Genomic DNA, 60,948 nt, shown 5'->3' on the forward strand with positions numbered 1-60,948 from the left:
AGAGAGTACCAACTACCAATCAGGGCCTGCTGCAGTGCTGCGATGGAGGAGACGGAGGGTGGATCGCGATTCGCGGGACGACGGAAGGGCGCTTAGGGTTTGGGGGACAGCAGGAGGGGAATTGGGGAAAACTTGAAAAGAACTGGAAATGAATTTCGGGGGGGGGGGGGATTCGGGGAAGACGATAGTCATTAGTTAGGTTATTCCCTGAAACGGCGCCGTTTGGGTCCAATTTGGACCTAAACGGCGCTGTTTTAGGAGAAGTTAAATTGGAAAAAAATAACTGGGTTGCATGAAATGACGCCGTTTCATGCAACCCAGTTATGTTTTTGCCTATAGTGACTAAAACGGCGCCGTTTGGGTGCAATTTTGTACCCAAACAGTGCCGTTTCTAGTAGCAGCTGAAGTTTTGTAACTTTATAAGTTTATTGTAACTTTATTGTAACTTTATTGTGATTCTTTTATCTTTTTGACACATAAATTAATTAAAAAAATTATTTAAATTAGTAGAATTAAAATTAAATAAACTATTTCATGTGGTTTATTTAATTAACTCATTAAAAAAATAATTAATGATAATTATATTTATGATGTTAAATGTTAATTGCTAATTTGTTACTAACTTAGAGTATGTCACATTGTCAATGACTCAAATTCAATGTATTATAAATTTATGATAATTTTCAATTTTTCAAACTTTTAAGTTTTACATTTTGTATATGTAAATTTGTAATATTATTAATAAATCATTGTTTAGGTATATCATTATATAATGAATAAATCATTGTATTAGCCTATTAGGTATATATAGTTATAACTTATAACTTTGATATTAATACTATACTATTATACATATATTATGCTATAATAATATAACTTTTATAATATGCTATTAAATTATTAATACTATAACTCTTATATGAGTATAGTTATTATAACTTATAATAGTTATATAGTTAGTACTTAGTATAATATAATACTTATATTATACTAAATAACTATAGACTATACCAATACTAAATTACTAATAGAAATAGTAATATATATATAATGACTTATAGTGTGTGTACATATATATTATAATGATATAGTGATACTGATACTATATATTATATAATAATACATTAATACTATAGATTTATAGTGATTAGTTATTATGAATCATGATTAGTATAAGTTATAACGATATAATAGTATTAGTATTAGACTATTAGTAATATACTAATATTAGTTATAGTGATTTAGTATAAGTTATAACTATATTATAATATTTATATTATAATGATATAGTGATACTAATACTATATGTTATATAATAATACATTAATACTATAGACTTATAGTGATTAGTTATTACTTATTATGAATCATGATTAGTATAAGTTATAATTAACTATATAATAGTATTAGTATTAGACTATTAGTAATATACTAATATTAGTTATGGTGATTTAGTATAAGTTATAACTATATTATAATATTAGTATAAGCATAACTATAGTCTTAGTCTATATTAGACTATTAGTATTTTCTTTTAATATACCATATTAGAGTCTAGAAGTAGAGTCTAGACTATTAATATAATACTTGTATTAGTATAAATATTAGTCTTAGTATAAAATTATAAATATTAGTATTAGACTATTAGTTAATAATTATTTAATGGTGAGTTAGTGATAGGATTGGATTAATTGGTTAAATGAAAATTATATAATTAATATATATAAATTATTATTTTTTTAAAATTTTCATTCGGTCCGGTCTTAAAAACCCTTGGACTGTGAACTGGATTGAATGAAATCGGTCCTATAAAATTTGGACCGAGACCAACCGGGACCATTCCCGATTCCTCCATCCTCTCTCAATGATATGTAACCAACCTCCCTCCACTAATAAAAATAATTTCGAATCTATCACCAATCCCTTTGTGAACCCCATCCACACCAGGACGATGACAAAAGATGAGAAAGAAACTTAAGAAGAATAAACTGGAAAAGATCAATAGAAAATTCTACCAATAAACAGAGTATCTTTTGCCATCTTGGTCAATCAAAAAATAACTTAAAAAAATTATTAAAATATATAATATTATATTATTATTTTAATTTTAAAATAATTAATCCTGAATTCATCTAGCCAAAGATTGCCAAACTTTAGACTTGGCAATGATCTCAATAGGGATAACCATCATTGTAGACCATCTTGCTACCGTGTCCTTCCATCTGCTTCAAGGTAAAAGTCAAAGTCACATCACACAAACGTGTTGATGAAAAAAACGTCGTGAATTGTCAACCACCCTTTATTGACTCAGTTTCGGATGATCATCAATTAAGCTTAAGTAACCACTAATTCCGGTGAACTTGTACATCATTTATTGAGGCCAGGCAGGTTAAATGCATGAATGCATGGCTCCCAATACTGGGACTATTGAACGACTCAAGACAGAAATTAAAGAAAATTCAGACAAACTCTTGAACATTTTGCTACATAGTAGTTGGTCATCTCAGGAATTTTTTGACTTATAAATAGTAATATAATCGATCTGTTTGAAAGCCGAGTGTTAACTTATTTCCTCTCCTCTCCTCTCCTCTCTGGCTTCTATGTATACAATGAGGAATAAACCTTTCATTGCAGCCATTTTGCTGCTACTTCGGCTTTTGTGTAGCCTACAACATATGGGTCTCTCTCTCTCTCCCTCTCTCTCTCTCTCTTTTTGCGTTATTCCATGATTACCAAATATAGCAGTACATATTGTTGCCTTTGAAACTCATTTAAATCATTGCTCAATACATTGTGCAGGTGCACAATCCATAGGTGTGTGCTATGGAGGAAGTGGCAATGCAGACAACCTACCACCTGAGTCGGAAGCTGTAAGTCTCTGCAAAACACAAAGCATTGGCAAGATGCGCATTTACTCTCCATATCCAGAAATTCTCGAACCCCTTAGAGATTCCAACATAGAACTCATCGTTGGCGTCCCTAATGACAGCCTTAAAGACCTTGCCGACCCTTCAGCTGCAGTTGATTGGGTCCAGAGGAACATTAAAGACTATTCTTCCAATGTCAAGTTCAAGTATATTGCCGTTGGAAACGAAGTGAATCCAATTGGTGCAGCAGCTCGGTTTGTTCTTCCAGCAATGCAAAACGTTTATAAAGCAATTGCAGATGCTGGTCTACAAAACCAGATCAAGGTCTCAACCGCGGTGGACACAAACTTGTTGGGTGTTTTTGATCCTCCATCGGCAGCTGCTTTCAGTGCCAATGCAGGGCCATTCATGGAGCCAATCATTGGTTTCCTGGTTAGCACTGGAGCGCCACTTCTTGCTAACATCTACCCTTATTTCAGAGTAAAATACAACAACCAACCAGTCCCCTATGCCTTATTTAGTGCAACGGATGTTGTTGTACAAGATGGCAAACTAGAGTACCGAAATCTCTTTGATGCCTTGATGGACGCTTTGTATTCTGCTATTGAGAAAACAAATGGAAGAAGTTTGGACATTGTGGTGTCAGAGAGTGGTTGGCCATCTGCTGGAGGTGCTGTGGAAACCATTGAGAATGCAGGCACTTATTATAGGAATTTGGTTAATCATGTGAAAGGAGGGACTCCGAAAAGGCCCGGAATGGCCATAGAAACTTATTTGTTTGGCTTGTTTGATGAGAACTTGAAAGAAGAGGAAATTGAAAAACATTTTGGTCTATTCTATCCTAATAAACAGGCCAAGTATGGTATTAGTTTCAATTGAAAGTGAGACAATGGAGTGTGGTAAAAGTCTCTTGAAACCACTATTATAAATAAGAGTGGTTTAAGGCCAAGTCGCCTTCTGCTGCATCATGTATGAAATAGTATAAAAGAGGGCTTACATGTTATAGTTTCCATACAATATCTTTCCCCTATGTTTCCCTTCCCAATAATTCTGAGTAATGAGGATTTTATACTCCATTAATTTTGCTGCAAATTGTAAGCCAAGTTCATGAGTACTGGGGTGGCGCGCTATGCATGGTAAGAGACCTGTATGTATACATAATTAAATTTGTCTTGATCTCAAATTTTGAGTTCAACAGGCCTATAATGATTTATCAAACGAGTCAATGGGGACTTAAAGTGAATGGCCGAACTCACTGGCAAATACCATTGAGTTTAAAGATTTTTTCGATCATCACATCTCAAAACCAAGACAGTGTTTCCTAAGAATAGACTATGAAATGTGCATGCACCATAAATTCAGAGAGAGAGAGAGAGAGAGAGAGAGAGAGTAGACCTATTAATTAATTCTAGGCTCGATATCAGAAAACCAAGAAGTAGGAGTGTGGGAGCCATAAGAGCATTGCTATCTTTTGGTTTGAGTAAACCAACCATGGGAAAAGCAAATGAGAAACCCAGGAAACCAGCTCTATTGCTCAGCACAGATATCTCTACATTACCATCTGCGTCCATATGTTGTAGGCTACACGACAGCAGAAGTGGCAGAAAAGTAGATGCAATCAAAAGTTTATTCCTCTTTGTATAGACTGAAGCCAGATAAGACAGTACAGGAAATAACTGAACTACACACTCGATCGGCCTTCAAACAGAAGAAAACTGCACATTTCCGTTTTTTAATTGGAAATTTTCTGAGACAACCAACATTAATATAGGAAACAATTTAAGAAATTCTCTGTATTGTCTTCAATTTCTGTCTCCTTTTTCAGTAAAATCGTTGAGTAGTCCTAGCATAGGGAGCCATGCTCTTAACCTGCCTTACTTAATTAGTGGCAAACAGAGCTTGAGTGAATCATCCAAAACTTGAGTTAGCAAAGTGGGGTTGACAATTCAATACGCTGTTGCTGCACTTAGATCCTTACCTTGAAGGAGATAAAGGAAGATGGGTAATTTCCAATAATGTTTATTATAAAGACTTGTGATGTTAGTGTTACTGCTTATGTCCATCATTCTATATATTCTAGGCTTTCATTTTGTTTTCTTTCTTTTCTGATCCCAGATATTGTTGTTTCACATTCTAAATAGAAAAATATTATTCATCGGGCGTTCTTTCAATTACTTTGCTCTCCAAGCACACCACCCCCTTCCATACCCTCTCTGGGGGGGCCCTGCACTGTTAAGTATGGTCATGATTCATGTCTGTATTGCAGGATTCAATACATGAAATCAGCTGAATAATGCCTGGTGGCAATTGCATGTACATGATGTACCTACTAGCTAAGCTAGCCCAAGACAAAAGTGCCATGATGTAGAGCATCTCTCTCTCTCTCTTTGGAAATAAAGAGAGAGAGATGAAAAGAAAAAATACATTTATAACGATTGCATTAGTGTGGATAATTAGATTACCTAAAAAGTAGGCAAGAATAAGAAAAAAAAATGCAGCATCCAGAAAGCAACATTTCAGAGATGAAAAGAATATTAGCCATATTATATCAACAAATATGATGTCAAAGTAATCAAGCTTATGAAGGAACAAGTATTGGCAGCCACTACTTCTTTTGAAATCTGTGAAATCACCATTTATCTCAAAAGCTTAAACTAATAGAAAGAAGTAGATTTTATTATTTATCTCATATTTTACACTTCCCCTCACGTGTGGACCAGACTCTCCTTCAACGGGTGACCCAACACGTGGAATATTTAATTAAATAAAATAGAGTATAGAGTCAGCCAGTCAGGATTCGATCTCAAGACTTCTGCTCCGATATCATGTAAAATCACCACTTGTCCCAAAAGTTTAAGCTAATTGGAAGATGTAGATTTTATTATTTATTTTATATCTTAACAAAATCTATGAGCAATATGTAGGCTCACCTGATAATTGTCATTGGATATGGTTCTAGGTTTGCTTCCGAAATTATTTTGATTGTTGCTATCCTATCCCACGTCACTTTTCTTATTTGGTCTCACAATTCCTCACAATTCTCGCGGAAGAGCATTTGGAAGACAAAGGCCCTCTTAATCATTTTTTGTATGGACAACTTCTTTAGAGAAGATTTCCACTATCGACAACCCAAGGAAATGCAGTATCATAGTATTGGATTGGTGTTGTCTATGTAAAAAGAGTGGAGAATCCGTTGATCATCTACTAATACATTGTGAGATTGCCACGACTTTGTGAAATGCCTTTTTTGCTAGGGTGGGTGTAGCTTGGATGATGCAAAGAAGGGTAACAAATGTCTTAGTTTCATGAAGAGTTCTTCAAGGCATTTCTCAAATTGCTGCAATTTGAAAGATGGTTTCTATCTGCCTATGTTGATGTCTTTGGAGAGACAAGAACGAGCGAAGCTTCGAAGATTGAGAGCAGTCATTAGATGAACTTATAACTTTATTTTTTAACACCTTGTTCTAATGGTCGATTGTAATTGATTTTAATGGCATGACCATTCATGAATTTCTTATATCACTAGATCATCACTCCTAGGCATTGCACTTATTAGCGGCGACTCAAAAGCGCCGGAAAAGCTAATCAAATTTAAATGCCGCGCGTTACATCTTCCCCTCCATCCAGCCGTCTCCCCCGTCCCCTGTCCCCCCCTCTCTCCCCAATCCCTCTTCTCCCTCAAGCCACCGTCGCGCACAGCCCTTCACCAACGACCCCACCACGCCACCGCCACCTCACCTCGACGGCCACCCCCTCCTTCTCCCCCTGCCCCCACGCCGATCTCTTTCTGGCCTCACCTCTCTCTCTCTTGGATTTCTCTATATTGCTGCCGCTAGGGGCGCCGTTTGCCACTACCCACACCTCGACGCCGTCCCCAGTCCTCTGTCGGAGCCCCCTTCTCCTTCATGCCTAGCCTAGCAGCCCGAGGCTCTCTCTCCCACTCTTGGACCACCACTCCATGCCAATCAATTAGATGAAAGAAGGCGCTTGAGGATGGCCCTTGATGCTGTATGATTCTGTCATTCTTGCTCTTTATTCCAGTTCCAGTCAGCTATTTGCTATAATTTGTGACTTTGCAGGAAATAGTGTCTGTTTTGGATGATTGAAATTTCAGGCCCGTGGAATGAATTATTTGCACAACTGCTCTCCCATAATAGTGCACCGTGATTTGAAGTCTCCAAATTTACTAGTTGATAAGAATTGGGTTGTGAAGGTGGTGCCTTTTCTCTTTACTGAGCTTGCTCAATTTATTTCATGTATCTTCCATGACTAATCCAGCATGAGGTGAACTTTCCTGCGTGTTTAGGTGTGCGATTTTGGCTTATCACGGATAAAGAATAGCACATTTCTTTCTTCAAGGTCAACTGCAGGGACAGTAAGCCATTTACACTTTTCATCCTTTTTTTTCTTTTTCGTTCTGTTTTTTTGGGTGATTCATTTATGATGGACGGATGCATCACATTCATGTCTCAGTGCTGGATATATTCTTCTGACTTCATCTTGTTTCTACACACCTTCGATATGTTTCCAGCAATGGTGAAACACTGTTTTGTACTATACTTCATATTACATCATTTCTTGAATTTATTGTGAACTATCTGTCCTTTTTACTGCCGGTACACAGAAACTTGGTAGATCTTGTGGTGATTAAGAAAGAACAAAAGAAAAAATTAACACCATTTTTTTTTATTATTTTATGTTCAAAACATAATATAAATAAAACTAACTACTATTGCATTTCTTTGTGCCATCTTAATTGGGTTATCTTTGAAGGTTTTTGAACTTTTTGTTTTTAAGTTTTGACTGATGTGGTTTTATTTTGGTGTCTTCTTATTTGGTTGCAGGAAAGGGTAGTAGAAGCAATGAATATGTATCTTCTACATGCACTTGTGTCTATTTATAGCTTGACTAGGTTTTGGTTCAAAATGTGTAGACTATCTACATGTTGTAAAAATGCTTTCTGGTTATCTAATGAAGTTTTTGCTATGTGTGATGATTCAACTGGAGTCTCTTATATAAATATATGATAGGGTATGGTTTAAAGATAGCATAGATTCCAGCTAGAGTTTGTCTACTACATCCTCCTTTTTTCTTGATTTTGTTGACTACACATACATTTATTTTCAGATGAATGATTTTGTTAATCCTGTCTAGTTGGATTGAATGATTTTAACCCATGGCCACCAGCTCTCCCTCCCTCCCGAGCCACCACTCCACACCAAGTTCTGTTCTCACAATCTCATAAAGAAATTTCTCCTTTATTTGGATTGAATGAACATATTTGATTGTATTTGGCTTGTTTTGTGATATGTTTCTTTATGAGAGGGCCATCTCCTCGATTAGGGTTTGTTGAGGAGCTTCTTATAGGTAGTTGTTAATCCTACTACTCTGTTCTATGCTCTGATTTATTTTTACATGACTAATGTTTTGATTATGCCAATAAAAGAACAACAAGAGGACGTGGGAGAATGTTTTGATTATGCTAATAAAAATGTAGTGCTTTGTATGTTTCTGGTATTTCAACAGTTAGTTCAGATTTCTTTTTGAAAAGCAACATAGGTTCAGATTTCAAAGTCTCAATCTTAAATAACTAGGCTTTTGGTTGATATGCACATTTAAAATCTTGAGAAATGGGGAAAGGCAGCTAATACTGTATCATTTGATGTCACTTTTACATGTTGTGCAAGACTTCTCCAGTGGTCGTCCTGATTATTTCTTCTTTCTCCCTTCTTTCTTTGGATGGATCTATGTCCTGATCCTAGGAAGGGGATTTTTCTATTTCATACTTTCACTTCTTGGAAACTGGTACTTAGACTAAAGACCTTTCTTGGACTCATCCTTTATCAGGTGAACCAGCTTAGTTAGTGATGTGGACCAATATGCAATTCTCTTGATCATTTCTTTAGCTTCCCCCTCCCACTCTTCTCTGTGACAAAAGGCTGAGGGCGTGGGGTTGACATGCATGATTGTGCTTGTTTAAACAATTTGATACTGGACTTTTACTGAGATCTTGAGATTGCACGACTATGAGTTCATTCTACACTTGAAGAAAATTTATGCCATTTCACTATCTCATTTCATTTGAGAGCATATGTTTTTCATTTACTTTCGTGGTCCTATGCTAGGCATGCCAAATGACTTATTAATTTATTGATGCGAGCTGGAAGCATTATCTATGGAGAGGACTTGGGATACAGAAACTCACTTTTAAATTCCATTCATAGGGACCTTAACCCTTTGCATGATGTTATTAGTCGAGCAGATTACAAGGAAAGATACTATAAAAGCTTAATGCCTCTTGGTCTCAAGTATTCTGAGGTAAATGCATTGCTCAGTACTTGAATATTAAATAAATCCACGCTGATCCTCAAATTCGTAGAGTTTTGGCTCTTCAAAATATATGTTTATATTATTTGTAATTTCTTTGTGAATTCGATACTAATTATTTTGGTTTGTCTTCTATATTCCTCTCATATATATACATATAGACATATGTGTGTGTATATTCCAGACATGCAAAATGTAATACAAAAAGAAGTTCCAAATTGCATGTTAATCTGGTAATTGGTTTGAACTTTGAATATAGACAAACCTGATGTGGAAAAAAACATTTCAAAATTGCTATGTTATTTTAGGATTAATTTAGGGAAGAGCTGAATTAGAAAATATGGTTTGTCGAACATTCCATGAAAGTATGAATTGCACTTCTGATGACATGAAATTTTGCTCAAAAAAATTTACATTTTAACCAGGTGCATGTCAAAATTCAAAACTTTAGATTTCCGAAGACCAAGCAATTGTAAATTTATGTACTCTTTACTTTATTTAATTTTTTGGGATTGTAAGTGGATGTAAAAATTTTATTTTCTACGTAAGAATTTTCTTGTGTATACTGATGCATTTTATATACAATTGGTAGATTGATGTTTGCATGTCTATGGCAATGGTATTAAATTGGATCAAATGGTTGTAGTGGTATTAAATAGATCAAATGGTATTTATATCAAACATGTTTGATATAAATATTAAATTGTAACTTATATATAATTTGGATGTGTATTATATTTTTTTGTTTGATATAAATATTAAATTGTAATTTATATATAATTTGGATGTGTATTATATTTTTTTATTTGTTTTTTTTTGTGCATTCTTTTTTTTTTTTATTTTCCGAAACATCATTTCGGCAAGTAAAATTTGCCGGAAATAAATTTTCACACATAAGCTTATTTGCGGCGACTATTTTGTAGCGACAATTAGTTGCTGGAAAAATTTAATTGCAACGATTATTAAAAATTGCTGGAAAAATCATTGAATGGGAATGCCTTTTCTAGCCTTTTTTGAATAATTGCGGTGAAAAAATTACTATTTGTGGTGATTTTTGTAGTTTCAGTTTATTGATCTTTTCATTGATGCGAAAAGGAGGAGAAGTTGAAGGCCAATGTTGGAATTCCGGCATAGGTGCTCTGTCTAGGAAAGGATATTCCCGGATGATGTTTGATCGCCACCAAGCTTCAATGTATGGTTTTTTGTACTTCCACGTGTTCATGGAACCAACTATGCCAAACTCAATGTATGAATGAGACACAGAAAAACAGATCCCCTCTAACCTTTTTAATGTTTCTTTCCAAAAATCTTCCAAATACCACAAGCCGCAATCTCAACCAATGAATCAGAAGCCCCATTACATGATCAGCAGCGTTATTGGTAGTCTGACCCATATAAGATGCAAAACAACATAGCACATCACCATTTAAGTTCTGAATGACCCCACCAGAACCTGAAAATCCAGGATTATGAAAAGAGCAACCATCTACATTAGTTTATTGTACGTTAATTGCGTGACAACTTTATTAATTAATCTTAAAATATAGTTTTCACCCGACCGACTGGAAGCTTTTTCCTTAAAATTAGGAACCTGAAGGATGCCAAATTAGAATACCGAAAATGAATCCCAGGCTAATTAATTAGTATGTATTATGCTTTGCATAGATCGAGATTGTCTAGTGCGGTTAGCTAATAGCTAGGTACGTTGGACCATATTGCATGCATCTACTAGTGGTACTAGTTGGCACCTCGAAAGGTAGATGTCGACTAGTCAAAGTTTCAGTTGTTCAACGTTAGCCACTGCCTCAACAATATCATGAATCTGCTCAGGCGAAGAAAGAATGGAACCATCATCAAGCTTCATTTCCGTAACTTCATTCTGGTTTCGACGGCACATCGCACGAAAAAAAGCAAAACTTGATTCACCTTTTTTTATCCAACCTTGTTTTGCCCGCTGTGCTAACTGCTGCTCTTCCCTATCAAGCCAAACAGAGGGCTCGACTTGAGAGACCGCTAAATCAATCTCCACATCCTCCGAGTAATTAACTTGTAAACTCTCCTCCAATCTTTTTATACGAGTTTCTAACACCGCAATATTAGTCTCAATCTGTCCGAACACTTGCTTATTCCATGCTTTTAACTCCACTTTTAGACGTTTAAGTTTCATCACCAGACTGGACAACCTTGAGCCCCTTATCTCGTTGCCATTCCAAGCCTGTGAGACAATAAAAAAAACTGTGCACGGGGCACCCACATTTGCTGAAATTTGAAGGAAGGGAAGCCATAAAGCTCCATCTTCTTCTACAACATAATCTGCATAGGTGAATGATCTGAGGAAGTCCGTGGCAAATAATTCATGTGAGCATCAGGGAAAATATCAAAGGCAGCAACATTGAGAAAGCTATGGTCCAAACGTGCCCAGCTTCTAGAAAGACCATCATGCCCATTACACCAAGAGAAACGCTGCCCACTAGACTGCATTTCAAGTAGACTGCAGGCATCCACCCAACAATTAAATTCCTCCATGGCCATCGCAAGTCTTGGTCTACCCCCTTGCCTTTCCTCATCACACTGAATAATGTTAAAGTCATCAGTCACCACCCATGGAATATTGTGATTGCTGGCATCTTTCAACGTACTCCAAAGACTTCTACGATCTGTCTAATAGCATTTAGCATAAACAAATGTAACAAGGACTTCCTTCAAAATTTCCTTTATCCCGACTGTCACAAACTGGTCCCCCATAGACTCCAATACAATCTCAGAATCTTGTGACCAAAAAAGCCATAACTTACCCCCTACATCAACATTAGAGCAACAATTGTCAAACCTCAGTCTATCTCGCCATAACCAAAATCTTGAAATGTTAACCATCGGTTCAACAATCGCAAGAATTTTAGGCCTAAATTTTGATACCAACTTCTTAAGACGTCTACTCGAAGTACCTAGACCCCGGGCAATCCAGAACAAAAAGGATGTCCTCATAGATTAAGTCTCGCGGGTCTGCTTATAACCCTCGCTGAGCCCCTTAACTCAACCTTTTTCCTTCACTTTTGTACCTTATTGCATGTCAAAATCAGAAACCGTGTTCTTCTCTTTTGCTAATGATCCAACACCCCCTCTGATTCGGTATCCAAGCAAACCTGAATCTCTGGTATTTTTCTTCTATAAAAATCCATACCCTCTTTGGCCAGAACGTCAGCAATAATGCCTTGCTCCTGACCAACGAACACACCTCCTGAACTCATATCCAACCCGTCAACCTACAGACCTACCTCATTAACCTCCATATGTTTCCCTAGCCTTCCTGTACATGTTTCAATCTTTGTGCATCACCTCCCTCCACACCACAGTTTTCCCCTGGGACCCCCTTCGTCTGGTTGTTGATCTCACAGCAGTCATCCATCACGATAGCAACGACCTCCTTCGCCATCAAAACATTCATGTAATCTCCCATCATTTCTTCAATACATTAAACTTTTTTTGCATCTGCACTAATCATAGGTTGTTCTTATGCCATTTCAACCAGACTATTGACCCGCTCATTCTGTGATATGTCTTCATCGAAAGGTTTTTCACATTCCTTCAGCTTCATCTCTTCCATTTTACTACTCTCTCCTTTTTGAAAGCCATCAGGTTGTTCAAATTCTCTCTCTTTCAGAACCCAAGTCTGATCTCCCTTCCCATTTTGTTTCCTTGTGGATTGGTCCACCTCCCGTTTTTTTCTTTCCCACTTACACGTCCTAACATTATGACCTTGCACATGGCATTGCATGCAGTATGCCGGCAACGTTTCAAACTTGATCACTTGATAAAAACTCTGGGGATTCCTGGGAGTACCTATCCATAATGCTTGCAAAGGATCTTTCGTTACGTCCATCTCCACACAAACTCTCGCACCATCCGTGCGTGTAGCACATCTTGTAGGGTTGTCCCTCTTAAGGAACCTACCTATCGGAGCAGTGATACTATGCAAAAAAGATTCATGATAGAAATTAGGCGGAAATCCCAGCAACATGATCCACACCGAAACATGCACAGGTTCTTGATCCTCTTGAAAATCTGTAGTCCAATGTAACACTTTAGAGTGCGTTTGGATGTTGAAGTGAGTTGAGTTGAGATAATAAAATATTGTTAGAATATTATTTATTATTATTATTATTATTATTTTGAGATTTGAAAAAGTTGAATTGTTTATTATATTTTATGTTGAGATTTGAAAAAGTTGTAATGATGAGTTGAGATGAGTTTAGGTTCCAAACGAAGCGTATTGTATGCCATTAATCTCACAATTTTCCCGAGTGAAAGCCTTCACGAAATCCTCTTATGAAGTCAAGCGAATAAACACATTTCTCGGCCTACTCATCGAAGAAACAATCAGTTGTTTAAGCAGCCCCTATCTTGTTATGATAAATGATCAAATGGAATCCAATGAAGGCCTTTGAAGCAGGAATTTCAATACCAAAGAGAATTGAAATGGCAACGCAAACCGATCAATTTCATCCTTTGAAAAAACAACATTAACCTCTCCCTCAACCGTTTTATGAGCACGAAAAGGCATTGCAACCTCAGGAAGAGGCTGCGGGGAGTCTAGAACCATATCAGCGAAGGTTCTTTGACAAGGGGTGGTCACCGAATTGGCCTAGGGCCATCGGCGGCAGCCATGCATAACCTAGTCACCCTATGCCAGAGAAAAAAACCTAGAGCCACGTCAGCCGGCTGGTTTATTCCAGTTGCCTATGTTAATGTCTTTGGAGGGACAAGAACGAGCGAAATTTCGAAGATTGAGAGCAGTCATTAGATGAACTTAGAACTTTATTTTTTAACACATTGTTCTAATGGTCAATCGTAATTGATTTCAATGGCATGACCATTCATGAATTTCTTGTATCACTAGAACATCACTCCTAGGCATTGCTCTTGTATATGACCCGTGTACTTGGGCATTTGCATATTTCTATGATCAATAAAATCTTATTTACCGATCAAAAAATAATTCCTCACAACTCACCAATCATCAAACAACACTAGCTATGGTTTGGCTAAAATCTGATTTCGCCCATTAAGAGCTAAGTGATCTTTCCACTCCTATTCATTCTACAACTCACTTGGAAGTTTGATTATGTTCCATGCTACAGAGATCAACATCTCAGCAACACTAGTCTTAATTCTTGCAGTATTAGTCAGCCGTTCTTTGATGAAAAATGCTAATTTGCCCACTCAATTTACCTCCTTATTTTGACTCCTCATGTATTTTAATTTTTTTAAAATATTTTTTCTTTACTTAATAGTTAAGGAAGTGACTGTTAGTGTATTGATATTTTTTTTTATATATTTTTTAAAAATTTTTTAAAATGATAAAAAAATGAATAAAAAAATTGAAAAAAAATGAAAAGGCCAATTTGGCCTTTAGTTCATTTTCCTTTAATGGTGCTACTTAGGCGGCAGAGTAGCACCGCTCTTCTTTGATTGCTACACATGGTTTTTTTCATTTTCCGTTAGTTCTCTCAAAACTTTTATTGAACTGGATTGGGAAGTTCTTTAACTATCTTTTATCCCATTGCAAGATTTAATGCTTTGGGGAGTGAAAAAATGGAGTTGGTTCGGCTTGTGCTTTGTGGTGTGCGCCATATATCCATCCCTAAATCAATAGATATATGAATAACATATTTTGTTTTCTTGAATTATAAACATTTGTATTATATATAAGCATGATATTCATTATTACATGTATATAAAAAATTCTTAGCCTATTATATTACAATGGAGCTAATTAAGCATGTTTCAGAAATTAGAATGGTCCCAAAGTGAATTTGTTTGTTTGGAATGTGGCACTAAGTTCATCAGTCCACCGTGAAGATAAATGGTAAAGCTAAAACGTTCGATAGATGGTTTAGAATTAAAAGGGAATATTAGCATTGTAACACCCCGTATTTTAGTGTATTTTTACTGAAAGAATTATTTTTATTGATTCAAAAATTTATTCTCTTGTTTTAAAATTGTTGGATTTTTAGTTGTGTTATTTTTATGATTTTTAGTTTACGAAAATTATTTTTGAAGTGCTTTCTCTAAATTAATTATTTTTATGCGTTTAAATTTCTTCTCAAATTAAATTAACTTGTTGTGGGGTTTATTTATTTATTTTCATTTTAATCACTGCGTTTGAATTATTTTATTTCATTTGTTATTTTAAAATCGTTTCCGTTGGATCATTTTTGTGACCCAAGATGTGAGGATTGAACTTCATTTCTTTCCCTACATTTTCTCTTTCCTCTTTCCTTTTTTCTTTTTTCTTTTTTCTTCTTTTTCTTTCTTTCTTTTTTTCGTTCTTCCCCTGGCTTCTCCCGCTCGGCGTCCCTCCCTCTCTCCTCTCCCGTCCCTTTTTTTCTTCTCCCCCAGCCCGCCGCCGTGCGCCGGCAGTGACCGTCACTGCCCAGTCCACTACCTCCCCCATCGGCCGGCGATCCCACCCCTCCATTTCCAGCCCCTCTCGCGCCGCCATTAGCCACCACGAGCATCACCAAGCCGTGGCCTTCTCTTCGCTCGCGCGCCGCCGTTGCGCCACCTTCGGCCACCATCTTCTCACCACATCATCCTCGATCTCCTAGCAACCCAATGGACCCAACCCCACCTCCGATCTGTCACCGGTGAAGCCCCACCATCAATATTTTCGTTTTGGGTATTTTAGCCTTCGACCGCCCTCTACGCCACCACCCACGGCCAACCACTACCACCACTAGCTTCACCGACATCCCTAAGCCCTACCCTATCAATCTCGGGTCTTCGTTTACACCCATTCAAAAGTGGATTTTTGAGACCCACGGCCACAGTGCATTTGGCACTGTTTTGTTGCCGTGTTGCCGCTTCTAGCACCTCCGTGATCTTTCAAAATTTATATTATAGCATTGTAAGTATTTTTCTCAAAAACCTTTTGAGATTTAAATGTATTTCTGCGCTAAGTCATATTTACTGTGAATTTGTTGGTTGTGCCGGACTGAGTCTGAGGAGTAAGGGAGTCGGTTGGATTGGATGATGGAGTTGTTTGTGTGAGATTGGTTTCTGCTATGAAATTTGTTGGTTGTTTCGGGTTTAAATGTTGGTGTTTTGAGTTTGACGTTGGTCATGGTGAATATTGGTAATTTTTAGGAATTGATGATATATTTTGGCATTATGAGGGTTTTAAGTTTTGAGTTATTAAAATAGGTTATTTTAGAAGTTTAGGCTTAAATATCGAAATCCGTGTTTGATTGAAAACTTACGAAAATTATGTGATTATTTTTATAGGTGACGATTTATTTTCGACTCGACATTTTTTAGGAAAATTCTAAAAAGCTAAGTTATTCAGGTAAGCGGGGTTCCTTTGCTAGGTTTTATACAAGTTAATAAGACTGAGGTTGACCTTATGAAAACTTGCATATTTTGTGATGTAATGGGAACTTGGGAAAAACAAAGACCTCGGTCGCTTATCTGCATTATTCATCAAATCTTTATGAAAAAGAAAAATATGTTCTGACATGTATTGTGTAAACATGAGCTAAATTCTATCATGTGGTTTCTGAAATCTGAAATCTGAAAAAAGGAGCGATATTGAGAATATGGAAAATTATGCATTTATTTAGAAAGATGTTTTGGCTTTTGTTGTCAGTGTGTGTAAACTGTCTGATTCTGTTTTGGTACTCTGTATTATTTTGATATAACAGCTAAAAACCTTTGGCATGGTGTTCTGGTATTTGTATCTGACTCTGTCTCTGCTTTGCTCTGTTTGGGTTGGTACCAACTTCTCTGTCTCTGAGTGCATCCACTTTGGAAACAAAGTGGTTTTATTGTGGTCATTCCTGTGTGCACACTCGGGGCTCCGAGAAGAATAAAGGAAATATTTCACCTCTGTCTCTGCCTGGTTTGGCCACCGAGGTTAGCACAACCCTACCACGGGGGTGAAACATGGTCTCTGCTCTGTTTGATACTTTGTTTTGATCTGATGATGATACTCAGTTTATGTTATGCCAAAGTACTATGGGTTTTTACTTGTCTTAAATCCATCGCTCTGTTACTTTTGAAAATATGTTCTGTTCTGCATGATAATTCTGGAAAATATTTTGTTCTGCATGCTATACTTTGTAAATGCTCATGTTTGCACGCTAGCATATGTCATATGCTTACTGAGTTGTTGATAACTCACCCCCTATCTTCATAATATTTTTCAGATGATGTGGAGAGTCCAACTGAGGACCTGGATTAGATTGGTGAGCATGATTAAGCTGAGGAGAGGATGTCAGAAGAAGGAATTCTGATGTCCTTTAATTTTAATGTCTTTTAGACTTAATTATATCTTAGGCTTGAGTTTAGTAAGACTTATGAAATATTAGTTTGGTTTGTTTTGACTACCGGGAGATTTTGGACTCCTTAGTTTATTTTGCTACAGTAATGACTTTGTAGAGTTTTCAATGTAGTTATTTAGAGTACACGAGATTGAGTTTTGCTAATAAAGTTTTGGAGTTTTATTTTAGTTGTGTTGGGAAACATGTTCTTAAGTGACAGGTAGTAATTCTCCAGGCCAACTGGGTTTGGGGTGTTACAAGCATGCTAAGGACCCGTTTGGATTTAGAAAATGTTTCATCTCATCATTACAACTTTATCAAATTTTCACACAAAATATAATAAACAATTCAATTTTTTCAAATCTCAATTCAACTTTTTCAAATTTCAAAACAATAATAATATTAAAAAATAATATTCTAACAATATTTTTTTTAACTTTCATCTAAAATTATTTGATCTCTGAATCCAAACTAGCCCTAAGGCAATATGCAACAAGTGAAGATTTAATATTAAAAAATAGAATTTAAAATGGTTTTAGTTGGCTAGAACCTCAACTAAGTTATCCACAAACATGACAGTATCATGTCCGTCATTACATACTATCTCACATCTTCATCTTCCTATCTAAATGTATCCATTATTATGCGTACTATTCGAACTTGAATCGGCATCACAATTTTCGAGTTTAATTTCAGTTTATTGATGTTTTCATTGACGCGAAAAGGAGGAGAAGTTGAAGGCCAAGGTTGGAACTCCGGCGTGGGTGATTGTCTAGGAAAGGATATTCTCGGATGATGTTTGGTCGCCACCAACCTTCGATGTATGGTATTTTGTACTTCCATGTGTTTATGGAACCAACTATGCCAAACACAATGTGGCTGACGTATGTAGGAGAATTGGTGATAATGGGAGTTGAGGACGGATATTCCCCCCCTCTCCCTGCCCCCACCCCACGGCACTTGTAACTGCAAGCCCCCCTCTCTCTCTCTCTCTTTCAATCTCTCTATTTTTACTAGTTTTCAAAGTCTCAAATTCTTTCGCTAAACTCGATATTCTCCATTAAAATATTAAAAAGGCCGTATTAACTTATAAAGAGAGAGACAGAGAGAGGGAGGGGGCTTGCAGGCGACAGGGGTGGGGGAGGGAGAGACAAAAAGGGAGAAGAGAGAAAAGATGAAGAAATAATCTACTGCATGTGTGTGTAAATTTTAATTTTTAAGTGAAAATGACAATACCTCAATTTTATTAATAAACCTTTACTTATGGCGGAGGAATACCGTGAAAACATCCAACAGGGTTAACAAATATTCAACAAATACTACAAGAAAAATAGTCTTTCTCAATGCTAAAAATCGCCAGAAAAGTAGAAAAATCGCTGCAAAAGACAAATTTGGTATTTGCGGCGAATATGTCCGTCGCAAAAAGTAAAAAAATTGCCACAAAAGACCAGTTTCAAAATTTTATGTAAAAATATCACGACGATGTAAAAATCACCGCAATTGAAGACTTTATACAGTGATTTTATTTCCAATAGATACAAAATCGCCGCAAAAAATCTTATTTCATGTAGTGAAAACCAAACCTAGGTGTAAAAAACAATTACCAGAATAGAAAACAAGAAACTATACAAATAATTCCAGAACAAGTAAACGGTAAACAGATTATAAAACCTTTGACAAGAAAATAAAATTCCTCCCAACCTTATTGACTTCTCCGAGGATAAGGAAAATTTCCTTTATCAAGTCTTATTAAACCTCTTATTAAAGAAGTGGTTTCCGAAGACAAAAACCACGAACCATTAAATCCTTTAGCTCCCATTAGTTTTCCTGTATGAATCAGAAGCCCCATTACATGATCAGCAGCGTTATTGGTAGTCTGACCCATATAAGACGCAAAACAACATAGTAGCATATCACCATTTCAATTCCGAATGACCCCATCAGAGCCTGAAAATCCAGGATTACCAAAAGAGCAACCATCTATATACATTAGTTTATTGTACGTTTTACGTGACGAGTTTTTATTAATTAATATTAATTAAAATATAGTTTTCACCCGACCGACGGGAAGCTTTTTCCTTAAAATTAGGATCTCGAAGGATGCCAAATTAGAATACCGAAAATGAATTAATTAGTATGTATTAGTCTGGTGGTTAGCTAATAGCTAGGTACGTTGGACCATATTGCATCTACTAATGGTATTAGATGGCAAAGTTTCAGCTGTTCAGATTAACAAATAAATAAATAAACTAATTTATTTCTTGTTTAAAGACAAAGCATCTTCATTTCTTGTTTGACTTTAACACGCAGCAGCACATGCAAGAATTCATAAACTATTAGAGACGGCCAGTCCTTTGTATTCAAAGCATCTTTGATGGATAGAGACATATTGTCGAGGTGGTAATATTTTGTAATATAAAAACACTTTGATGCATACTGGTTGAAAAAAATAAGGTAAAGAAAAAGCAGTAGGCAAAGCATCTTCAGCAGTAACAAGAAAAGAAAATTCATGTTTAACACGCAGCAGCACATGCAAGAACTCATAAAATATTGGCCACGCCCTGTGTCCTCTGTATTCAAAGCAAATACTGGTTGAATTGGTCTATGCCAATAGGAACTTTCCCATGCAAGGCCTTATAAAATGTTGCTCCCGCCTTGTCCTCTGTACGCATTCAAAGCAAACATATCCTTCCTTCTATCCCTTCAGTGATTCCTCAAGAGCCCTTTTTACCATTCCTTCACCAACCATCAACAAATGGCTGAAGCCATTCTCTTTGACATTGCTGCACGAATCATTGAGAGCTTGGGATCCCAGGCTCTCAAAGAGATCAGACTGCTTTGGGGTGCCAGAGATGAACTTGACAAGCTCAAGGATACCGTTTCGACAATAAAAAATGTGCTTCTTGATGCTGAGGAGCAACGGGCAGTGAACAACAATCAAGTTATTGAATGGCTTGAAAGGCTTAAGTATGTCGTTTATGATGCAGACGACTTGCTGGATGGTTTCTCCACTGAATGTCTGTTGCGAGATATGATGACTCGGGATAAGATGGCAAAAAAGGTACGAATCTTCTTCTCCAAATCAAACCGGCTTGTCTATGATCTGAAAATGGGCCATAAGATTAAGACGATTAGACAGAAGTTAGATGCCATTGATAATGACAGGACGAAATTCCACTTCAAGGAACGCCCTGTAGAGATAGGAGTCAGGGCAAGGAACAGGGATGATACTCATTCCTTTGTACCCGAGGCAGAAGTTATTGGTAGAGAAGATGACAAGAAGGAGATCATAGATATTCTTCTTTCTGATTCCAATGTTAAAGAGAATGTAGGAATCCTTCCGATTGCTGGCATCGGAGGATTAGGAAAGACCACACTAGCTCAATTCATTTTTAATGATCTAAAAGTAGATAAACATTTTCAGCTAAAAATGTGGGTGTGCGTCTCTAATACTTTTGATGTTAGAAAAGTTGTTGAAAAAATCCTAGAATTGGCAATAAAACAGAAACCAGACATTACTGTTCAAATGGATACATTGGTGCATGGTCTTCGAAAAGAAATTGTTGGAAAGAAATACTTACTTGTGTTGGATGATGTTTGGAACGAGGAAAGTGAGAAATGGGATGATTTGAAAATTTTGTTGATGGGTGGTGCAAGTGGGAGTAGAATATTAATAACTACTCGAAGTCCAAAAGTTGCACAAATTACCCAAACAATTGGACCATATTTCTTACAGGGTTTAGACAGCCAGAAGTCATGGTGTTTATTTAAGAAAGTGGCATTTGAGAACGGAGAAGAGCCAGTGAATTCTGGAAAAGTGGAAGTTGGAATGGAGATTGTAGAAAAGTGTTCAGGTGTCCCTCTTGTCATCAAAACAATTGGAAGGTTACTGTCCTTGGAAAATTCTGAAGCAGAGTGGGTTTCTTTTAACAACAATAAAATGCAAAAAATAAAAGAAGATAAAATCATACCAACTCTTAAGCTGAGTTATGATCAACTTCCATCACATTTGAAACAATGCTTTGCTTATTGTAGTATATTTCCGAAGGATTACGTGATGAAGAAATCAAAATTGATAAATCTATGGATAGCACAGGGGTTTATCAAGTTATCCAATCAAAATGAATGTCTTGAAGATGTTGGTCATGAGTATTTCATGGATTTACTTTGGAGATCTTTCTTTCAAGAAGCTGAAATGGATGATTTGGGAAACGTGATTACGAGTAAAATGCATGACTTCATGCATGATCTTGCAATGTCAGTGGCAGGATCATTGATCACCAAATTAGAATCTAAGGAAAAAATTATTGGTGATCAGAAAACTCGGCACGTATCAGTTATCAACAATATAGAATTTTCCTTTGTAATTCCAACTTCCTCGTCTAAAGCCAGTAGGATTCGAACACTTCTTTCGCTTGGTGAATTGAAGGATTTGCAAGAGTCAAGCACTTCATGTGAAGCAATCTTTTCAAGTTTGAAGTATTTGCGAGTGTTGGATTTACATGGAAGACAGCTTGATTTAGTACCGAGTTCTATATGTAAGTTGAAGCATTTAAGAGATCTTGATCTTTCTAGGAATCAAAAAATCAAGAAGCTGCCCGATTCCATAAGTAGGTTGCAAAATTTGTATACACTAAGACTCTCTGGTTGCGGAGGGATTAAAGAATTGCCTAGAGGAATTACAAAATTAGTCAACCTCAGGCATCTTTACAATGATGGATGTTGGGGTTTGACTTATATGCCACGTGGATTGGGGCAATTGACAAATCTCCAGACATTATCTAAGTTTGTTGTCGACTCTGATTCAGCCCCAAAGGACAGTGGCCGGTTAGGCGAGCTAAATAGACTAAATAGCTTAAGAGGAGAATTAGAGATTTGGGGTTTGAGAAGTCGGGAGGAAGACGTGGCATTAGACTATAAGGGTGCAAATCTAAAGGAGAAAGAACATCTTCAGGTTTTGACTTTACGTTGGAGAAGAGGAAATGTTAATACAGATGATGAAATGGCCTTGGAAGGCTTTGAACCTCACCCAAATCTTAAAAAGCTAAAGATATATGAATATGGGGGTGTGAGGGTTCCGATGTGGCTTTTGTCACTCACAAATCTGGTTCACTTGAGTTTACATGGTTGTAGTAAATTGAAATATTTGCCACCATTGGTGGAGGAGGAGTGATTCTTATAATGTGGATGTCAATACGACGGGGAATGCTTTACTATTCCCTCGTCTTTCAAATTTAAGAATATGGAATTGCCCTATGTTGACTTCATTGCCTTTTCATCTGCTTCCTCTAGAAACACTTCCAATGGAAAACCTCATATCTCTCCAGTATTTGGAGATAAGCCTCTGCCCTGAAGTAAAGTCTCTCTCCCAAGTTGTACAATATCTCACTGCACTTCAACAACTGAAGCTTAGTAAGTGTCCTATGCTTGATCTAGGCAACGATGAGTATGATATGCAATGGAAAGGGCTTAAAAGCCTCATCTCTTTGGAGTTTGTCGGTATTCCGAAATTGGTGTCTCTCCCATTGGGGCTTCAACATGTTACCACTCTACGACAGCTCCGAATCTCAAATTGTTCAAGCTTGATGACTATACCAGAGTGGATCTGCAATTGGGCATCACTTGAGCGATTCGAAATTTCTACATGCGCTGGTTTAACATCACTGCCTGAAGCAATGAGTAGGCTAACCACTTTGAAAGTGTTGACAATTCATGATTGCCCCATCTTATTACAAAGATGCGAACAAGACTGAGGTGAGGATTGGCCCAAGATTGCTCACATCCCAGAGCTGGAGTACTTTGATCCTCAACTGGAATACAACTGATCTAGGTATTTTTCTTCCAATTTTATCTTTATTGCCGCATCCACCTTCTTCACCTTCAACTTATAAAATTCTATTTGCAAAACCGACTTTGAGTAAAGAAGAAACAGGGGAGAGGGATTAAGAGTTTGTTAAAAAATCTAATGCATTGCGACTTCTACAAGTAAATAACTTACTTATGATTACCTCGCTTTCTTTATTGTTTTATTCTTCCCATTCAAATAAGAAATATCACCATATGCACGATTCTTCACATCCAGGAGAATAGTAAGGAGGAGGAAGAAGACCAAAGGGAAGAAATATAGGAGGCCGCAATGTTGAGGCTATGTAATTTCACGACAACAATTGCAACAGGGCTTGCATGTTTCTTAGCATGGAAAGTGATGGTAATTTGATTTTTGCTGAACTTGGGTGCTTTTTTAGTCTTGATTACTGCTTCTGCAACATATACAACTTTTCTCAAGACTATCTCATATGTCTAAACTTACAGGGATGATTTTGTTTGCATCTTGGAGCACATGTATATGAAGTTGATCATAGTTACATGATGGATGATAAGACCAATTGCTTTGCACTCCTTTATTTGTGTATGCTGTCCAAGAACATTTTTTGCCATAAATGATCTTGTAGCTGGCTTTTGCACAAAAAATGAGGATATTCGACAAATATTATGGATTTCTTCGGATGGGAGACACCTCTTGGCAATTGCCTACCCAGGTTTTGGCCACTTTCAAAGTCAACGTTACCTGACATTTGCAAATTTTATCCAAAGTAAAAATCCATCCAAGGCGTAAGGAAGTTGATGAACATGAGAGACAAACAGAGAAACCAGATGCTCCAATACTTTCAAGGCCATCAGCTAACTTGGAATTGTGGTCGAAAGGCGTCATTTGAAGAAGGATTGTGGCTTTTAGGCATTGTGGTCCAAGATATAATCATGAGGTTGATGGAGGAGCTGTATAACTCCAATTTCAGATTGAGCAAATTTATTGAAAGATATTCCTTGACATCTGAAAAGTTTGTTGATCTTCCCTATTCATAGTTTTTACATTGTTTTGTGTGGAAATCTTTAGATATAAACATCCACTTGCTAAGCCACTACCATTTGTTGCATATGGAATTCTTCTTATGATTACAATTTGTGTGTATTTTCTACCTCTCTGCCTGTTCAAGGACAGTAGCATTATGATTAGAATAAGAAACACTAATCTTCAATATCTTTCTTCTCTCTTCTGGTTTTACCCTCAAAGTTCATTTTGAACTTTTAAGAGAACTCAAAAAATACAAGAAGCTGAGTAATTTGATGTTGAAGTTAGGCAATTACTTCACCCTTCCCGCAAGGCCTATATTTCACTTCTGTAACATTTTTACTAGCCGTGTATAGAATGTCACAGCAGTCTCTTCCTCCAGCATGCGAAAGAAAAAGGAATTGCAATTATCATTGCACCAGATCAATATTTTTTAACAATCATTATGTATTTCACAATAATTACTTCTCAAGATCTACGAAACCTTAAAGTGATCAAAGTAGAAGGCAAGATTTCCCATATTATTGAAGTGAACTACAAAAAATGAATGTTCTGGTTAAAAATCATGAGAATATAAAGAACTCACTTCCATGGGTGTTGGTCGCATTCACAGGAAATGGGTGGAATCATTCCATCTAAATAGAGAAAATTAGACTCAAACAAATCGTTCAGTTTATTGAACTTCTACATTATTTATTGAGGCCAGGCAGGTTAAATGCATGAATGCATGGCTCCCAATACTAGGACTATTCAACGACTTAAGACAGAAATTAAAGAAAATTCAGACAAACTCTTCAACATTTTGCTACAAGGTAGTTGATCATCTCAGGAATTTTCTGACTTATAAATAGTAATATAATCGATCTGTTTGAAAGCCGAGTGTTAACTTATTTCCTCCCTCTCCTCTCCTCTCCTCTCTGGCTTCTATGTATACAATGAGGAATAAACCTTTCATTGCAGCCATTTTGCTGCTACTTTGGCTTTTGTGTAGCCTACAACATATGGGTCTCTCTCTCTCTCTCTCTCCCTGCGTTATTCCATGATTACCAAATATAGCATGTGTACATATTGTTGCCTTCTTTGAAACTCATATAAATCATTGCTCAATACATTGTGCAGGTGCACAATCCATAGGTGTGTGCTATGGAGGAAGTGGCAATGCAGACAACTTACCACCTGAGTTGGAAGCTGTAAGTCTCTGCAAAACACAAAGCATTGGCAAGATGTGGATTTACTCTCCATATCCAGAAATTCTCGAACCCCTTAGAGATTCCAACATAGAACTCATCGTTGGCGTCCCTAATGACAGCCTTAAAGACCTTGCCGACCCTTCAGCTGCAACTGATTGGGTCCAGAAGAACATTAAAGACTATTCTTCCAATGTCAAGTTCAAGTATATTGCCGTTGGAAACGAAGTGAATCCAATGGGTGCAGCAGCTCGGTTTGTTTTTGTTGAGGAATAATCCCACATTGACTGTGGACAAGGTCTTGGGCATGTTTATAAGCAATGAGCAATCCTCTCTTATACAACCGGTTTTATGAGATGAGTTAGGCCCATAAATTTCATCATGGTATCAGAGCAGAGGTCCTGAGTTCGAACCCCGACTCTACACTCTACCCCATTTAATTAAATATTCCACTTGTTGGGCCTACTCATTAAGGGGAAGTCTGGCCCACAAGTGAGGGGGAGTGTTAAGATATAAAATGATAAAACCTACTCATACATCCTGGTTCAATGGCTTCTCCAAATACTACTTCTGCTGCTCCTTTTGTTTTTCCATCCTTTACCCAATTAACTGGGGTCAAACTTGATGGAAACAACTACTTACAATGGCTATCTCAACTGGTTCCTGTTATGAGAAGTCATGACATGATGGGCATTGTGGATGGTTCTGAACCTTGCCCTACCACTTTGATCTCTGATGCTCAAGGCAAAGAGGTTCCTAATTCAGCTTATGCTCTATGGATAAAGAAGGATCAGTTTCTTCTCGGATGGATCAATATGACCCTATCTGAATCGGTGCTTTCCACAGTTTATGGATTGCAAACTTCTCACCAAGTGTGGACTGCCCTTGCCAGTCGATTTGCATCACAGTCTAGATCTCGTGTCTCTCACCTAAAGAGACAATTGCAGTGCCTTTCTCAAGGCGCCAAATCATGTTCTGAATACCTGCAAAGTGCTAAAGTCCTAGCAGACCAACTTGTTGCAGTTGGCAAACCCACTGAGGATGAGGACTTAATTTCCTTCATTATTAGTGGCCTTAATCCTTCCTTCAATGGATTTATCACTTCTTTCTCTCTTGCAACAAGAGACAACCCTCTAACATTTCTTGACTTTCAAGATGAGTTACTTAGTCATGAAATGCTCCTCAAACAACAAACTCCTTCTCCTGATCCAACGAACTTTGCTCTATTTATGCCAAAGTCCAACTCCCCACAACAAAATAGATTTCCTTCACGTAATGGAGCACCCCACTTCCACAAGAAAGGCAAAAATCCTCACACATACAATTACCCCTCAAGAAATGGGCCCTCTAAGCTCTCTGCAGGTTCAGCACCTAAGCCACCACAGCAAAACAATGGCCAAAACTTCAGCAACACCAGTAGGCCATCGTGTCAAATTTGTGGAAAAACCAGCCATACAGCTATTGATTGCTTCCATAGAATGGATTATTCCTATCAAGGAAGGCATCCTCCATCTCAGCTCGCTGCCATGGTGGCTCACACCAACCAAACATTGGAAGAACAACCTTGGTATGCTGATAGTGGTGCCAATGCGCACATCACCAATGACTTGGAGAACCTGACCATCCAGCAACCTTTTCAAGGACATGACACAGTTACAGTTGGCGATGGAGCTGGAATTCACATCCAAAATACTGGTTCTTCAATCATTCACTCATCTAGCTCTCATTTTCATCTTAAAAATGTGTTGCATTGTCCACAGGCCTCAGCCAACTTGCTTTCTATTAACAAATTATGTTCTGATAATAATTGTTATTTTGTCCTAACCTCCTCTCATTTTTTTGTGAAGGACAATCAGACCAGAGCCATACTCTTGGAAGGCAAAGTTGAGAATGGGCTGTACCCCTTGCGGTTTCAAGGATCTTCCTTCAAAAATAAACATGTGTTTACTGCCTTTATTGGATTAAAGACCACTCTTCCTATGTGGCATTTTAGACTAGGGCATTCATCATTTGTACTAGTCTCTCGAATAATAAAAGATTATCATTTACCATTCTTTCATGCAAATGATAATGAGCAACCTTTTTGTGATTCGTGTCAGCTTGGTAAAAGTAAAAAGCTTCCATTTTATGCCTCTCACAGAATCTCTATTGCTCCTTTAGAACTTATTCATTCAGATTTATGGATATCGCCTATCTCTTCTGTTAGTGGCTGCAAGTACTACATAATATTTGTGGATGACTTTTCACGCTACACTTGGTTTTATCCTCTTCGTACTAAAGCAGAAACCTATGAGTATTTTGTTAAGTTCAAGACTCTTGTGGAAACCCAATTCTCCAGTAAAACCAAAAAGTTGCAAACTGATGGAGGAGGGGAGTACAATTCACTTCAGTTTCAATCTTTTTTGACCCAAAATGGCATTATGCATCGTAAAACTTGCCCACACACTTCACAACAAAATGGATTGGCTGAAAGAAAACTCCGTCATATCCTTGAAACGGGCCTCACTCTTCTTGCTCATTCAGGCCTTTCAAACACCTATTAGGTTGATGCCTTCCTCACCTCTGTTTACATCATCAACAGGTTGCCTACTGCTGTCCTTACTCACAAATCCCCGTATGAAAAACTCTTCAAAATGGCACCGAATTATTCTATCCTCAGGGTCTTTGGTTGTAAATGTTTCCCTCTACTTCGGCCTTACACCACTCACAAGTTAGAATATCGGTCCAAAATCTGTATTTTTCTTGGCTACAGTCCTGCTGGCTATCGTTGTCTTGATCCATTTTCAGGTCGAGTTTATCTCTCTAGGCATGTCGTTTTTGATGAAAGATCCTTTCCAGCAAAGGAACATGCTACATTGCAACTGCCATCCAGGATTAATGCTGCTGCTGATCATCCTTTTCAACTCTCTGTAAGTTTTCCTTCTCCTAATCCATTTACACTTGCTTCTGAAAATTCTAGCACTACTCCTGTGTTATGTAACTCTGGTGACACCCATAACTCTCAGTCTCCGAGTCCCTCATTGTCTCTTGAACCTTCCCCACCTAACTCAGCCCCTACAGATACTACTTTTGACCCATTACCTCATCTTGTCACCAATTCTTCTCCTCCCTTAACTGAACCAGTAGTTGAGGTCCCGAGTTCCCATCCAATGCAAACCAGGTCACGTACTGGTTCTCTTCAACCCAGATCCTTCCCAGATTTCCAGCTTTATTACTCCACTAGATATCCTCTTCTTGCATTACAAGCTCAATCAACACCAGTTGAACCTACTTGTTTCTCCAAGGCCATTGTTGATCCATGCTGGAAAGATGCCATGTCTCAAGAATTTGCAGTTCTTCTCTCCAATGAAACATGGACACTTTGTCCAAGACCACCCCATCAAAATGTTATCAGAAATAAGTGGGTTTATAGGATCAAACAGCACTCCGATGGGTCCATAGACAGGTTCAAAGCACGCTTAGTTGCTAAGGGCTTTGAGCAACAACTTGGCATTGACTACACAGATACGTTTAGTCCAGTTGTTAAAGTATCTACCATTCGCATTGTGTTGGCACTAGCAGTACATTTTCATTGGCCCATTAGGCAACTTGATGTGTCTAATGCTTTCCTACATGGAACCTTAATGGAAGAAGTGTTCATGGAACAACCTCAAGGGTTTGTTGATGCTCAACACCCAGATTATGTTTGCAAACTTCATAAAGCAATATATGGTCTAAAACAGGCCCCAAGAGCCTGGTTTCACTGCTTATCTTCCTCATTGCTTGATCTCGGGTTCACAGCATCCTTGGTTGACACCTCCTTATTTGTCTTTATTCAAGGGGACATCAAGGTCTTCATGCTCATATATGTGGATGACATAATTGTTACTGGTACCCATAACTCTGTTATTTCCTCTCTGATTTCTCAATTGCAGCAAAGGTTTCCTCTCAAGGACTTGGGGTCACTTAGCTACTTCCTTGGCATTCAGGCCACACGATCAGCCACTGGTCTACACCTCTGTCAATCTAAATACATTCAAGATCTCTTGCACCGTACTCGCATGATTGGAGCCAAACCAGCCAGCTCTCCTTGCTCATCTAGTTCCAAGTTGTCCAAATATGATGGGGATGTGCTCCCTGACCCATCTGAATATCGTCAAGTGGTTGGATCCTTGCAATATTGCACGTTGACACGACCCGACATTTCCTTTGCAGTCAACCAACTTTGTCAACATATGCATTGCCCCTCAACTACCCATTGGTCAGCTGTTAAGCGTGTTCTAAGGTACCTGAAAAGCTCTAGTGATCGTGGTCTCTTTTACTCTCCTGGCAGTCTTCATCTTCAAGCCTTTTGTGACTCCGACTGGGCAGGGAATCCGGATGACCGACGTTCTACTTCTGGATTTGGTATTTTTCTTGGCAACTCTTTAGTCTCTTGGAGTGCCAAGAAGCAGGTGGTGGTGTCTCGGTCCAGCACAGAAGCTAAGTACCGAGCTATGGCCATCACCACTGCTGAATTGTTTTGGCTTCGCATGCTTTTTAAGGATCTTCATATCCCTCTCCTACAGCCCCCTATACTTTGGTGTGACAATGTTAGTGCCCTGGCCCTTGCCTCTAATCCGGTGTTTCATGCTCGCACTAAACACATAGAGGTTGACTATCACTTTATTCGTGAAAAAGTATTGAATGGTGACATTCTTCTAAAGTTTATTTCAACTAATGATCAATTGGCTGATATTTTCACTAAGGGTCTCTCCTCTACTAGATTCTCTCTTCTCAAGTCCAAGCTCTTGGTTCAATCTCTTCCCATTCGCTTGCGGGAGGATGTTAAAGTATCTAGTGCAACCACATCAGACCCCTCAAGCTCCAGCTCTGCAGATCGTGCACAGAATGAGTGCCCAAGAGGTATCATTACCAATATGGCAAGAACACCTCTCCAAGATCATGACAGCAAGCCTCCAGACATCTAGCCTTACAAATATGGAAACTCACACTTAAGGAAAGCCTTTGCAACAATCATGGATCCTACAATATCTGCTGTATAATTTTGTAATCTCATAGATTCAGCAAATCAATCTTATTTATGTTAATTGTATCTTTTGTTATCTTGTACAGAAAATAATATGTATCTCAAGATTGTATCTTTTGATTTTTCATTGACTTGTACTGCCTATATAATGAATACACAATATACTGGTTTATGCGTGTTGGCCAAAACTATTTTTCTGCAACTTTGTTCATGGTATCAGAGCCTGCCACAGGACGAATGTGGGCCTACACTACTTACCCCGTGACAAGGACCAGAAAAAATACTGGCCTGCACGTGAGGGAGGGTGTTGAGGAATAATCCCACATTGACTGTGGACAAGGTCTTGGGCATGTTTATAAGCAATGAGCAATCCTCTCTTATACAACCGGTTTTATGAGATGAGTTAGGCCCATAAATTTCATCAGTTTTTCCAGCAATGCAAAACGTTTACCAAGCAATTGCAGATGCTGGTCTACAAAACCAGATCAAGGTCTCAACCGTGGTGGACACAAACTTTTTGGGTGTTTTTGATCCTCCATCGGCAGCTGCTTTCATTGCCAATGCAGGGCCATTCATGGAGCCAATCATTGGTTTCCTGGTTAGCACTGGAGCGCCAATTCTTGCTAACTTCTACCCTTATTTCAGAGTAAAATACAACAACCAACCAGTCCCCTATGCCTTATTTAGTGCAACGGATGTTGTTGTACAAGATGGCAAACTAGAGTACCGAAATATCTTTGATGCCTTGATGGATGCTTTGTATTCTGCGATTGAGAAAACAAATGGAAGAAGTTTGGATATTGTGGTGTCAGAGAGTGGTTGGCCATCTGCCGGAGGTGCTGTGGAAACCATTGAGAATGCAGCCACTTATTATAGGAATTTGGTTAATCATGTGAAAGGTGGGACTCCGAATCCAAATTCATGAGTATTGGGGTGGCGCACTATGCATGGTAAGAGACTTATATGTATACATAATTTGTCTTGATCCCAAATTTTTAGTTCAACAGGCCTAGAATTACTTATCGAATGAGTCAATGGGGACTTAAAGTGAATGGCTGAACTCACTGGCAAATACCAAGAGTTTAAAGATTTTTTCGATCATCACATCTCAAAACCAAGACAGTGTTTCCAAAGAATAATCTATGAAATCTGCATGTACTATAAATTCAGAGAGAGAGAGAGAGAGAGAGAGAGAGAGAGAGAGTAGACCTATTAATTAATTCTAGGCTCGATATCAGAAAACCAAGAAGTTGGAGTATGGGAGCCATAAGAGCATTGCTTTCTTTTGGTTTGAGTATACCAACCATGGGAAAAGCAGAAGAAAACTGCACATTTCTTTTTATTAATTGGAAATTTCCTGAGACAACCAACATTAATATAATAGGGAACAATTTAAGAGTTTATCTGTATTGTGTTCAATTTCTGTCTCATTTTTCAGTAAAATCGTTGAGTAGTCCTAGCATAGGGAGCCATGCTTTTAACTTGCCTTACTTAATTAGTGGCAAACGGAGCTTGAGTGAATTATCCAAAACTAGAGTTAGGTTGACAATTCAATAGGCTGTCGTTGCACTTATCACCACATCTTTCTGATATGACTTAGATCCTTACCTTGAAGGAGATAAAGGAAGATGGGTAATTTACAATCATGTTTATTATAAAGACTTATCATGTTAGTGTTACTGCTTATGTCCATCATCTATATATAGAAAAAATTAGACTCAAACAAATCGTTCAGTTTACTTTAAAAATATATTGCATAATCTTTGATGGTAGGATGCCCATCAATCATAGGCTCCATCCCTTTTTTTCATAAAGTTAAAATGGTTCTAATATCATTTTTCTCTGTTATTTTTTCTTCCTTATGAAATCAAGTTTCTAATGAATTCTAAAATCCGGGCCAAAACTTTTTCCTTTAATATTTCGATAAGCAATTTTAATAGTATAACTCTCAGCGATAGAACGAGAGTATCAGATCATGTCATTCATACTTCAAAAATAGTTAATAGTTTTTCATATTGCTGAAACTTGTAGCCAATTTTCAATGAAAAGGGCCACTCAAAACAGAAACTTGTATTGATGGGTGAATTTCAGACAGTTGTAATTGAAGTTAGAAACTGGGAATGAAATGGTAGTTATAATTAAGACAGGTAAAATGTAACTTTTCCAAAGCAAAAAAACAAAACTCACATCAATATTAATGCTAATTAGTGAAGTTAGCGAGGCCACCAGCCACTGTAAGTGAGGCAGACACTGTAGCCACACATGGGAGTCAACACTTTAGTAGAAATCAAAGGTTTTGATCATATAAATACCATTAAATTGGAGTACTACTTGTTACCAAAAGCCACTGCAAACAAGAGTACTTGATTTATTATGAGACATTCCATGTTCAGGGTAGTATTAGCAACCCAATATGGAGCACCAGTAGTATTAGTACTACTATGGCATGGAGAGTAGGTAGGTTTGAAATCAGAAAGTTCAGGGATCTATAGGTCCTCCTCATGATCATGTACTGGTTTCTGACTTGACTAGGAGGATGTATTTTGCTACTCATCATCCTCACATACCACATTTTTTTTATTTTTTTGGTTTTATTCTTCTTAAACTTATTGAATTCTTCTACTCATCATCCATATACAACACATTTGGTAAGAAAATAAAAAATGTGTGGTGTGTGGGGATGATGAATAGAATTTTTCATTGGGCAATTACAAACCGATGCTTCCAACCGATTACGAGGTAGCCAGTGCTTTGCGAAACACCATTTGTGGATTGTTCAGTCCTAATTGGGTTATGTCGTACAGAGTGGAAGAAGGCTTGTCGCTTTTAGGCATTGTGGTCCAACATATATATAATCATGAGGTTGATGGAGGAGCTGTACTGTAGACTTGATGGAGAGATTGTATAATTCCAATCCCAGATTGAGCAAATTTATTGAAAGATATATAATCGTTAGTTTTATGTTTTTTTGTTAGGAAAATCTTGAATGATAAAAGTGTTTTCAGCCTTTAAAATAATTCAGAGGCAGTTTTGTGGAAGAGTTGGTGACAATGTTATGCAAGTTAGAGCACCATTAATGACATTTGATTATGAATATTAACATATTAACAAAGTCTTATTCTTCAAACAATAGGTAAAGGAGTGCCTGAGGCAGCACTCAAAGGCATCTCCAAGAAATAAACAACAATGATAAGGAAAAAAAAGAAACAACAATTAAGGAGAGCATCTTCAAAATGATCAGTAGATAACAAGAAATTCCAAGCCCTGTCTCCCTTCTCCATAGGGCGTTCCTCCAAGTGGAATTTCCTATTATTTGCGATGGCATCTAAATTCTGTCTAATCGCCTTAATCTTACGACCCATTTTCAGATCATAGACAAGCTGGTTTGATTTGGAGAAGAAGATACCCACCAAGAGTTACCACAAGGTCAACTTTTGTATGCAGGACCAAAATTTCCTTCTCTGAAAAAAATAAGAAAGTCATATATATATAGGATAAGATTATAAGTAGAAGGAATAATCATTATACAGGCAAATTAATTGGATACTGTATAATTTTTGAGTTTTTTATGTAAATTTAAAGTAGTGTATCCATCGATTTATAACAGATGAAACAACAAACCATTTTAGTCGCAGATGCAACAATAAAAGTTTTTTCCACCGAAGTGTATCCATCAATAATTTCTTTAACGCGTCAAGCAAGCTTCTTTACAACATGCAGAGCATCAAGAGGAACTTTCGTTGCAGGTCCTTCAATAATTTCTTTAACACTTCAAGCAAGCTTACACTTCAAAGAAATTGGTGGTTGAATTGGTCTCAGCCAACACCCTCTCTATCATACTTTGTATTAAACTAATTTCTTTAACGCGTTCTTCAACAATAGTGTAGGTCCATCACTAATTTCTTTAAAGCGTCAGTACTCTCCAATTGCATCAAGAGGACACTTCAAAGAAATATAAAACAAGAAAGCTGACAACATGCAGAGCATCAAGTATAGAAACTTAACACTGCTATGATTTTGAATTCTGAACTCACGCAGTTTCTATTCATGCTCTGCATATATGTACAACCCGAGAGGCCTAATTTTAGGCATACAAAATAGGAAGTTTATAACACAATAAAGGACAATACTTACAGAAATATAAACTAATCCTAGAATCACGGAAGGCACAAAATCTGGCTATATTTATTGTGGCAGCTGGGCTTGAGTTGTCACTTGTTTGAATTCTTCAGTTTCCTTGATATCAAGATGGTAGATGGCACCTTCAAAGAAATTGGTGGTTGAATTGGTCTCAGCCAACACCCTCTCTATCATACTTTGTATTAAACTAATTTCTTTAACGCGTTCTTCAATAGTAGTGTAGCGTCAGTACTCTCCAATTGGAACTTTCCCATGCAAGGCCTTATAAAATGTTGCTCCCGCCTTGTCCTCTGTACACATTCAAAGCAAACATATGTTCCTTCTATCCCTTAGTGATTCCTCAAGAGCCGTTTTTACCATTCCTTCACCAACCATCAACAAATGGCTGAAGTCATTCTCTTCGACATTGCTGCACGAATCATTGAGAGCTTGGGATCCCAGGCTCTCAAAGAGATCAGACTGCTTTGGGGTGTAACAAATGAGCTCAAGAAGCTCAAGAACACCATTTCGACAATCCAAGCCGTGCTTCTTGATGCTGAGGAGTGCTAAAACAGCCACATGCATATATATTTTCTACATCTTTACAATGAGGCAGAGCCTCTGTTTTATACAAGAAGTCTACAAGGAATATTCTGTATAACAGAATTGGCAGGTGTGTGCACTGAGGCACGTACACGGTCAGTGCACAGAGGCACGTAAAAAGGTAGCACTACAACGGATGATTTGCTGCAGAGGTAAATATTCTGGGTGGTGCTCGTGAGTCCTCATGGGTTTGCTCTGCTGTGGAAACGTCTTCATTACGTTGCTCTGTATTGTGTTTTGCATGAGCTGCATGTAGTACGTGAACAGACCCCCTCAAGTCAAGCGGCAGAGATCTTAAGCGTAGACTTGAACACAACAATAGAAAACGGGCAGCTGACAAAAGTTTGGTGAGAGCATCGGCTAGTTGGTCGTTGCCCGAGATAAAAGATACAGTAAGGGACTTGTTGAGGACTCTATCCCGAACAAAATGGAAATCTATCTCGACATGCTTGGTTCGGGCATGGAACACCGGATTGGATGACAAGTAGGTAGCCCCTAGATTATCACAATAAAGCACTGGTGCAGCGGTAAGATTTATTCCAAGGTCCCTACATAAGTGTTGTACCCAAATGATTTCTGCAGTGGCATTTGCCACTGCCTTGAACTCGGCTTCTATCGATGAGCGTGCAACTGTAGGTTGCTTCTTAGATGACCATGAGATGAGGTTCAAACCAGAGTATATGAGATAGGCGCTTGTGGATCGTCTGTCATCGGGGCATCCTGCCAAATCGGCATCAGTGTATGCCGTAAGATTCATAGTGGATGACTTAGAGAATAGGAGACCAAGCTGAGGTGTGTGTCTGAGATATCTCAAGATCCTTTTAAAGGCTTGCCAGTGTGGTATTCTCGGTGCATGCATGTATTGACATACCTTACTCACTGCAAAGGCTAAGTCCGGACGTGTGAACGAGAGGTACTGCAAAGATCCTACTGTACTGCGATACAAAGATGGATCTTCAAACAAGTTGCCACTGTGAAGACTTAATTTCTCGGTTGTGGCCATTGGTGTTTTAACTGGTTTTGCCGAAGACATGTTTGTGCGCTGTAACAAATCTGCAATATACTTCTTCTGGGTGAGCATGAGACCTTCACTGGTGTGAGTTGCTTCAATGCCAAGGAAAAAGTGTAAAGTGCCGAGATCAGTGATGGGAAATTCAGCTCGTAGGGAACAAACAAGTTCTTGAATGAGCATCATTTTGGACCCTGTAATGAGTAGATCATCTACATACACAAGCACATAAAGTGTGTTTTCTCCAGAAATTCTAGTGAAAAGAGATGTATCAGCAGTTGAAATTTTGAAACCAAGGTCAAGTAGTTTCTGACTAAGCCGAGAGTACCAAGCTCTTGGAGATTGTTTCAAGCCATAGATGGCTTTTTGGAGCTTGCAAACATGGTTTGGAAATTGAGGGTGTGCAAAACCAGGGGGCTGAGCCATGAAAACAGTTTCCGAGAGTGGTCCGTGAAGAAAAGCATTTTGTACATCATATTGATGCATGGGCCATCCATTTGTGACTGCAAGTGAGAGAACCAAACGAATTGTTGTTGTCTTGACCACGGGGCTGAAGGTTTCTTCATAGTCCACTCCCGATTGCTGCAAGAACCCCTTTGCCACGAGTCGAGCTTTTCGACGCTCAATTGTGCCATCTGCTAGATGTTTAGTTCTAAAAACCCACTTACAAGAAACAATGTTAGAAGCCTGAGATGCAGGAACAAGGGTCCATGTGGAGTTAGAAAGCAAGGCATTAAATTCTTTGGTCATGGCAGACCTCCATTCTGAGTGCTTTTGCGCAGTAGAGAAGCACGATGGATTTTCCGGAACTGTAGTGACTACGTGAGCTTGTTTTTGGACTTGCGGTGGAGGCCAACTTACAGTTCCATCTGTAAAGAGACGTGGGCGAGCAGTGCCTATTTGTGAGCGAGTAATAACTGATCGTGCATGCTGCAATGCAACTGGTGCATTTTGATTAGAAACAACAGAGGTAGGGGAGAAGGTGAGATGGGGATTGGGCCTAAAATGGAAGGGGAAGAAATGGACTGACCCAAGGGAGAGTTGAGAATAGAACAAGGCAGATGAGTAGGTTCGGATTGGGTATTGGGCTGAGGTAGATGAGCAAAGGGAAAATGAATTTCATTGTACCGAACGTCTTTGGAAATGTAAATACGTTGTGTGGATATGTGGTAGCAAATGGAACCTTGATGAGCTGGGCTTAAACCGAAGTAAACACATTGAACGGCCCTATAATCAAACTTGTGTTGATTGAAGGGTCGTGTGAGCGGCCAGCATGCCGAACCAAAAACTCGTAGAAAATGAAGTTTGGGTTCAGTTTTGTGTAACTTACAAAAGGGAGATGCATTTGCAAGAGAAGTTGATGGGAGAATGTTTATGAGTCTCACGGCATGCTGGAAAGCATAAGGCCAGAATTGTAAAGGCACAGATGCATGTGCAAGAAGGGCTAAGCCAGAGTCTACGATATGTCGATGCTTCCTTTCCACTATGCCATTTTGAGTGTGGGCATGTGGACAAGTTACTCGATGCTTAATACCAGAAGTGGCTAGAGTTTGAGTGAAGGATCTAAACTCACCACCCCAGTCCGTTTGCAATTGTTTAATTTTGGTGTTGTATTGTAATTCAACGTGAGCTTTAAATTTAATGAATGTGGGTAAAGCTTGAGATTTATTTTGCAATGGAAACAACCATGTATATCTGGAAAAATCATCAACAAATGAGATATAAAACTTGAAACCTTCATTAGATATGTGAGGGGAAGGACCCCAAAGATCACTAAAAATAAGTTCAAATGGTTCTGAAGAACGATTTAAACGCATAGGAGCAGGTGCACGATGGTGTTTAGCCATTGCACAAGCATTACAAAAATGAGATAAAGACAATGGATCAAAAGGAATGCCATGTTGACGAAGAATTGATTGAACAAGCTTAATGGAGGGGTGACCAAGTCTTGAATGCCATAAAGAAACGGATGGAGAGTCGGTGGAAACTATGTTGGTTAAGGCTTGAGGAGGCGAGTGTGAGAACGTGTACAGACCATTAGTGGTCTTCCCTTGAAGAAGAGTGTTCCCCGTGGCGCAATCCTTAACAAAAAAAGAGTCAAAGTGAAATTGAAAATAAACATGATTATCGAGACAAAACTGTCTAACTGAGATCAGATTCTTTTTAAAAGAAGGAACACACAGAAGTTTATTCAAAAGAAAGGTTGAAGATGGAGAAGAGAAAGTAGCAGAACCCGAATGAGAGATGGTGACTGGAGATCCATCTCCAACATGAAGTTGTTCATCGCCAATATGCTCTGCAGCATGAAGATTCAGATTACCCAGCTCACTTGTAACATGATTTGTTGCTGCCGTGTCAGGATACCAGGCATTGTCTGTTTGGTAATTTGAAGAGCTGTAATGGGCGGAAGGTGGAGCAGCCGATGTGTAGGCTTGGTTGAACCGATAGAGACAGTTGAGTGCAATATGACCAAGTCGGTTACATACTTGGCAAATGGGACGAGTGTCAGTGAGTGTAGAAGATGGAGCAGATTGAGTGTTACCTGAGTAGCCATTTGAGGTGCGACCCCCTCGATTTCGGCCTCCACGGCCTCTGTTAAAATTTTGACGACCACGACCACGACCGCGTGCATATGAAAGAGCAGGAGAAGACCTGGCTGAGAAATTAGCAGAGGTTTCCTGAGGAGAGAAAAGAGAAATATTTGCAGCATGATGCTGCATACGTGCCTCATGAGCTAAGAGGTGACCAAATAATTCATCTGTGGAGATAGGATCTAATCTGGTGGTGACAGAGGACACGAGGGGATCATAATCTGGGCCAAGACCAGCAAGTAAGTAGGGAACAAATTCATTTGAAGGTAAGGGACGACCAGCGGCAGCCATGGTGTCAGCGAGGGTCTTTGCTTTCCGAAAGTAAATGGATATTGGGTCTGAGCCCTTTTTAAGAGATGCTAGTTGAAACTGGGTTTGAATTAAACGAGCTTGGGAGGCAGATGCATATGTAGACTCAAGTGAGAGCCATACATCTCGGGCACAAGTGCTGCCAACAACTTGAGCAATGATAGGCTCAGAGAGGGAGGAGATCAAAGCAGACATGACCTGTTGGTCATGTTGAAGCCAGAGATCGTAAGCTTCATTAAGGGAACCATCGGCAAGTTTGGCTGGGGGTGCTGGATGAGTTCCATCAACAAACTTAAATAGCTTTTGACCTCGTAGGTAGGGAACGATTTGAACTTTCCAAAGGAGGTAGTTTTCTGGGGTAAGTTTTACAGAGATGATATGAGCTAGACTTGGCAAGGAAAGGGACGTGGTTGATGAGTTAGAACTGGATGAAGAAGATTTTGAGGATTTGGTCATGGTGGACGATTAGTCCGAAAAACTCTCTGATACCATGCTAAAACAGCCACATGCATATATATTTTCTACATCTTTACAATGAGGCAGAGCCTCTGTTTTATACAAGAAGTCTACAAGGAATATTCTGTATAACAGAATTGGCAGGTGTGTGCACTGAGGCACGTACATGGTCAGTGCACAGAGGCACGTAAAAAGGTAGCACTACAACGGATGATTTGCAGCAGAGGTAAATATTCTGGGTGGTGCTCGTGAGTCCTCGTGGGTTTGCTCTGCTGTGGAAATGTCTTCATTACGTTGCTCTGTATTGTGTTTTGCATGAGCTGCATGTAGTACGTGAACAAGGAGCAACGGGCAGTGAACAACCATCAAGTTATTGAATGGCTTGAAAGGCTTAAGGATGTCGTTTATGATGCAGACGACTTGCTGGATGGTTTCTCCACTGAATGTCTGTTGCGAGAGATGATGACTCGGGATAAGATGGCAAAAAAGGTACGAATCTTCTTCTCCAAATCAAACCAGCTTGTCTATGATCTGAAAATGGGCCCTAAGATTAAAGCGATTAGAAAGAACTTAGATGACATTGCAGATGACAGGATGAAATTCCACTTCAAGGAACGCCCTGTAGAGATAGAAATCAGGGCAAGGGATGATACTCATTCCTATGTACCCGAGGCAGAAGTTATTGGTAGAGAAGATGACAAGAAGGAGATCATAAAAAGACTTCTTTCTGATTCCAATGTTAAAGAGGATGTAAGAATCCTTCCGATTACTGGCATCGGAGGATTAGGAAAGACCACACTAGCTCAATTCATCTTTAATGATGAGGAAATAGATAAACATTTTCAACTAAAAATGTGGGCTTGTGTCTCTGAGAGTTTTGATGTTCAAAAAGTTGTTGAAAAAATCATGGAATTGGTAACAAAAGAGAAGCCAAAGAGTGTTCTGATGAAGACATTGGTGGATAATCTTCGAAAAGAAATTGTTGGAAAGAAATACTTACTTGTGTTGGATGATGTTTGGAATGAGGAGGTTGGAAAATGGGATGAATTGAAAAAACTATTGATGAGTGGTGCAAGTGGGAGTAGAATATTAATAACTACACGAAGTAAAAGAGTTGCACAAATTACCCAAACAATTGAACCATATTCCTTACAGGGTTTAGACAGCCAGAAGTCATGGTCTTTATTTAAGCAAGTGGCATTTGATAACGGAGAAGAGCCAGTGAATTCTAGAAAAGTGGAAGTTGGAAAGGAGATTGTAGAAAAGTGTTCAGGTGTCCCTCTTGTCATCAAAACAATTGGAAGGTTACTGTCCTTGGAAAATTCTGAAGCAGAGTGGGTTTCTTTTAACAACAATAAACTGCAAAAAATAAAAGAAGATAAAATCATACCAACTCTTAAGCTGAGTTATGATCAACTTCCATCACATTTGAAACAATGCTTTGCTTATTGTAGTATATTTCCGAAGGATTACGTGATGAAGAAATCAAGATTGATAAATCTATGGATAGCACAGGGGTTTATCAAGCTATCCAATCAAAATGAATGTCTTGAAGATGTTGGTCATGAGTATTTCATGGATTTACTTTGGAGATCGTTCTTTCAAGAAGCTAAAATGGATGATCTGGGCAACGTGATCTCGTGTAAAATGCACGACCTCATGCATGATCTCGCAATGTCAGTGTCAGGATCATTGATCACCAAATTAGAATCTAAGGAAAAAATCATTGGTGATCAGAAAACTCGGCACGTATGAGTTGTCGACAATATAGATTTTTCCTTTGTAATTCCAACTTCCTTGTCTAAAGCCAGTAGGATTCGAACACTTCTTTCGCTTGGTGAATTGAAGAATTTGCAAGAGTCAAGCACTTCATGTGAAGCAATCTTTTCAAGTTTGAAGTTCTTGCGAGTGCTGGATTTACATGAAAGAAAGCTTGATTTCGTACCGAGTTCCATATGTAATTTGAAGCATTTAAGAGATCTTGATCTTTCTTGGAATGATAAAATCGAGAAGCTGCCCGATTCCATAACTAGGTTGCAAAATTTGTATACACTAAGACTCTCTGATTGCAAAAGGCTTAAAGAATTGCCGAGAGGAATTATGAAATTAGTCAACCTCAGGCATCTTTACAATGATGGATGTTGGGGTTTGACTTATATGCCACGTGGATTGGGGCAATTGACAAATCTTAAGACATTATCTGAGTTTGTTGTCCATTCAGATTCGGCCTCAAAGTATAGTTGTCGGTTAAGCGAGCTAAATAAACTAAATAGCTTAAGAGGAGAATTAAAGATTAGGGGTTTGAGAAGTCGGGAGGAAGACGTGGCATTAGACTATAAGGGTGCAAATCTAAAGGAGAAAGAACATCTTCAGTTTTTGATTTTAAGTTGGGAAAGAGAAAATGTTATTAATGCAGGTGATGAAATGGCATTGGAAGGCTTTGAACCTCACCCAAATTTTAAAAGGCTGGACATATTATATTATGGGGGTGTGAGGGTTCCAATGTGGCTTTTGTCACTCACAAATCTTGTTGAATTGGTTTTACGGGGTTGTAGGAAATTGAAATATTTGCCACCATTGAGTGGACTACCCTTTCTTAAGAATATTTCTCTATTTGACCTTGAAGAAATAGAGTACGTATCAGATTGTAGTGACAACAATGAGTTATCTTTATCTTCTTCTTTTTCATTAGAATTCTTTCCATCTCTTGAGAGTATTTTCCTCATTAACTGTCGTAATCTGAAGGGTTGGTGGAGGAGTGATTCTTATAATGTGGATGTCAATACTACTACTGATCATCAAAATTTCTTTGAAACTCCATCATCAATGACGAGGAGAAATGCTTTACTACTCCCTTCATTTCCTCGTCTTTTAGAATTAGCAATATTTGAATGCCCTATGTTGACTTCATTGCCAATGTTTCCACATCTGAAAGAAGAGTTATTGGTAAGTAATGCCAGGTGGAAGGCAGTGCAACAAACAATAACGATTGCCTCCTCCTCCGCTTCCTCTACACCCATTGCCTTTTCATCTTCTCCTCTCTCCGAATTGAAGAATATAAGGTTAGAAGAAATTGAGGATCTAGAAACACTTCCAGTGCAAAACCTCATATCTCTCCAGAGTTTGAACATAATTCGCTGCCCTAAATTAAAGTCTCTCTCCCAAGGTGTACAATATCTCACTGCAATTCAAAACTTGGAGCTTATTGCTTGTCCCATGCTTGATCTAGGCAAGGATGAGCACGGTATGCAATGGAAAGGGCTTAAAAGCCTCATCTCTTTGAACTTTAAAAGTATTCCGAAATTGGTGGGGCTTCAACATGTTACCACTCTACGACAGCTCCAAATCTTAGATTGTTCAAGCTTGATGACTATACCAGAGTGGATATGCAATTGGGCATCACTTGAGCGGTTCACGATTTCTAGATGCTCTGGTTTAACATCACTGCCTGAAGCAATGAGTAGGCTAACCTCTTTAAAAGTGTTGACAATTCATGATTGCCCCATCTTATTACAAAGATGCAAACAAGACGGAGGTGAGGATTGGCCCAAGATTGCTCACATCCCAAAGCGGCACTTATCCTGATCCTCAACTGGAATACATTCATCCTTGAGTAAAATACGTTCATCCAGGTATTTTTCTACCAATTTTATCTTTATCGCCGCATAGGCGCATACACCTTCTTCACCTTCAACTTATAAAATTCTATTTGCAGAAACGACTTTGAGGAAAGAAGAAATAGGATAGAGGAATTGAGAGTTTGTTAACAAATCTAATGCACTGCGACTTCTACAAGCAAATAAGTTAGTTATGATTACTTCACTTTCTTTATTGTTTTATTCTTCCCTACTCAAATAAGAAATATCACTATATGCATGATTCTTCACATCCAGGGAAATAGTAAGGAGGAGGAAGAAGAGCAAACAGAAGAAATATAAGAGGCCGCAATGTTGAGGCTATGTAATTTCACGACAACAATTTCAACAGGGCCTGCATGTTTCTTAGCATGGAAAGTGATGGTAATTTGATTTTTGCTGAACTTGGAATGATACCGATCATTCTTTTGTACGTGAGGCAGAAGTTATTGGTAGAAAGGATGATAAGAAGAAGATCATAAATATACTTCTGTCTGATTCCAATGTTAAAGAGAATGTAGGAATCCTTCCGATTACTGGCATCGGAGGATTAGGAAAGGTCAAACTAGCTCAATTCATTTTCAATGAGCAGACGATCCAAAAATATTTTTAGTTAAAAATGTGGGTTTGTTTATCTGATATCTTTGATGTTCAAAAAATTGCAGAAAAAATCTTAGAATCTGTAACAAACCAGAAACAAGAAGTTGCTGCAATGGAGGCATTGGCCTCTCGTATTCGTAAAAAGTTGCTGCAATGGAGGCAATGGGATTTATTAATCATGTAATGTTTTGGAAATCTATTACAATAAGCAAAACATTGCTTCAAATGTGAGGGAAGTAGATCATTTCTTTTATTTTTGACAGTTTGATTGTTCTTGAAAGACAACCACTATGTTTCTGAGTTTTCCAAGCACAACAACGTCCTTCCAATTGTTGTTATGGCTAGTGGGACACGTACACACTTGCCACGATTCTTGAATTCCACGATCGGATCTTGTCCATCCCTAAACGTCAGTCGCTTAAATAAGGACCATGACTCGTGTTCATTTAAAACTTTTAAGAATTTCAACAGGGCCTGCATGTTTCTTTACGTGGAAAATGTTGGTAATTTGATTTTTGCTGAACTTTTTAGTCTTGGTTACTGCTTTTGCAACACATTCAACTTTTTTCAAGACTATCTCATATGTCTAAACTTAGAGGGATGATTTCGTTTGCATCTTGGAGCACATGTATATGATGTTGATCATAGTTACATGATGGATGATGCGACCAATTGCTTTGAACTCCTTTATTTGTGTCTGCTCTCCAAGAATTTTTTTTGCCATCTATGATCTTGCAGCTGGCTTTTGCACAGAAAATGAGGATTTTCGACAAATATTGGGCGACAAAATATTCTGGTTTTCTTCGGATGGGAGACACCTCTCGGCAGTTGCCTACCTATGTTTTGGCCACTTCAAAGTCATCGGTACCTGACATTTTGCAAATTTTATCCAAAGTAAAAATCCATCGAAGGCATAAGGAAGTTATTGAACATGAGAGACAAACAGAGAAACTAGATGCTCCAAGACTTTCCAGGCCGTCAGCTAACTTGGAATTGTGGTCGAATGGCTTCATTTGATGAAACTTGTTGGGTGATTTTGACCCTCCATCAGCAGCTGCTTTCAGTGCCGATGCAGGGCCATTCATGGAGCCAATCATTGGTTTCCTGGTTAGCACTGGAGCGCCAATTCATGCTAACATCTACCCTTATTTTAGAGTAAAATACAACAACCAACCAGTCCCCTATGCCTTATTTACTGAAACGGATGTTGTTGTACAAGATGGCAAACTAGAGTACCGAAATCTCTTTGATGCCTTGATGGATGCTTTGTATTTTGCGATTGAGAAAACAAATGGAAGAAGTTTGGATATTGTGGTGTCAGAGAGTGGTTGGCCATCTGCTGGAGGTGCTGTGGAAACCATTGAGAATGCAGGCACTTATTATAGGAATTTGGTTAATCATGTGAGAGTAGGGACTCCGAAAAGGCTTGGAAAGGCCATAGAAACTTATTTGTTAGGCTTCTTTGATGAGAACCTGAAAGAAGAGGAAATTGAAAAACATTTTGGTCTATTCTATCCCTAATAAATAGGCCAAGTATAGTTTAGTTTCAATTGAAAGAGAGACAATGGAGTTTGGTAAAAGTCTCTTGAAACCACTATGTATATGGTTTAAGGCCAAGTTTCCTTCTACTGCATCATGTATGAAATAGTATAAAAGAGTGCTTACATGTGATAGTTTCCATACGGGGCATTTATCAATGCCATCAGTGATATCCTTCCCCTATGTTTCGTTTCCTAATAATTCTGAGTAATAAGGATTTTATACTCCATTAATTTTGCTGCAAATTGTAAGCCAAATTCATGAGTATTGGGGTGGCGCACTATGCATGGTAAGAGACTTATATGTATACCTAATTTGTCTTGATCCCAAATTTTTAGTTCAACAGGCCTAGAATTACTTATCAAATGAGTCAATGGGGACTTAAAGTGAATGGCTGAACTCACTGGCAAATACCAAGAGTTTAAAGATTTTTTCGATCATCACATCTCAAAACCAAGACAGTGTTTCCAAAGAATAATCTATGAAATCTGCATGTACTATAAATTCAGAGAGAGAGAGAGAGAGAGAGAGAGAGTAGACCTATTAATTAATTCTAGGCTCGATATCAGAAAACCAAGAAGTTGGAGTATGGGAGCCATAAGAGCATTGCTTTCTTTTGGTTTGAGTATACCAACCATGGGAAAAGCAGAAGAAAACTGCACATTTCTTTTTATTAATTGGAAATTTCCTGAGACAACCAACATTAATATAATAGGGAACAATTTAAGAGTTTATCTGTATTGTGTTCAATTTCTGTCTCATTTTTCAGTAAAATCGTTGAGTAGTCCTAGCATAGGGAGCCATGCTTTTAACTTGCCTTACTTAATTAGTGGCAAACGGAGCTTGAGTGAATTATCCAAAACTAGAGTTAGGTTGACAATTCAATAGGCTGTCGCTGCACTTATCACCACATCTTTCTGATATGACTTAGATCCTTACCTTGAAGGAGATAAAGGAAGATGGGTAATTTACAATCATGTTTATTATAAAGACTTATCATGTTAGTGTTACTGCTTATGTCCATCATCTATATATAGAAAAAATTAGACTCAAACAAATCGTTCAGTTTACTTTAAAAATATATTGCATAATCTTTGATGGTAGGATGCCCATCAATCATAGGCTCCATCCCTTTTTTTCATAAAGTTAAAATGGTTCTAATATCATTTTTCTATGTTATTTTTTCTTCCTTATGAAATCAAGTTTCTAATGAATTCTAAAATCCGGGCCAAAACTTTTTCCTTTAATTAGAGAGTAGCCGAAGAGTAAATTAGACTATCTTAAACTATCAAAATTAATATTTCGATAAGCAATTTTAATAGTATAACTCTCAGCGATAGAACAAAAGTTAATAGTTTTTCATATTGCTGAAACTCCTAGCCAATTTTCAATGAAAAGGGCAACTCAAAACAAAAACTTGTATTGATGGGTGAATTTCAGACAGTTGTAATTGAAGTTAGAAACTGGGAATGAAATGGTAGTTATAATTAAGACAGGTAAAATGTAACTTTTCCAAAGCAAAAAAACAAAACTCACATCTATATTAATGCTAATTAGTGAAGTTAGCGAGGCCACCAGCCACTGTAAGTGAGGCAGACACTGTAGCCACACATGGGAGTCAACACTTTAGTAGAAATCAAAGGTTTTGATCATATAAATACCATTAAATTGGAGTACTACTTGTTACCAAAAGCCACTGCAAACAAGAGAACTTTGAAAACTAATAAAACAATCCTAATATTGCAGAAGAAAAAGTTTGAAACAGCTATGAAAACCTTGGCAAACTTAAGTACAAGGGGTAACTTTTTTCACTCCACACAACAATTTTCAATTCCATATGCACATTTGATTTACTAGAATAAATGATGAAAATAATACGGACACAGTCGGTATGAAAGATGCTTCTGATTGTGAGACATTCCATGTTCTGGTAGCATGGACAAAGAAATTAGCAACCCAATATGGAGCACTAGTAGTATTAGTACTACTATGGCATGGAGAGTAGGTAGGTTTGAAATCAGAAAGTTCAGGGATCTATAGGTCCTCCTCATGATCATGTACTGGTTTCTGACTTGACTTGGAGGATGTATTGGGAAAGAGCTTTGCTACTCATCATCTCCACATACCACATTTTTTTTTATTTTTTGGTTTTATTCTTCTTAAACTTATTGAGTTCTTCTACTCATCATCCATATACAACACATTTGGTAAGAAAATAAAAAATGTGTGGTGTGTGGGGATGATGAATGTAATTTTTTATTGGGCAATTACAAACCGATTACTTCAATTGCAATTTTGTTTTTCTTTAAAAACAATTTTAACAGCTTTGAGCACTTAAAAAATACATAAATTTAATAATTCAGTACCAAAAGTTAAATCCTTTACCAAAAGATTTTGTTGGTCCCTAAAATAATTCAAAGACAGTTTTGTATGTAAGGGTTGGGAGACAATTGACCATCTTTTGCTTGATTGCGAGGTAGTCAATGCTTTGCGAAACACCATTTTTGGATTGTTCAGTCCTAATTGGGTTATGTCGTACAGAGTGGAAGAAGCCTTGTCGCTTTTAGGCATTGTGGTCCAACATATATATAATCATGAGTTTGATGGAGGAGCTGTACTGTAAACTTGATGGAGAGATTGTATAATTCCAATCCCAGATTGAGCAAATTTATTGAAAGATATATAATCGTTAGTTTTATGTTGTTTTGTGAGGAAAATCTTGAATGATAGAAGTGTTTTCAGCCTTTAAAAAGCTGGTCCAAAGCCATTAATGACATTTGATTATGAATATACGTACATTTGATAAGTAACATGTACAAAAGTGGAACAATAATGCCCAGAAGCTAAATAAGTGTTACATTTAAAAAAAAAAAAAAAAAAAAAAAAACTTGATTGAGTTATTATATGATAACTTTTTTGATACTTTTCTTCACAGTTCTCTTTCAATGGACGAGCAAAGTACTCCAGTATAAGAAATAAAGAGCAATGATAAGGAAAAAAAGAAACAACAATTAAGGAGAGCATCTTCAAAATGATCAGTAGATAACAAGAAATTCCAAGCAACCAACAAAGCAAAAGCTTTCCCAATAATCATAGATTTCCCAGATTTCAAGAAGGTCAAGAATCCAACATTGCAGAAAATTCAAGTCAAGTGTCCAAGAGCAAAAAACAGAGAGCATCTTCAAAAGTGATAAGATAACTTGATGCATTTGCAAATGGAAGGCTAGAAAAAGCAGTAAGCAAAGCATCTTCAACAATAACAAGAAATCTCATGCATAATACGCAGCTGCACCAGAAGGGCACTATAAATATTGGTCACCGCCAGAGTCCTCTGTATTCAAAGCCAACATATCCTCCTTCAATCCCTCAAGCAACTCAAGAGCGGTTTTTAGCGTTCCTTCACCAACAATCAAGAAATGGCAGAAGGCGTTCTCTTCGACATTGCTGCACGAATCATCGAGAGCTTCGGCTCCCTGGCTCTCAAAGAGATTGGCCTGCTCTGTGGTGTCACAGATGAGCTTGAGAAGCTCAAGAACACCGTTTCGACAATCCAAGCCGTGCTTCTTGATGCTGAGGAGCAACGGGCACTGAACAACCATCAAGTTAGAGATTGGCTTGAAAAGCTGAACGATGTCATTTATGATGTAGACGACTTGCTGGACGGTTTCTCCACTGAATGTCAGTTGCGAGAGATGATGACTCGGGATAAGATGGCAAAAAAGGTACGAATCTTCTTCTCCAAATCAAACCCGCTTGTCTATGATCTGAAAATGGGCCATAGGATTAAAACGATTAGACAGAAGTTAGATGCCATCGCAAATGATAGGAAATTCCACTTGGAGGAACGCCCTGTGGAGATAGGAGTCAGGGCTAGGAAGAGGGATGATACTCATTCCTTTGTACCCGAGGCAGAAGTTATTGGTAGAGAGGATGCCAAGAAGGAGATCACAGATATACTTCTTTCTGATTCCAATGTTAAAGAGAATGTAGGAATCCTTCCGATTACTGGCATCGGAGGATTAGGAAAGACCACACTAGCTCAATTCATATTTAATGATTTGAAAGTAGATAAACATTTTCAGCTAAAAATGTGGGTGTGCGTCTCTGATACTTTTGATGTTAGAAAAGTTGTTGAAAAAATCCTAGAATCGGCAACAAAAAAGAAACCAGACAGTGTTGAAATGGATACACTGGTGCATGGTCTTCGAAAAGAAATTGTTGGAAATAAATACTTACTTGTGTTGGATGATGTTTGGAATGAGGAGGTTGGAAAATGGGATGAATTGAAAAAACTATTGATGAGTGGTGCAAGTGGGAGTAGAATATTAATAACTACACGAAGTAAAAGAGTTGCACAAATTACCCAAACAATTGAACCATATTCCTTACAGGGTTTAGACAGCCAGAAGTCATGGTCTTTATTTAAGCAAGTGGCATTTGATAACGGAGAAGAGCCAGTGAATTCTAGAAAAGTGGAAGTTGGAAAGGAGATTGTAGAAAAGTGTTCAGGTGTCCCTCTTGTCATCAAAACAATTGGAAGGTTACTGTCCTTGGAAAATTCTGAAGCAGAGTGGGTTTCTTTTAACAACAATAAACTGCAAAAAATAAAAGAAGATAAAATCATACCAACTCTTAAGCTGAGTTATGATCAACTTCCATCACATTTGAAACAATGCTTTGCTTATTGTAGTATATTTCCGAAGGATTACGTGATGAAGAAATCAAAATTGATAAATCTATGGATAGCACAGGGGTTTATCAAGCAATCCAATCAAAATGAATGTCTTGAAGATGTTGGTCATGAGTATTTCATGGATTTACTTTGGAGATCTTTCTTTCAAGAAGCTGAAATGGATGATTTGGGAAACGTGATTGTGAGTAAAATGCACGACCTCATGCATGATCTTGCAATGTCAGTGGCAGGATCATTGATCACCAGATTAGAATCTAAGGAAAAAATCATTGGTGATCAGAAAACTCGGCACATATCAGTTGTCAACAATATAGATCTTTCCTTTATAATTCCAACTTTGACATCTAAAGCCAGTAGGATTCGAACACTTCTTTTGGTTGGTGAATGCTGGTATTCGCAAGAGTCAAGTACTTCATGTGAAGCAATCTTTTCAAATTTGAAGATCTTGCGAGTGCTAGGTTTACATGGAAGAGGGCTTGATTTAGTACCAAGTTCCATATGTAAGTTGAAGCATTTAAGAGATCTTGATCTTTCAGGGAATGATAAAATCGAGAAGTTGCCCGATTCCATAACTAGGTTGCAAAATTTGTATACACTAAGACTCTCTAATTGCGAAAGGCTTAAAGAATTGCCTAGAGGAATTATGAAATTAGTCAACCTCAGGCATCTTTACAATGATGGATGTTGGAGTTTGACTTATATGCCAGGTGGATTGGGGCAACTGACAAATCTCCAGACATTATTTAAGTTTGTTGTCCACTCTGATTCGGCCCCAGAGGATAGTGGCAGGTTAAGCGAGCTAAATAGACTAAATAGCTTAAGAGGAGAATTAGAGATTTGGGGTTTGAGAAGTCGGGAGGAAGACGTGGCATTAGACTATAAGGGTGCAAATCTAAAGAAGAAAGAACATCTTCAGGTTTTGACTTTACATTGGAGGGAAGAAAACAGAGAAAATGTTATTAATGCAGGTGATGAAATGGCCTTGGAAGGATTTGAACCTCACCCAAATCTTAAAGAGCTGCAGATATCTAATTATAGGGGTGTGAGGGTTCCGATGTGGCTTTTGTCACTCACAAATCTTGTTCACTTGGTTTTATGGGGTTGTATGAGATTGAAATATTTGCCACCATTGAGTGGACTACCCTTTCTTAAGAGTATTGAACTGAGCGGACTTAAAGAAATAGAGTACGTATCAGATTGTAGTGACAACAATGAGTTATCTTTATCTTCTTTTTCTTCATCAGAATTGTTTCCATCTCTTGAGAGGATGATCCTCTTTAACTGTCATAATCTGAAGGGTTGGTGGAGGAGGAGTGACTCTTATAATGTGGATGTCAATACCATTGATCATGAAAATGCTTTACTATTCCTTCGTCTTTCAAAATTATCAATAATCAAATGCCCTCTGTTGACTTCATTGCCAATGTTTCCACATCTGGAAGAATATTTACACCTAAGGAATGCCAGGTGGAAGGTAGTGCAACAAACAATAACGAATGCCTCCTCCTCCGCTTCCTCTACACCCATTGCCTTTTCATCTCCTCCTCTCTCCAAATTGAGGAAAATATCCTTAAATCAAATTGAGGATCTAGAAACACTGCCAGTGCAAAACCTCATATCTCTCCAGAGTTTGAACATAATGTTTTGCCCTAAATTAGAGTCTCTCTCCCAAGGTGTACAATATCTCACTGCACTTACAGATCTGGACGTTCTCTATTGTCCCGTGCTTGATCTAGGCAATGATGAGCATGGTATGCAATGGAAAGGGCTTAAAAGCCTCACCACTTTGAAGTTTAAAAGTATTCCGAAATTGGTGTCTCTCCCGTTGGGGCTTCAACATGTTACCACTCTACGAGAGCTCCGAATCTCAAATTGTTCAAGCTTGATGACTATACCAGAGTGGATATGCAATTGGACATCACTTGAGCGGTTCACGATTTCTAGATGCTCTGGTTTAACATCACTGCCTGAAGCAATGAGTAGGCTAACCTCTTTGAAAGTGTTGACAATTCATGATTGCCCCATCTTATTACAAAGATGCGAACAAGACGGAGGTGAGGATTGGCCCAAGATTGCTCACATCCCAAAGCTGGAGTACTCTGATCCTGGTCCTGGACAGATGAGGTATTTTTCTACAAATTTTATCTTTGTTGCCGTATCCACCTTCTTCACCTTCAACTTATAAAATTTTATTTGCAGACACTACTTTGAGTAAAGAAGAAACAGGGGAGAGGGATTGAGAGTTTGCAAAAAAATCTAATGCACTGCGTCTTCTACAAGTAAATAAGTTAGTTATGATTACCTCGCTTTCTTTATTGCTTTTTTCTTCCCTATTCAAATAAGAAATATCACCGTATGCATGATTCTTCACATCCAGGAGAATAGTAAGGAGGAGGAAGAAGAGCAAAGGGAAGAAATATAGGAGGCCGCAATGTTGAGGTTGTCTAATTTCACGACAACAATTTGAACAGGGCCTGCATGTTTCTTAGCATGGAAAGTGATGGTAATTTGATTTTTGCTGAACTTGGGATGATACTGATCATTCTTTTGTACCTGAGGCAGAAGTTATTGGTAGAAAGAATGACAAGAAGAAGATCATAGATATACTTCTTTCTAATTCCAATGTTAAAGAGAATGTAGGAATCCTTCTGATTATATACTGGCATCAGAGGATTAGGAAAGACCACACTAGCTCAATTCATTTTCAATGACCAGACGATCCAAACATATTTTCAGTTAAAAATGTGGGTTTGTGTATCTGATATCTTTGATATTCAAAAAATTGTAGAAAAAATCTTAGAATTTGTAACAAACGAGAAACAAGAAGTTGCTGCAATGGAGGCATTGCCCTCTCGTAATCGGAAAAAAATTTGAAGGAAAGAAGTAGTTACTAGTGTTGGATGATGTGTGGAATGAGGATAGTGAGAAATGGGATAAATTGAAAAATTTGTTGATGCTATCCAAATATTAAAGAGAAGGGATTTATTAATCATGTAATGTTTTGGAACTCAATTACAATAAGCAAAACATTGCTTCAAATGTGAGGGAAACAATATAAGAGTTTCTTTGTATTGTCTTCACTTTCTGTCTCATTTTTCAGTAAAATCGTTGAGTAGTCCTAGCATAGGGAGCCATGCTTTTAACTTGCCTTACTTAATTAGTGGCAAACGAAGCTTGAGTTAGCAAAGTGGGGTTGACAATTCAATACGTTGTTGCTGCACTTAGATCCTTACCTTGAAGGAGATAAAGGAAGATGGGTAACTTACAATAATGTTTATTATAAAGACTTGTCATGTTAGTGTTACTGTTTATGTCCATCATCTATTTTGGTCTATTTTGTCCCTAATAAACAGGCCAAGTATAGTGTTAGTTTCAATTGAAACAGACAGTACTGTAGCCACACATGGGAGTCAACACTTAAGTAGAAATCAAAGGTTTTGATTAGGGGTGATTAACGGTGTTCGGTCCGACCGGACCGACCGTTTCAGTCCGGACCGGACCGGACCGAGATTTAGACCGGTCCGGTCCGGTCCATATTTTAGAGGACCGAAATCATTCGGTCCGGTCCACGGTCCACAGTTTTTTCGGACCGGACCGGACCGAATGAAAAATTAAAAAAAATATATTTTTTATATATATTTTATATATAATAATTGTACAATTAACAATATAAATTTTTAAATATATTATTAATACTTGTTAATATTCTATAAATTAACAATATTTTATATATATCTTCATTTAACCTATCACTATTAACAATATAAAATTTTAAATATACTATTAACACTTGTTAATATTCTATGAATTAATAAATATATAATATCAATTAGTTAATTATATAGTAATTATATAAATTAATAATATAATTTTCATCTAATTTATTATCATTGACCATATAAAATATTTTTTTTATTGAGTTTGTTACATAATCCACATTAATAAGTCACTTAGTTTAATTTAGTATTTTAGATAAATTTTTTTATTAATTATTAAAAAAAAAAAAAAAAAAGAGGGCGGACCGACTGGATGTTCGGTCCGGTCCGGTCCGGAAAAATAATGGACCGAAAATTTTTGGTCCATCGCTGGACCGGACCGGACCGGCCCGTTTGCAGCCCTAGTTTTGATCATATAAATACCTTTAAATTGGAGTACTACTTGTTACCAAAAGCCACTGCAAACAAGAGTACTTTGAAAACGAATAAAACAATCCTAACATTGCAGTAGAAAAAGTTTGTCACACCACACACCATATTTTTTTTTGTTTTATTTTTATTTTTTTATTCTTCTTAAACTTATTGAATTATTCTACTCATTATTCATATATAATACATTTGATAAGAGAAAAAAATAAAAAAATAAAAAAATAAAAAATGTGTGATGTGTGGAGATGATGAATAGAATTTTTCATTGGACAGTTACAAACCAATGCTTCCAACCGATTACTTCAATTGCAATTTTCTTTTTCTTTAAATCATCTTTTAACAGCTTTGAGCATTTAAAAAAATACATTTAGTCCGTTACAAACAATGGCCCCCACCCAAGAAAACAATGTTTTTTATCAAAAAAAAAAAACTTTGAGCTCCTCCATTGTTTTCTCTTGGTTTTCAAAGCTTCTATCATTTTTCAAATACACGAACACATACATATAGGGACCATTTTTCATATTGCTGCAACTTGTGAATTACCTCGGAGGCCTCTCCAGTATGCTAGCTAGAAAATCCACAAATCTATGGGGCATCACCCAAGATAATCCAAGTCCTATAAAAAAAATCAGTCCACATCTAACTCAAAGGATTTGAACTGCAGAATATATCTCAGGAAAAGGAAATCAAACAATCAAGCAGGATAAACTGCATATAAACAAATAGATAATAAAACATGATACATACTTTTAGTAAAATAAAAACCTGGACAGCAAGAGAGATAACTATGACCAGAAAAGTTTCCAGAAAATTCAAAACTCGAATAAAACTTCCCAAAAAACAAGTTGAGGAACACCAGAAAAGTAACTAACAAAACCAACTAGACCCCTATCCATTCCTTATTTCTCTAGTCCTCCAGAGAGATGTCTATGATTTGCTAACATCCATTGTCTATAAATTTGATTTCACTTTTTTTCCCGAGTTCGAGAGAATTCCCCTTTTAAGAACCATGGAGTAAAGTATCCATCTCAACACATTTATGTCATTGCATAAATGACAAATAAAAATCCAAAATGTTTTTGTCACCTTAAATGTTTTGACACTAGAGAGTAACATGAACTTGTCTTCTTGATAACCGGTCCATATATTGAATTTAATGTGTTTATCTTGAGACAATAAGTTTATTATCGTTTTACTAAAAGTCAAGTTAATGCTAAAGTTATTACTAGTTACATCCCATGTAAATGTTTTGGTTAAAAGGTTCTGTTATTGAGATGTAATAGAGTATATGAAAAGTCTTGAATAGATTGGGAGATACGTACTCCATTCTGTCAACAAGCTATTTTCTTTTCATATCAACAGTTGGTACCAGAGCTTGGTTCAATCCGTCTAAGGTCGAATCATGTCAAGTTTTGGTGCAACAGCACCAGTTCCTATCTTCAATGGAGATGGCTATGATTACTGGAGCATAAAAATGAAGACTTTCTTCATTTCTCAAGATCTGTGGGAAGTGATAGAGAAAGGAGTCACCACACCAGCTGCAGAATATATCTCAGGCAGCATACTAGCATTTTTTTAAATAATAACTAGACTAATAGATATCAGAATAAAATTATGCATTCCAAAACAAACGGCATATTAGGACTCATTAGTTGTGGGAGTACTGAGAAACTACCTTAAACTACCTTTCTGACCATCTTGGAATCAAAATCAGTTACCCCATCTCGAAGAACATCATGCGAGCAAAGTCCATTCCACCCGCAGCACTTTCAAATTGCTCATTTGCTTCACTGCACCACATTGGTTAGTTGACCAAGTTCCCCATTCTTGCATCATCAACATCACTATCATGCTCTGTAGCACAAGCCAGAGAATTCCTTGAATAAGGAGAGAGGTTATAAATTTAACCCAAATGTGATGGAAAAATCAGAGCATCAAAAAGTATCCAGTGCCCTGTAGCACAAGGCTTCAGGTTGCTTGATCCGACTATAGCATGTTTTGGAAATATTGGTGGATAATGAATGCAATGTTTTAATTTTTTTATTATTTTATAGATAATTGAAAATGGTGTATATTGAAAGATTTTGAATTTTTTACATTAAATAAGCAAATGAATGGCATTGAAGAGGGGTACTAAATAAATTAAAAAAAATAAAATGGTAAAAGAATTAAAAAAAAAAACTTGAAGAATAATGTTGAGGTGTTAATATTTTGTCAAAATAAAAATATTTGTTAGATAGAAACTAATCGTTCCCAATTCTGTAAAAAAAGCTCTGACGTGTTAATTTTAGCTTACATAGACACATAAGACAATATCACAACACGTCATTTTTAGAAGAGGGACGGTACCTCTACTTATATTACTCATCCTCACTCACTTGTGACGGAGGAAAACTATGATTACATAAGAAAGCTTGGGGGTATAAAAACTCCGAACCCAAGCTTTAAAATGTAGTAAGAAAAGTATATCCTTCCTACATGTACAAACTAAAATCTCTATAGTGAATCTGAAAATCTGCTGTAGTGAATATGGTGATCAATGATCTTGTCCCTGATACTGCAAGATCTTGCATGAGGTCATGCATTTTAAAGTAAATTATGTTGTCCTGCCCAAACCATCCGTTTTAGCTTCTTGAAAGACAACCACTCTGTTTCTGAATTTTCCAAGCACAGCAAAGTCCTTGCAATTGTTGTTATGGCAAGCGGGACACTTTTCTAGAATCTCCTTTCCAATTGCCATGATTCTTGAATTCCTCGGCTCTTGTCCATCCCTAAACTTCTTGCATTTTTCTTGTCATACAAACATGATACATGTTTTTAAAGGTGGAAGGGGATTAAGACAAGGTGATCCTTTATCCCCATACTTGTTCATTTTAGTGGAGGAAGTTCTTACTCGTTTGATTAAGAAGAAATATGATGAAGGTAGAGTTAAGTGTTTTTAGCATCCGAGACATAGTCCTATTGTTTCTCATTTATTATATGCTGATGATATGATAATTTTCTCAAATGGCGGGAAATCTTCTATTTTGGAAATTGTTGGTATTTTGAGTACTTATGCTTCATGGTCGGGCCAGCAGGTTAATAATGCTAAATCTCATATCTTTTTTTCTAAGCATGTTAATAATATTAGAAGGAGGCATATCTTATCTATCACTCAGTTCTCGGAAGGGGTGTTTCCTTTTAAATACTTAGGGGTTCCTATTGTATCGGGTAGATTGAAGTCCTTATATTTCCAGGAGATTGTTCAAAAAATTCGAAACCGGGTTGAAGGTTGGAAAATAAAATTCCTTTCCGCTGGGGCGAGATTGATTCTTTTAAAACAAGTTTTGTCGAGTATGCCAATACATCTTCTCTCAGTGCTGAGTGTTCCTAAAATGGTGTATAGACAGATTAATAAGATCTTGAGTACTTTTTCCTGGGGTTCGGTTAATGGGAATCCTAAGAAAAAGTGGGTTAATTGGAAGAAGTTGTGTAGACCTGTGGATGAGGAAGGGCTTGGGTTGAGGATGTTATGTGATGTTCAAAGGTCGCTTCATTCTAAGTTTGCCTGGAATCTTCTATGTTCTAACTCTATTTGGAAAAAAAAAAATTCTACAAAATATATGCATGGCATGCATCCGTTGGATATTAACGTAACTAGAGGTACCAGTTTCTGGAAGTCAGTTGCTAAAGAATTGCAGTTTGTTCTCTTGCATTCTAAGTGGAAAATTCGTGAGGGGAATATTTATTTTTGGAAGGATAAGTGGTTGATTTCTGGTCCGTTGAGGGAGAGTTGTACGATTGTGGGTGATTTGAATTTAAAAGTGAATCAGGTTATGTTGAATAATAGCTGGGACATGAATTATTTGGAACAACTAGTAGGGGCCGGTAAAGCTGCAGAAATTACTAGTGAAATTAAGGGTCAAAGGATAGGTGAGGATAAGCTCATCTGGATGGGTAGTTCGGATGGTTTTTTCACGTCCAGGAGTGCCTGGATTCTTGTTCGGGGGAGTTACAATAAATTTGAATGGACAGATTGGATATGGAATGATGTAATTCCTAAAAAGTTTTCGGTGTTTATGTGGAAGGCCATGAATTTCTGTCTGAGTATGGATGATCGTATAAGGAAGCTGGGAGTGCCTTTAGTGTCAAAGTGTGAGTGTTGTCAACAAGGTGCTATAGAGGAGTTTGATCATGTTTTGTATAGTGGGTACATGGCGGCAGTCATTTGGAAATTCTGTTCTAATATGTTAGGTATTCCGTTTGTACCAAATCGGTCTTGGAAAGCAACAGTAGAGGCTTGGTTTAGGAGGGCTTCAAAATCATCACAATTTGGTAAGTTAATCGGTTTTGTTCCGATGATAATTTCCTGGAATTTATGGAGGTGGAGATGTAAAGCCAGGATGGAAGGTAAGAAAGAAAAGGTACATGTTCTATGGAGATGGGTGAAATACTGGATTCATTGGGTTGGTATTAAAATTAGTAAGGCTTCTCGGTTAGGGGATAATGATTTGAAGGTGCTAGATTCTTTGAATTTACCTTTTATTGCACGGAAGAAAGATGTTTTGAAAGTAGTTAGATGGGAAAAGCCAAAGAGAGGGTGGCTTAAAATGAATGTGGATGGTAGTAGCCGCAATAACCTGGGTTTATCGGGTGCAGGAGGTGTTGTCAGGAATGAATTCGGGTCTATGGTATATGCTTTTTCCGAGTCCTATGGGCATGGGAGCAATAATCGTGCAGAAGTTATGGCCCTATAGTCAGGTCTTAAGTATTGTAAGCAATGGGGTATTAATAATCTTGTCATTGAGATGGACTCTTTAATTGTTGTAAATTGGTTTAAAAATGGAAGATGTACTCTTTGGTATTTAGAGGATTTTTGGAAAGAAATAGTTGGAATATTGGGAGAGATAAATTTTCATGTCAGTCATATATATCGGGAAGGAAACATGGCTGCCGATTTTTTGGCTCATCTAGGCAGTAGTGGTGTCTCGCATGTGTGGGTAGGTCAAACGGAGCTTCCTCATTTGCTGAAAGGGATTATCATAACAGATGCATGTGGTCTACCTCAGATTCGTAAGTGCAAAATGTAATCTTTCAGAATATTTGGGAGTGTATTTTGTTGTTTTGTGTTTTGAGTACTTGGGGTTTAATTTATTTTATTTGTTTCTCTTTGTAAAACACCAAGTACTGTGATTGTTACCACGGTTTTCCTCCGCCACAAGTGAGGGTTCATTAATAAAATTCGGGCAGGGATCACTATTGGACATGTGACTTCCTTCTCTTTTTTTTTTTTTAAAAAAAAAAAAAAAAAAAAACATGATACATGTTAGCTTGGCCAGCAGTTACATTGACACCAAATATTTATGAAACTAACGTACAAAATCGCACAGCCAAAACCTGCATGGAAAGGTTTATTTCAAGAGAAATTCTATTTGCAGTCCCCAAATGGGGACTGCATGTGCAAGCCCTTCATTAAATGAAACAAAGTATTATTTTGAGAATGATATTATTGTAATTTAAAAATTTTTAAAGACAAAATTGACTATGCTTGCACATACAGTCCCCAAATGGGGACTGTATGTAGCATTGCTCTTATTTCAATTGGAGAAATACAAAACAAAAGGTTCACTTGCATTCGACTATTGAGTTGAGATGAGATAAAGTTGAAAGTTGAATAAAATATATTGTTTTTGTTTTAGAATTTTAAAAAATTGAATTATTTATCATATTTTATACGAAAGTTTTAAAAATTTGTAACGATTAAATGAGATCAAATAAGTTAGGATGTGATGGGATTTGATAACATTATTTGAAGAATTGTTGGTTATTTTCCGATATAAAAATAGTCCAAAATTAGTTGAGCCAGTTTTGAAAAACCTGCAAATGTCACATGATTTATAAATTTATGTCTCCATTCAACTGCATGAAGCAAGTACTCTGCCTATTGGAACTTCTTGCTGTAAGCCTCTCTGACTCTCGTTCTCCTAATTACTCGGCTCATCACATGTCCTCTGCCTGCATCAATGCCAACAAAACACAGACCCCAAACTTAAATATCATTCATCACCACAGCCACACAAAAAACTGGAGCATCTCCATTCAACTGCATGCAGCAAGTACTCTGCCTATTGGAACCCCTTGCATTAAGCCTCTCTCTCTCTCTCCTAATTACTCTGCTCCCATGTGAGACTCAATCCACTAGGTCAAGAATTCAGTTATACAAATTCCAGTTGCAACGTACTCCTCCGAGAAAGAACTCTCTTGAGCAACATGCTTGCCGGGCCTCTTGTCCAAGGGGCTCCAAAACGTCTACCACAATTCATCTATCTTGACTTCATCTCCCAAAACAGTTGTAGATTTTGCAAAGATTGATAGAAGTTGAATGCTAAGAACTTGAGTCACTACAAAAAAATTACTTATTTGTGGTAAGTTATTTCCTGTGAAAATAATTATTTCTTACTAAAATGAGTCTGTTTTCGTTATAAATAGTCATTCTCATCGCAAATAATCTGTCGCAAATACAAAAGTCACTTCTTCCTTGCTAGCACAACTAAAATGGCCTTATATATGTTCTATTTACAAATATTTCTTACAAATGTTTTGTGCATACAATTAGACGTTAGATCAAATTGTGCCTCATCATGTGTTGTAAAAGGAAATTGAATTCTATTCAGTTTTAATTTCTTTCATATCAATATAATTTTGCAATATTC

The 60,948-nt window shown here is 37.6% G+C and overlaps 4 protein-coding genes and 1 pseudogene across 6 annotated transcripts; all 5 read left to right on the top strand.

Moving 5' to 3' along the window:
- Positions 1 to 2,450: 2,450 nt before the first annotated feature.
- Positions 2,451 to 3,995, top strand: LOC108994625 (glucan endo-1,3-beta-glucosidase-like). Its single transcript, XM_018969907.2, has 2 exons — positions 2,451 to 2,679; positions 2,800 to 3,995. The coding sequence occupies exons 1-2, from the start codon at positions 2,601 to 2,603 to the stop codon at positions 3,744 to 3,746; spliced, it is 1,026 nt and encodes a 341-aa protein (XP_018825452.1). The 5' UTR covers positions 2,451 to 2,600; the 3' UTR covers positions 3,747 to 3,995.
- A 2,530-nt stretch (positions 3,996 to 6,525) lies between these two features.
- On the top strand, positions 6,526 to 7,894 carry LOC108994626 (probable serine/threonine-protein kinase SIS8). The gene is made up of 4 exons (XM_018969908.2): positions 6,526 to 6,875; positions 6,982 to 7,080; positions 7,174 to 7,242; positions 7,712 to 7,894. The coding sequence occupies exons 1-4, from the start codon at positions 6,861 to 6,863 to the stop codon at positions 7,892 to 7,894; spliced, it is 366 nt and encodes a 121-aa protein (XP_018825453.1). The 5' UTR covers positions 6,526 to 6,860.
- A 12,373-nt stretch (positions 7,895 to 20,267) lies between these two features.
- LOC108994621 (putative disease resistance protein RGA3) lies at positions 20,268 to 22,685 on the top strand. Its single transcript, XM_035685614.1, has one exon. The coding sequence runs from the start codon at positions 20,268 to 20,270 to the stop codon at positions 22,683 to 22,685; it is 2,418 nt and encodes an 805-aa protein (XP_035541507.1).
- Positions 22,686 to 25,089: 2,404 nt separating this feature from the next.
- Positions 25,090 to 53,491, top strand: LOC118344582 (annotated as a pseudogene).
- LOC108994619 (putative disease resistance protein RGA3) lies at positions 48,450 to 52,864 on the top strand. 3 transcript variants are annotated; one of them, XR_004798290.1, is made up of 3 exons: positions 48,450 to 52,235; positions 52,311 to 52,398; positions 52,489 to 52,864. XR_004798290.1 is itself a non-coding variant. In XM_035685162.1 (2 exons), the coding sequence occupies exons 1-2, from the start codon at positions 48,835 to 48,837 to the stop codon at positions 52,324 to 52,326; spliced, it is 3,417 nt and encodes a 1,138-aa protein (XP_035541055.1). In that variant the 5' UTR covers positions 48,450 to 48,834; the 3' UTR covers positions 52,327 to 52,864. The 3 variants fall into 3 exon arrangements, 1 of the variants encoding a protein (XP_035541055.1); XR_004798291.1 differs by having other exon boundaries at positions 52,311 to 52,390; XM_035685162.1 differs by having other exon boundaries at positions 52,311 to 52,864.
- Positions 53,492 to 60,948: the final 7,457 nt, after the last annotated feature.

The sequence above is a fragment of the Juglans regia genome, chromosome 14, assembly GCF_001411555.2.
Source record: "Juglans regia cultivar Chandler chromosome 14, Walnut 2.0, whole genome shotgun sequence".
NCBI classification, from domain to species: Eukaryota; Viridiplantae; Streptophyta; class Magnoliopsida; order Fagales; family Juglandaceae; genus Juglans; species Juglans regia.

What these genes read in the sequence shown, in the direction of transcription:
- LOC108994621 (XM_035685614.1), top strand. Translation starts at nt 20,268, where the DNA reads ATGGCTGAAGCCATTCTCTTTGACATTGCTGCACGAATCATTGAGAGC.
- LOC108994619 (XM_035685162.1), top strand. Translation starts at nt 48,835, where the DNA reads ATGGCAGAAGGCGTTCTCTTCGACATTGCTGCACGAATCATCGAGAGC.
- LOC108994625 (XM_018969907.2), top strand. Translation starts at nt 2,601, where the DNA reads ATGTATACAATGAGGAATAAACCTTTCATTGCAGCCATTTTGCTGCTA. An exon ending in GTGTAGCCTACAACATATGG is followed by an intron (nt 2,680 to 2,799) that starts GTCTCTCTCTCT and finishes TACATTGTGCAG; the next exon opens with GTGCACAATCCATAGGTGTG.
- LOC108994626 (XM_018969908.2), top strand. An exon ending in ATAAGAATTGGGTTGTGAAG is followed by an intron (nt 7,081 to 7,173) that starts GTGGTGCCTTTT and finishes CTGCGTGTTTAG; the next exon opens with GTGTGCGATTTTGGCTTATC. An exon ending in CAAGGTCAACTGCAGGGACA is followed by an intron (nt 7,243 to 7,711) that starts GTAAGCCATTTA and finishes ATTTGGTTGCAG; the next exon opens with GAAAGGGTAGTAGAAGCAAT.